Below are 72089 nucleotides of genomic sequence, written 5' to 3'. Positions count from 1 at the left end.
GCGATGGGTTTTTAACTCACCACACGGAGGTCGCTCCTCCCTCTGTCACGGCTCCCGGGCCTCTGTTGAGACAAGCCCCGCGATGGGTTTTTAACTCACCACACGGAGGTCGCTCCTCCCTCTGTCACGGCTCCCGGGCACTGTCGGGTTTGGTCGGATTTACCAAAATGAGGGCGAGGGATAGAGCGATAGGCATTCTTGATGGTGGTGTAGCAGTGGTCGAGGGTGTTAGGTCCTCTGGTGCAGCAGGAGACATGTTGGTGGAAGTTGGGGAGTGATTTCTTGAGGTTCGCCTTATTGAAGTCCCCAGCAATGGTGGTAAATGCCTCGGGCTAAGATGTCTGGTGTTTGTTGACCACGGCGTGCAGCTCCTCCAGTGCCAGACGGACGTCTGCCTGGGGTGGGATGTAGACCGCGGTCAGGATAACGGAGGTAAATTCTCTTGGGTGGTAGAAGGGACGGCACTTCACCGCCAGATGTTCGAGGTGTGGAGAGCAGGAGTTGGACAGGACTGCCACGTCGGAACACCACGCAGAGTTGACCATGAGGCAGACGCCCCCTCCTCTCCCTTTCCCAGATGCCAGGGTACGGTCCATACGGTGGATGGAGAACCCTTCAGGCTGGACCGCTGAGTCTGGGGAGCTAGGGGTGAGCCATGTCTCTGTGAAACAGAACACAGAGCATTCCCTCAGCTCCCTTTGATAAAGCAGTCTTGCCCTTAAGTCCTCCACTTTGTTTTCAAGGACTGTACATTAGCCAGTAGGATAGTAGGGAGAGGGGGCCGAAGTCCCCTGCGCTTCATTCTGACCTGAAGTCCTGCCCGTCGGCCACGTTTCCGGACACATGGAGGCTTACCCTTTGTTTCCAGGTACTGTGCTTGCTGTACCTGCTGTTTCTGCGGACCTGCGCTGGAACGGGGATTCCCACACAGACGGCAGCTCCAGCTCCGTAACGAACGGGGGTTCCCTCAAAGTCGGCAGCTCCAGCTCCGTTGTTCCTGGGAGATCCAGCCCGTCGGCTCTGGGGGTCATCCCGGGGTCTCCAGGTACCGTACCTGGGATCCTCAGTCGGGTCGGGAGTTCCACCGCCAGCGTGGGAAAGTTTAAAGTCCGGGGTTCCCGCAGCTGCGGGAGATCGCGAAATTGCGAGAGCCTTGAGGTGCTCAAGCAGCTTGTCTGAAACGGCACCGATTTCTGCCGTTTTTCTGATCCAGGTAAGTTGTTGGAAGTTGTAGTTGAGCCTTTTATTTTCCGGAGCTCCGCAAAAGTCGCCGCAGGCAGGCGCCATCTTGCATGGATTACCTCAAGACTCCAGAAATGGAGTGAAAGCAATCCCAAGAGATAACAGATGATAAGAAAGACAGATCCAGGACAGATAAAATATGGTCAGTTTGAATGTGCTAAGGAGTGCAGGAGTTATGAATAGTCTTGGGAGAAAGGCTTTAAGGTGCACAATGAACAAATGTTATTCCAACCCAATTTTTTGCTGCAAAGTATAAATCCATTCATACACCATTACGGTGCTGAAAGTAGCAACGAAATGTAACCCAGATGCCTGAGTAACTATGGTTACAGCCAAAAATTCTATCTTCCAAGAACTGTGTGAATTTTGACTGTCAGTGACTGTCATGGGAAATTAAATCAAGTAAGGTCTTTGTAATATATTTGGAAAATAACTTAGATCCCACATGTATAAGATCACACATATTTATCCAGACATTGTGCACAATGCACATGCTATAAAGTAAATAATACTTTGAATGATATACCAGGGATGAATCTATATGGGAAATCCACCTGCTCCTCTGTCATAACTTGTATGAAAACCTAAAAAATACATAAATGTTGTTTATATTGATTTCCCTGAGTAACTATATTTTTAGTTGATGTCATGTCACAGAGATCATGTGGAAATATTTTCTATGGATATTTGACTTTTTCATTTGAAGAATGCCTTTCAAAAAATGAATATGCCTTTTCAGAATGAATTGAGTGTTGTTTCATGTGTTTAGAAACATATAGCTAAGGAAACACAGTTGAATTATTTTCGTAATGAGTTGTACATACAATGAATGAGTGGTTAGTGCAGGCTACAGTATATTAATTCACAAACCTGTTTTCATATAAGCATGTTAATTTTATGGCATGTGAATAATAAGTATTTACTAGACTAAGTGGGACCCTTTGCTGGTCCCCCAACGCAATATCCCACCTCTCCACCAATTCCAATATTGGTGGCCAGTTGGGGGGGGGTATGGATTTTGTGGGCCAAAGGAACTGGTTTCCAGAGGGCTAATATGGATATTGTAGGCCGAATGGATTCTCGGGCTGGCAGCTCAGTCACTCAGGCCAGGTGGGCTGGCAGCTCAGTCACTCAGGGCTGGTCAGCTGGCAACTCACTCACTCAGGGCTGGTGGGCTGGCAGCTTATTCACGCAGTGCTGATGGGTTGGCAGTTCACTCACTCACGGCTGGTGGTCTGGCAGTTGATTGACTCATGGCTGTTGGTCCAGCAGTTGACTCACGGCTGGTGGGCTGGCAGTTCACTCACGGCTATTCCTAGAAATTCAATTTCAAGCAGAGTGCAGGCCACCAAATTCATATGCAATTTCATACCATTTCAAGCAGAGTGCAGGCCAACAAATTCAAATGCAATTTCATACCATTTCAAGCAGAATGCAGGCCACCAAATTCAAATGCAATTTCATACCATTCCAGCAGAGTGCAGGCCACCAAATTCAAATGCAATTTCATACCATTCCAGCAGAGTGCAGGCCACCAAATTCAAATGCAATTTCATACCATTTCACGCAGAGTGCAGGCCACCAAATTCAAATACAATTTCATACCATTTGGGCTTTATACTCCAGGCCCCCCGGAAGGGGCTTCACCATGGTGATTGACAGGCGAGAGGACCAATCAGCTGATCTCAACTTTTTTTAAACATTCATAACTTTTTTATTTTTCATCGATCGGAAATATCCTCAGGGCTGCCTCAGTGGAGGAGGACTGTGAGCAAGATGGCCAAAAATCATAGCGATATGTGGTAGTGTTTTTTCTAAAATCAATATACAGCGCAGACAGGAAGTGGTCAAGATGAGACTTTAAGTTATATAGATATTGTTCTCTGAAACCCCAAAATCAAACCATCTCATTTTATAAAAACCCAAGCTGTGTTTTTGATGATATGGTGAAGATATTTGGAACAAAATAACTTCTAACCACAAACTTTCTGAAGTCAGTCTATTCCAATACCATTCAAAGGTTTATAATCATTTAATGATTTAATCATTTTCCATGCAGTTATCAACAGATTAGCATGTTTTTTTTATCATCTCTTTAACAGCCACAGGACGCTTTAAAGCAAGTTACGACCAATTAAGTACTTCTATACTGTTGTAACTCAGAAATCCTTGTAAAGGGACTAATATATTTCATAATTGTACTCCTGGTATATCTAATGGCTGGTTTAGATTGTTCTTGCACTTGCCTTGATACTTCCTAACAATTAAGAACATTTAACATGTCAACAAGATTGTTTGAATCAGGCACAAAACTAAAAACAATTGAGATAAATTATGTTGTTGGTCAATTCACGAGCTAAGTTATATTATTCCACCATATTTCAGCCATGGTTCTGGACAGAAACAATGATTAAAATATCATCTGTTTCTTATAGTTTTCAAGTAAATGCAACTATCCAAATTGTCCTGTTACCGTAAAGCAAATGTTATCAAGACCGTGTAATTTACTGCCTGGTAAATTTCTGATGTAGGTAAACGGAAACAACATTATTCCAGTTTTAGTTTTCAAATTACAGTTAAAATATGTAAACATTATTCTGATTATGGTACTGGGAATGCAGAATTCAAGTCAATATAGAATATGAACTGTATTATGGATGACATTGGTTTGCATTGCTGTATAATGAATCAGTATTAACATGTTATGGCATTATGTTTTGAGCTCGGAAGCCATTAATTCCAAGCACACTCCATGAACAATTGTCCAGGCTGACATATCAGTACTGGATTGAGTGAGCACAACAGTGTAGGAGGGTCAGAAGTTAATCTGTGGTCACGGCATTTAATTCAACTGAAAATAAAAGAATATACTGCTGCATTTAAGAGAAACTTTGCAAACTCTCACTGCACCAGCCAATTATACCAAAATTATTACTTTGTTGAACGCCTGTTTGCTATCTTCTCCACGGATTGTCATCTTGTCGTGGTGGAGAAGTTTGTGTGGACCTGAGATCCTGAGAGCGATGCCGTCTGGAGCTATGCTCCTGGTAGGACCACCCATGGCGGTAAGGTCAAGGCGGAGGTCTCAGAAAAAAAGCAATTCAACCAAGACCACAACGGTGGAACAGGCGGAGGATGATGGCTGACCTTAGTGGAGCATCACAATGGCTGGGAAGGCGGATGAAAGCTGCAGCAGAAAAGGGTCTCCGGTCGTCTTTGACTCCATGCCACAGGATCCCGACCCAGATATGTCACGGACTGTGGGGTGGCTGTCTGTGCACCAGTCTCCTTACGTTAAACAAATTCACACACAGGCGTCCTCCATATAGGGAATAGCTCCTTGGAGACACCCATGGTCAGCCATGATCGAAGGGGGCCTAAGGTTTTGATATTGGATGCTGTGATGGCAACATAATTATACTACCACAGATTATACATTGAACCATTTTCAAGAGAGTTTAGTTTAGTTTAGTTTAGTTTAGTTTAGTTTAGTTTAGTTTAGTTTAGTTTAGTTTAGTTTAGTTTAGTTTAGTTTAGTTTAGTTTACAGATACAGCATAGAAACAGGTTCTTCAAACTCCCTCCCTCTAACTCCGACCCGAATCTATGCCCAACAACAATCACACTAGTTCTATGTTCTCCCATTTACTCATCCTTGCATCCTTGCACACTGAGGGCAATTTACAGAGCCCAAGTAGGCGAAAACCAGAGCACCTGGAGAAAACCTGGAGTCACAGGGAAATCCTCCACACCGACAACACCCAAGGGCAGGATCAAACCTGGGCCTGTTGCTGTTAGACAGCAGAACAATGCCGTGCCACTGGACCACCCTTAATGACATGGAAGGCTCCATTGAAAGCCATTCTTTCTAACATTTTCATATCTTAAATGGTTCTTGTAGTTTTCTTAACATTTCACAGGTTGGACCAGCTCCATTGTTTAGTCCTTTTGATCAGCGTAATTAATGCTGCCTCGTGCTATGATCAGGGCACCAGAAAGCCTTCATGGTGAATAGTAAGATTAAACGAGAACTTACCAGTTCGAAGTTTGATCGTTATTTTATGAGGAGTAATGTTGAGGGATTACGTGCAGAACCCACCAGGACGCATGCGTGTCATTCTTCAAAGCAGCGGTGTGAAATCACAGATAACAGTAATGACTGAACATAGTAAGATTAGAGAAGAGGATACCAGTTGAACTTTATGATCAAGGGTGGGAGCGGAAAGCACGTAATCCCTCAACGTTACTCCTCATAAAATAACGATCAAACTTCGAACTGGTAAATTCTCGTTTAATCTTACTATTTTACATCGGAGTCACGTAAGTGACTATGTGAAGATTTCAAAGCTCTGTGATTTCATGCCGTGGAAACGAGTCCATGCATCACATCTGCATTAATTGACTAAGGGAGGAATTGTGTTAACATGTTTAAACATGAATCCGACATTGAAATCCATGATAAATTAATTAACAACAAATTAAAGCCCCTATTTCATGGGGTGAAATCATATTACAGAACTTTAAATTGATTCTGCAAAAGTTCCAGGTTTAACCACTGGTTTATGGTAGAATTGTTGGAACGTTTTTTCCCTTGACCATCCTGCTGTCTCCAGGATTTGGTCCATCGGTACGTCCAACTCCATAGCTGCCGATGTAGCTGCAGCCCTGGTGGAATGAGATTTGAGTATGTTAGTATCCACCCCAGCTGTTGTTAAAACCTGTTTCAGCCATCTGGAAATAGTTTGAACCGACACTTTTTTGTGGGGTTGCTTGTGGCTGATTAGTAGTGCCATCTCATAGCCTCTGATGTTTTTGGTGTTCTCCATATATAACAATAAATGTCTTATTATACAGAGACGATCATCTATAGGGTAAGCCCTAAATTCTATTTTGAGGCCTGATGGTCCCGGTCTGTTCTGTTTGACTAATTCGTGAATATGAAAAGTTATATTTCTTGTTGAAGAAGTCATATTGTCCAGCCTTAACTTATGTAAAGACTGTGCCCTTTGTGCTGTGACCAAAGCCATCAGCATGACTGTTTTATGCGTCAGTTTTTGCAGGGACAGAGTTGTTGCTGGAGACCAGTTCCTTAGCAACGTTAGGACAATACTCACATCCCATATTTGAGAGTACCTGGTTCTTGGGGGATTGATATAAAAATTCCCCTCATAAGTTTGGTTACCAGGGGGTGAGTCCCAACAGAATGACGCTCTGATCCTCGCCATAGATATGCTGAAAGGGCACTTCTGGCGCAGTTAATGGCACTGTAACTGAGCCCCTCATCATAATGGAGGCCTGCCAGGAATTCCAGAACAGACGTTATGCTCATCGAGCTGTAAGTGATGTTGTTTCTGTGACAATATATTTCCCATTTCCTGATGTATACCAGATATTGTTTTTTGGTGGACTGCCTGTGAGCCGCTGAGATAATGTTCAAAGTTCGGTCCGTCAGTCCCAGTTCCAGTAGAGGTTTATTTAGACTCTACAAATTAATAAGTTTGTCGTATTATGACATGTTACGGGATGAACCAACAAATCAGGTCGTTTCGGGATGGTGATACATGGTTCTAAGACCATGTTGAGTGTCACAGGGAACCATGGTTGAGTAGGCCAATGGTATCAAAATACCAGACGCCGAGTCTTGTTGTATTTTGCGTAATACCCGACTGATGAGGCAGAAAGGAGGGAATGCATAGAAAAACAATTTCCCCCAATGCAGCGAAAAAGCATCTATCGCTGATGCCCCAGGGTCTGGTTCCCAAGAAACATAGTTTGGTAACTGGTGATTGAGTCTAGATACAAATAGATCGATATCTGGTGTTCCATACCGTGCTACAATATCAGCAAATACTTTTATATCCAACATCCATTCGATGTTTTCATTGAATTTGCGTGACCGGGTGTCTGCCAAAGAATTTAGGTAACCTGGTAGGTAAGTAGCTGATATCCAAATATTTCTCTGGATACACCATTGCCAAATTGTATTAGCCGGATTGTCACATGATGTCGATTTGATTCCACCCATATGGTTAATATATGCCACCACGGTGGTATTGTCAATCTGTAGTCTAACATGCTGGTGATATATTCCAGAACAGTGTGACTTTAGGCCATAGAACGCACCCAACATTTCCAGGTAGTTTATGCCAAGTGTCTGTAGTAATGATGCCTCCTGTGCATTCCATCTACCTCCACAGCTGGAGATGGAATTGGTAGCACCCCAACCAAGTGCACTGGCATCAGTTTGTAGCACCACTGAGGGGTTGCTGATAATGATAGGGCTGGAACAATGCCGAATGTTACCCCTCCACCATTTTAATTCCATAATTGCTTTGATTGGTAGCTTCATTGTTCTGTCGAAAAGACCAGCATTAATATTGAGTGCTTGTATTTTTGCCCTTTGTAAATTTTGATAATACAAAGGTCCAAATTGTGTGGCTGGAAAAGCAGCCACTTTTTTGCCAATCACCCTTGCTACCAATCTGATAGAAGATTCACCGATGTCAATGAGGTTGTTGCAGGCCTCAGTTAAGACTGTAGCCTTGTCCTTTGGTAAAGTCACCGACATGTGAACTGAGTCAATAGTGAACCCCAAATAATCCATTATGGTGGAAGGCGTTAGTGTAGATTTAACTGGATGGATGATAAATCCCAGTTTCTCAAACAATTGTTTGGTGGTTGATACAGCTAGTTTGGCTAATTCCAAAGTTTAGCCCACAACCAATATTTCATCTAGATAGGCCATGATCATATGTTTTTGTTTCCGAAGAAACGCTAGGGCTGGTTTCAAAATTTTTGTAAACAGCCTGGGGGCTGATGTTAAACCATTTGGTAGAGCTCTATACTGCCACAGCTGCCCCATCCAGTTGAATTTTAAATAACGTCTATGATCAGTCCGTATAGGCACTGAATAGTAAGCATCTTTTAGGTCGATGCTAGCCATGAAGTAGCCTGTGGAAATCAATTGTTTGGCAGTAACAAAGGTTTCCATTTTGAAATGAATATACTGCACAAATGTATTCAATTTGGTCAAATCTATGATGATGCGACAACCACCATCTTTTTTGTTTTTGGTAAAGATATTAGACACAAATTCCAGAGAATCGTGTTGTTTTTTTTTAATAACCCCCTTAGCGTGGAGTCTCACCAGTTCAGCATGTGCTTCCAATTTTTCTTTTCGTGAAAGTACGAACGTTCGGTTCGGTACATGCTGAACTGGGGGCTAATTTTGTGCACAAATTCAATGGTATATCCCTGGATACTGTTTAGGATATAAGTGTCTGTTGTTAATGCACTCCATGCCTCCCAAAAGAAGTGTAATCTCCCACCGATATGTGTATTATCCACACTTCCTATAATTTGTAAGGGACCAGACTCACCTACCTCCATGGTTACCAGTGGAAAGTTTACTTCTTCCTGTGTAGTCTTCAAGGAGGTTGAGGCGCCGGTGTCTGGGTTTGGGTTTGGGGTTTGCGCATTTTCCATGAAGGCCGGTCTGGGCCATGGCCTAAAAAAGACCGCTGTCCTGTATGTCCGGCCTTTGAGCTTTCACCAGCTTCTGATTGTCTTGCTCTGCTGGTGGGTGCGTAAGGGTGCTGTCTTTGAGTGTAGGAGGTCCTTCCTGTTGTCGCCTTTATGAGCCCCAGGGTTTTTGCCTCCTCATCGAGCTCCTTCTTTCTCCTTCCTGCACCCCCTGCCCACTTGTCGTTTGTTCAGCAAACCCCTCTTTAGGGTCAGCCCAGAATTGACCCTCAGTACTCCCCTCTGTCAAGGGAGATGCACTGTGCAGCCCTACATAAGGTGCTGCTGTGGGTGTTTTGTATAACCCATGGTGACTAGACTCCATCTCCCAGAGTCTGTCACGTTGGAGCATCTGCTTCATAAGCCGCTGCATTTGGCCCCAGCAACGCTGGTCCCCACGGCATTTCTTGCAGTCCGACTTGTCAGAGTCAACGGCTCTGTTCCGTATAGCCTTCAGTGTTGATCTGGCCGGCGCGGGTGCCAAGTCGGGCACAGCTGATCCCACTCACGGTGATCTGGTGCCGTCAGCCGCTGCTAGCTGCCCGCAACTCCGCAGTTCTTTCCAGCCAGTGCAGCCCTTGTGGACTCTTGTCCATAGTTTCCCCTGTGAAAAACAGCACAGGAAACAAAAAACGACCGCAGAGTAATTCCCTTACCTGTCGGTCTCGGTTTTAAACTTGCCGCTGCGGGGGAACGCTCCCTCCGCCTGCCGTTTCGACTTGTCAGAGTCAACGGCTATATTCTATATAGGCTTCCTGCCCAGCCGTGGTGTTGATTTGGCTGGCGCGGGTGCCAAGTCGGGCACAGCTGATCCCAGTCACGGTGATGCTGGTGCCTTCAGCTGCTGCTGGCTGCCCGCAACTCCGCGGTCCTCCCCATCCAGCTTAGACACAGCCCTTGTGGACTCTATTTTTGTCCATAGTTTCCCCCTGTCAAAAACAGCACGGGAAACAAAAAACGACCGCAGAGTAATTCACTTACCTGTCGGTCTTGGTTTCAAAATTACCGCTGCGGGGGAACGCTCCACCCCGCCTGTCGTTTCCCAATGTGTGAAGCGATATGACACGCATGCATCCTGGCGGGTTCTTCACGTAGTCACTCACGTGACTCCGAAGTAAAATGGAAAATCAAATCTAAGACACATTTTGCATATGCTAATTGGCATCTAGTCTGGCTGCGGGTTTAATAACACTGACTTTAGCTATGAGCCAAAAACTGTAATTAACAGTTTGACTGGCATCTCAGATATATTCCTATCTCTGCTCAACCATACTTAGACAAGGTACACATAGGAAAATAATATGATGTGCCAGTGGAACTTCATTTCCACTGAGGCCCTGCTACAAGGATTCTAAAAATGGCAAAGCCTACTTGAAAATCTCAGTGTTTTTTACCTCAACAAGGCACATTTAAATAACCAGATGCTTGGAAAAAAATTAAGTTCATTACTTCAATATTTATGGTATAATTTATACCTATTAACAACCTGTTTGAAAATCTCATTTATTTAACAGGAATTTGTTGTAAAATACCAGGAACATCTTTCTGTATAGCAGCTCTTTTACATTTTTAGTATAGACAAACAAAAATGAGTCATATATTGCCAGGAATTTCTGCCATTTTTGTCCTTGCGTGTTTGTTGTATATCGGTGCAGCAGCAACTGTTAAACTGACCATTAAGATCTTTAGATGTGATTCATAGCAAAAGGATTTGAGTATAGGAGCAGGGAGGTTCTACTGCAGTTGCACAGGGTATTGGTGAGACCACACCTGGAGTATTGCGTACAGTTTTGGTCTCCTAATCTGAGGAAAGACATTCTTGCCATAGAGGGAGTACAGAGAAGGTCCACCAGACTGATTCCTGGGATGTCAGGACTTTCATCTGAAGAAAGACTAGATAGACTCGGCTTGTACTCGCTAGAATTTAGAAGATTGAGGGGGGGTCTTATAGAAACTTACAAAATTCTTAAGGGGTTGGACAGGCTAAATGCAGGAAGATTGTTCCCGATGTTGGGGAAGTCCAGGACAAGGGGTCACAGTTTAAGGATAAAGGGGAAATCCTTTAGGACCGAGATGAGAAAAAAAAATTTCACACAGAGAGTGGTGAATCTCTGGAACTCACTGCCACAGAAGGTAGTTGAGGCCAGTTCATTGGCTATATTTAAGCGGGAGTTAGATGTGGCCCTTGTGGCTAAAGGGATCAGGGGGTATGGAGAGAAGGCGGGTACAGGATACGGAGTTGGATGATCAGCCATGATCATATTGAATGGCGGTGCAGGCTCGAAGGGCCGAATAGCCTACTCCTGCACCTATTTTCTATGTTTCTATGTTTCCATCCTGGATGGACTGAGTTCAGTCTATAGAAGGGTCCCAACCTGAAACATCTATCCATTCCCTCCTCAAATACTGCCAGACCTGTTGATTTCCTCCAGCACTTTGTGTTTTACTCAAGATTCCTGCATCTGCAATTTCTTGTGTCTCTCTGAGAAAGTCAATACTTTTTTTCTCAGGCAGTTTTACTGGGCACCGGCACCATGAGATATCCATTAGAATTATTTTAATATTATTTTGAGACATTTTAGCGTATTGCTTTTGAAAAATTAAGTATCCAGTTTCTTTAGAGTTACTTCTTATTAATTCTTATTAATACTTCCATTAATAAGAATTATCACGATTTATATTAATGAAGTATTAATTAATTATAGATCAATTATTAATTAATTATTATTGATCATTAATTATTGTGACGGAGTTGACAGAGAGAAGGAAGAAACGGCAAGTGGAATCAAGGGATTATGGAGAGAAGGCAGGCACGGGTTATTGATAGGGGACGATCAGCCATGATCACAATGAATGGCGGTGCTGGCTCGAAGGGCCGAATGGCCTCCTCCTGCACCTATTTTCTATGTTTCTAAGTGGTGAGAGGGAAGGGAGACCCACGGTGACTGAACACGTCTTGCTGGTGGCGGCGGCCGAAAGGGAGAGCTGTCCCCAGGGGCTGTAACGTGAGCCGCAACAACAGCCAAGTAAACCGGACCGTGCAATGGATGAAAAAGGGCTCGCTGGCGCATCTTGCGAGTCGGGAGTGGCATCGGAAACCAGGGCTGAAAACGGAGAGGAGGTGGTGCGAGCTGAGGGTGGTGTCGGAGGTCAGTATGCTGTTACCAAACTTCATTATAAAGGGGCCCGTTAAATCGAGGGTTTACTGCACTGCTCCATATTCTCCATCCTGCCATCTGGGAAGAGGTACAGGAGCATTAGCTGCAAAACCAGCAGGATGCTCCTCAGCTTCTTCCCGCAGGCTATAAGACTGTTAAACGGACTTTGCCCCCTGCCAAAGTATCGCACACCAACCACCAACCTGGACAGAGCCACTGTCGTGCCGCTGCCGATCGGAACGCCTGTTGATGTTTAGTTGAGAGTAGTGTTAAACTTGTTCATGATATATGTATTTTTATTTCTATTTATTTATTTTTTACTGCACACTGAATGGACACTGGTTTGAGTAACGTGTTTTTGTTTCCTCTGGGTATGCGAGTACTCAGGAAAATAACAATAAAGATATACAATACAATACAATACAAACCTCCTCCTCCAACATCTGACTCAAAAGATGTTATTTCCCCCTATACTGTGACAACATTTGCATAGCCATCTTGAACAGGCATTTTGTGGCCAGTTGGTTCCCCTAACTTCTAGCCAGGGGCTCTGCGTTTTATAACAATGTGGCTTACTGATTTCTTGCAAACTTTCTTGTAGCATCAGGTGACTTGGCCATGAAGAAGATGAAACCCAACCCCACCCTTATCATTTCTCTGTATTTATTTCTTGTTTTCAGCAAGCAAAAATGCAAAATGCCTCAAATTTCAGGTGTAATTTCCTTCCTTGAAACCATTCTACATGCTGCTCTTAATGCTAAGTCCAGTTCAACAAGCAGGTTCACCAGAATTTTCTCATTTGCCAGTCTGCACAATATGTGATCCCACAGTGCTTGAAGTAAGAAGGTCTGGAAATTATTTCTGTCTCACAGCGTTAGTTGACTATTAATTCATGTACTATTCTTCTCTTTGCTGTTCCGTGTGCTGAGCTTGTATCTCACAAAAATCACTGGTGATTACTTTGTCCTCAACTGAGATCTCAATAGCCATTGGTGGTGCTACTAGACTCACTGACATATCATACAACTTCAACTGCCCCATCAGTTACATCAAATTCCCACTTATTCTATGTGTAGGGCAAATGCTTGTTTACTCCCTCAATTTCGTTGAGCTTGCTGACATACCTGTCTCTCCTACTGCCGGCCAGCATCACATGAGTAAACACGTGATTTACAAAGGCATAACAGACTATGGACCAGGTGCTGGTAAATGGAATTAGAATAGCTGGGGTCATGATGGTTGGCATATATATTAATGGACTGTGAAGTCGCCGGCTTTCACCTGAAAAACCGGCAACTGGAACGGCGACTGTCAGAGTGGAGCACACACACACACATCGTTTCCTTCACCAGCCCGTCATGCAGGCGGGAGACAGGGCAAGCAGGGGGAGCGCTGTCTGAGTGAAATTCACACGGTGCAAAGATAATGGGATACAGACACACACCACAATGAACAGGAAGGTTGGCGCTGTAATTAAGATGGTGAAAGCACAGTGTACGGAAAGGGTCTCGTAAGTCCTTTAAAAACGGGGGGGAGAGGCAGGGAAGAGGGGCATGGGGAGAGGGGGGGGGGAGAGGGGGGAGAAGGGCAGAGAAGGGGGGAGAAGGGGAGAGCAGGAGTGGCGACAACTTTTAAGATACCAGAGATACACGACTGTGAAGCTCGGTGGACATTAACATTGCCGGTCAGTTATCCTTGGTTCTGAAAGCTAATGCTTACATTTTTTTTCCCAATGAGCCAATGAAATTCACCGGTCAGCACCAGCTACAGCCTACGAGAACCTACGACAACATTCGACTTCCTGGCAACCCACTACCGCTGCACCTACGGAACAAGAATTTTCACTACTCTCCATGGCGGCTTAATTCTGGTTGTCGTTAATTTTTCAACATGTTGTTAATTTTTCAACATGTTGAAAAATTCTCGGTGACCATAATGAGGCTGCAACTAGTTCCCAGAATGCGGGAACTTCTCACAACCATGAAGGCGACTCCCCGGCAGCCACCCGCGAACATGTGGTGACCATGTGGCGACCGCATAGTCTCCTGCAGTCGCCTAAAAAGTCGTCTAAGCGGGACTGGCCCATAAGGGCCATAAGTCCTGTTACTGTGCTGTATGACCTCATGGTATTCATGATATTGCTCCACTTGGAGAACAATTTTCTCCCTCAAACAGCAATATCTCAAACTCAGTGCTGGTGTGATGTAACTGCTTGCTATAGACACGTTACAGAGATAGTTTAGTTTAGTTTATTTTAGTTTAGTTTAGTTTAGTTTTGTTTAGTTAATTAATTGTCATGTGTACAAAAGTCCAGTTTGTTTGTAGCGTGCTACATTGAAGACAGGACATTTTTAACTAAACAACATACCAGAATGCAGCAATGTGTATGACAATGTATAGCCAGTTCCTAATGGTATCCTGCAGGGTACAGATTATGAACAGATTTAAGTTTATTCATTGATAAATACATTTTCTTTCAAAATAATGATCACACAAGAACTGAAGTTGTGACACTGAACAACAAAAATACAAAAGAAGTATTAGCTAGTTTGGAAGTGTTATCAATGCAAATTCACGTCAAAAGCACACTCTGCCTTGACTTGTAAGTACGCTATTGCGTTTCCATTGCTGCTGGATCAAAACCTTGGAACTAGCTGTCAAAAAGCATTATGGGGGTATTGAATGGTGTAAAACTCAAAGGATCAAGAAGGGGGTTCCCCACCGCCTTTTGCCTGAGAAGTTAAGAATTGTCGATAATTACTGGCATTACCACAGTTGAGGAGGTTTTGAGTATAAATAAAAAAAGAACAATCAATATATCACGGTGAGTATTCCAGTGTTTTTACAATGCTGATTAAACCAGTATTCACGTTGCTGTCCAATTAATCATGTTATGAAGGATACAAGATTTGTGTGTATCAAGGGAGAGGATGTTACCAAGACAACCGATGTTTTGAATCATAATGAATCTTCTGAGTTAAAGGCCAATGTAAGCAACTCTGTAAATAAGCCCTTATGAATGCGGTTTGGTACTTTTGTTCCACATCCTTTATAATTACCCCACATGTTTGTGTAAAAATTCTGAGTGACCTGTTAAAAATGAGATGTGGGCATTACTGTCAAGAACTCTACATGCGCTTTGGGAGGAGGTAAGTGAGCTTTCTTCTCGAACAATTGCAGCTTATGTGGCCCTCATCTGCCATTTTCTTGGCATCACATTACTTGCCTCCCATCAGCTCATAGCTATATGTTGCACAGATCTTGGCTGTTGATCATCTTGCCTCTGACATGGTGGACAAAGAAACACATAAACTGAAGCGAAAAAAATAAAGTGTTGGAGGAACTCAGTGCCAGGGCCCTCAGACCAAGTCAGGAATGTGCCAACCACCAACCAGAGCCTTCATGGACGACCTGACTGTCACCACTGAGCCAGTGCCAGGAGGCAGGTGGATCCTGCAGCGGTTGGAGAGATTGATTGGATGAACAAGGATGAGGTTTAAGCCAAGAAAATCAAGGTCACGTGCTGAAGAAGGGCAAAGTCATGGACAGGTTTCGCTTCAGCATCGAAGGGACACCAATCCCAACTGTCTCCAAAAGGCCAGTGGAGAGTCTTGGCAAAGTGTTTAACAGCAGCCTGAAGGATACAGCATCAGTCCAGGCAACCTGTCAGGAGCTAGCCTGCTTGTTGAGAGCGGTGGACCGGTCGGGGCTTCCCAGCAAGTTCAAGGCATGGATTTACCAGCATGGTATCCTGCCAAGGATACTCTGGCCACTGCTTGTCTACGAAGTCCCAATATCCATCGTAGAGAGATTGGAGAGGAAAGTCAGCAGCTTTCTCAGAAGGTGGCTGGGACTGCCCAGGAGCCTTAGCAGCATCGCCCTTTACGGAAATAACGTTAAGCTCCCTTGAAGTCCCTGGAGGAGGAGTTCAAGGTGACTCGGGCCAGAGAGGTGATGCTGTACAGGGACTCCAGCGACCCCAAGGTGGCTCAGGCAGGGGTGGAGGTGAAAACTGGGAGTAAGTGGAGAGCCGGTGAAGCTGTGCTGCAAGCAGAGTCCCGGATACGCCACAGATTCCTGGTGGGAGCAGTGACTCGGGGAAGAGCTGGCCGGGGAATCTTCCCATCTCCCCAGTTTGACAAGGCCAAGGGGAAGGAGAGGCACAGGCTGGTCCAGGGGGAAGTGAGGGCAGTAGTGGAGGAGGAGAGGTGTACCAGAGCGGATGGCTTGATGCAGCAGGGGACTGGACAAGGTGGGAGCAGGCCATGGACCGAAAAGTCACATGGACTGAGCTCTGGCAAGCTGAACAACAGCATATAAAGATCCTGGTCCAGGCAGTGTATGATGTCCTGCCCAGCCCATCTGGGGCAAAGCGGAATCTCCAGATTGCCTGCAATGCTCAAGCAAGGGGACGTTGGAACACATCCTGTGCAGCTGCTCAAAGGCTCTTGGGCAGGGCCGGTACACCTGGCGTCACGACCAGGTTCTGAAACCCATTGCAGAAGCCATCAGCATGGGGATCAGCAGCTGCATGTGAGCAAGGCCCACCACCCAAATAATCACCTTTGAGAAGGCCAGAGTAGGTATGTTACAAAACTTACCTTCAGCGGCGCTGCAGTTCTGTCACTGGCCGTGTGCGCGCCTTTGAGAGGGGGAGGGTTTAAAATGCTGTTTTTTCCAAGCATGTTGAAATTGATCTTTGTCAGGCTGTTTAACTTCTGAAGAATAATCGTTCCGACATCCGTTTTATCAAGTTTTTTTTAAACTGCGCTGGATAATTTAATAGCAGGAGTAAAATAAAAAACGTCTTGTAAAGCTGTCAACGCCGACAACGGGACAGATCTCACGTACAGGACAAAGCAAGGTATGCCGTTTATTTTTAAATATAAACGTGCTTCTTAGGATGCCTTTAATCAAAATTTCATGTTGCGAAAAGGTGACTTAGGCCCCATACGAACCGACAGTATTTTTCCTGCCGATATGGGGTTTAAATTCACCGCAAATGCAAATGCAAAAGCAATCTCCCTCTCCCTCTCCCTCCACCTCCCTCCCCCTCCCTCCCCCACCCTCCCTCCCTGTCTCCCTCTCTCCCTCTCTCTACCCTATTTTCATGATAATTTATTTGATATCAGTTCAGCCTACAAGCATCTTGGCCTCCATTGATACTGACATCAATAATCTTATTTCCACATAACATTGTGAGCATTCGTAACACAGTACAATATTAACAAATAGTATATGTGGTTTAAACAATATGGATCTCTACTAATTTTTGCAATAATAAATACCATTTTCCCCTTTAGTTTTTCCCTGTTTTACAACTTAAATTTGGATTACCCAAGAGTCACTGACCTGAAACATTGTCTGATCTTTCCACAGATGCTGCTTGACTGATGAGTTCTTCCAGCACTTCTGTTTTCTCTTTGACATTAATTTCAGGAGTACTATTACTTATCATTCTTAAGGCATACTCACAATACACTTTAACAAACATATCTTCAGCAAAACCATTAGTTATATTGAAAGATTATTGAAACTGAAACATCATTTCTTTTACTCTCTCCACAGAGGGAATATACAGATACAGTACAATAGCGGTGTTTAAGATATTTTAGATAGGCAAATGGATATGCAGGGAAAGGAGAGATATGGATTATATGCAGGCAGATAAGAGATGGTATTTGCATCTTGTTCGGCACAGACATTGTGTGCCGGAAGGCCTGCTCTTGAGAAATTCTGTTATACGTTCTGCATTCACAGAGGCTGCTTGGTTTACGATGTGTTCTCAGCAATTTTCTATTTTATTTCAGATTTCCAACATAGAAACATAGAAACATAGAAATTAGGTGCAGGAGTAGGCCATTCGGCCCTTCGAGCCTGCACCGCCATTCAATATGATCATGGCTGATCATCCAACTCAGTATCCCGTACCTGCCTTCTCTCCATACCCTCTGATCCCCTTAGCCACAAGGGCCACATCTAACTCCCTCTTAAATATAGCCAATGAACTGGCCTGGACTACCCTCTGTGGCAGAGAGTTCCAGAGATTCACCACTCTCTGTGTGAAAAAAGTTCTTCTCATCTCGGTTTTAAAGGATTTCCCCCTTATCCTGTACAACTGCAGTAGAACCTCCCTGCTCCTATACTCAAATCCTTTTGCTATGAAAGCTAACATACCATTCGCTTTCTTCACTGCCTGCTGCACCTGCATGCCTACTTTCAATGACTGGTGTACCATGACACCCAGGTCTCGCTGCATCTCCCCTTTTCCTAGTCGGCCACCATTTAGATAATAGTCTGCTTTCCTGTTTTTGCCACCAAAATGGATAACCTCACATTTATCCACATTATACTGCATCTGCCAAACATTTGCCCACTCACCCAGCCTATCCAAGTCACCTTGCAGTCTCCTAGCATCCTCCTCACAGCTAACACTGCCCCCCAGCTTAGTGTCATCTGCAAACTTGGAGATATTGCCTTCAATTCCCTCATCCAGATCATTAATATATATTGTAAATAGCTGGGGTCCCAGCACTGAGCCTTGCGGTACCCCACTAGTCACTGCCTGCCATTGTGAAAAGGACCCGTTTACTCCTACTCTTTGCTTCCTGTTTGCCAGTCAGTTCTCTATCCACATCAATACTGAACCCCCAATGCCGTGTGCTTTAAGTTTGTATACTAATCTCTTATGTGGGACCTTGTCGAAAGCCTTCTGGAAGTCCAGATACACCACATCCACTGGTTCTCCCCTATCCACGCTACTAGTTACATCCTCGAAAAATTCTATAAGATTCGTCAGACATGATTTAGCTTTTGTAAATCCATGCTGACTTTGTCCAATGATTTCACCACTTTCCAAATGTGCTGCTATCCCATCTTTAATAACTGACTCTAGCAGTTTCCCCACTACCGATGTTAGACTAACTGGTCTGTAATTCCCCGTTTTCTCTCTCCCTCCCTTCTTAAAAAGTGGGGTTACGTTTGCTACCCACCAATCCTCAAGAACTACTCCAGAATCTAAAGAGTTTTGAAAGATTATTACTAATGCATCCAACATTTGCAGCCTTTTTGCTGTGTAATATTCACAATGTTGCATCGCTATTTCTCATTGTTATTTGGATGTGAATGTAGATGACGTGTTTGATAAGTTTGCGCCAGATGGGTCTTGGGTTTAATGGACAGTGAAGAAGGTCTTCTAAGATTGCAACAAGATCTTGATCAACTGGGCCAATGTGCCAAAGAGTGGCAGGTGCAGTTTTATTCAGAAAAATGACAGATGTTACATTTTGGTAAGTCAAACCAGGGTAGGACAAATATAGTAAATGGAAGGGCCCTGGGGAGATTGTAGAATAGAGACATCTAGGCACGTAATTCCATGAAAGTAATTTCAAATGATTAGCCATTCTGGTCTTGTATCTCACATTTTCAGCTTTCATTCTTTTTTTTTCTTTCTCATGCTTCAGATTTCAGTCACCTCTTCTTATTTACATTTTCCCATGGATGTCTTCTGAAAGTAAAAAGCTGCAGATGCTGTAAATCAGCAATGGATATGTTGGGGACACCAAGGAGATCAGATAGAGAGAAAGTTAATGGTTCAGCCTGACTGGTTTCATCAGTTCCAGAACCTCCAGACACTAAATGGGTCAACGGTTCAATGTTTTATTTGTTGTCACGTGCATCAGGCACAGCAAAGTACATTTTTTGCATTCAACTCAGCAAGACTACCCTGCTACACAAGCATAATCATCCCCAGTCAGTACAGAATGTACGGAAGCCCACTGAATCCATATGCAAGAGACGCCATTTTGGCACCATTTTATAGTCCCAGATGAAGGTGGCCATAAAGAACCATTGCAGCCGTCGCCTACATTTTGATCATCCCGCGAACCGATGTCCCTCTCCACACCTGGTCCTCTTGTTCCCTGGGGAGAGCACCTCCCACAGCCGACCTCAAGGGTGCAAAAGTTAAGACCCCAATTGGAAGAACAACCAAATTGTTGCTTCACATGTAGATAGGGTGGTGAAGAAAATGTTTGGCACTCTTGCCTTCATCGGTCAAGGTATTGAGTGCAGTTGTTGGGACATCATGATACACTGCATGATATTGGTCAGGTCTTATTTAGAACAATGTATACCATTCTGATCTCCTCCTATGGGCAGGATGTAACAAAACTAAAATGGGAAGATTTTCAAAGATGTTACCAGGACTTGCACTTGTACTTATGTGCAATGTGACAAATAAACCGTATTGTATTGTATTGTATTGTATTGTATTGTATTGTATTGTATTGTATTGTATTGTATTGTATTTTATTGTAGGACAGGAAGGTTTAAGATATAAAGCTAGACTGGATAAGTCTTTTATTCTCTGGAATGTATGTGGCTGAGGACTGCTTGAAAGAGGTATATAAAATCATGACGGGCATTGATAAAGCTTGCAGAGAATGACATGTATATTGAACAATCTGCCAAAAGAAATGACAGAGGTAGGTGCAATTATGACATTTAAAAGATATTTGGATGGGTACATGGATAGGAAATGTTTGGTTGGATATGGGTCAGGCTCAGGCACGTGAGAATGGCTCAGTGAGGTGATTTGGTTAGCGTGAACGAGTTGGGCCAAAGGGCCTGTTTCAGTGCTGTTTAGCCCTATGACTATGCAACCAAATCTCTCTCCAAATTGAACTGTTGCCTTGTGCTGATGATATGTAACTTAATACTCCTTTTGTTTAAATTATACATGCAATTGTTGTCATTGCTGTAGATGTTGTTGGTGTGAATAAAGTTGGTGTTACTGCTAGTAAGTTAAATGTAGGTCCTTACTGCCCTTGTCAAATTCATGGTGGAGCTCGACAGCTAGCTAATCCAGCTAATTCTGTGCAGCGCAGATCATAGCACACTTCATGCAAACTAACAATGTCAATGTGTGTGTGATCTCTCAGAGTTACAGATATAATGTCAATCCAAGTATTATAATTCAATAGCAAGAGTTCACACACATGTTTAACATGGAACTATTGAAAAGATAATGTTACAGAATGAAAGTTCCTTTTACCATACACATATTCTGATGTTTTAAATCGAATGCTAGCCACACTTGAATCATTACTGCATACCCTTTGTCCCCTTGTTCTCCCTGCCCTTAGAACTTCTGTTGTTTTGATCTTCTTTCTTTCAAAATGATTTTCAATGTGCAAACTCCCCTTCCCTGAACTGCAAGTTTATTTCATTAATAGCCACGTCAATGCAAGGAACTGCTTCTTTTAAGCAGTAAACCTATTCTTCATAATCAGTGTGAGAACGATATTGTGATGTTGGCTGACGTTTTGGCTGGGACCTTTCTTCAGAGACCCTAAGTCTGAAGAAGGTACTGACCTGAATTGCTGACTGTCCAGTCCCTCCAAAGATGCCTCCTGAGACCTTCCAGCATTTTGTGATTTGCTCAAGATTTCAGCATCTTCAGTTCCTTGTGTCACCAATGAGTTGCTTACCTTGTATAGAAGACTGAATGAGTGGAGGAAAGCAAGTGGTGACACAGACAATTGATGTTTAGATTGGCAGTTCAAGTGAGAATCTGCCTGATTATGAGATTGGAGGTGAAAAGCAATATATGTGGGCAAGTGAGACAATCAGAACAAAATACAATGCAAAAGGGAATACCAAAGTTTCTATGAACATATTACTAATAAGCAGCTTATGGAAGAAGCAGTGGGCTCAATTGGCACCAAGAAAGTGCATCGAATAATTAAATAGAATATTTGATTTTGGTTTTACCAAGGAAGTGGATGCTACTCAGATCTCACTAGAGGTAGAACTCATTAAATCTGCGAAAAATTATGCAAATTGAGATTAGACTGGCTGACAAAATGAAGTGAGTATGTGGCGGGATAGGATGTATTATAGGTTGCTGAAGAGGACAGATTGCAGAAGTGCTAGCCGCACTAGTGGGAGTGACACTTCACACAGAGGTCCTGTTTACTCGAGGCCAACTATCGTGTCACCTAAATGACTCAACAGCAGCTCACCAACCAGCATTCCATCTATAAAACACACCACAGCTTCACAGCAAGGTTAAGGGCCTGTCCCACTTACGTGCCCTTGGCACGCAAATTACGCAACGTCGTGGTCGCGTTGAGCTGAGACGGTCGAGCGAAGGTCGGGCGCGATTACATGCGTATGCACAGCCGTCTGGAGCGCGTGACGTCATTTCAAGATGGACACAAAACGCTGGAGTCACTCAGCGGGACCGGCAGCATCTCTGGAGAGAAGGAATGGGTGATGTTTCGTGTTGAGACTCTTCTTCAGTCTGAAAGAAGGGTCTTGACCCGAAACGTCACCCATTGCTTCTCTCCAGAGATGCTGCCGGTCCCGCTGAATTACTCCTGCATTTTGTGTCTATCTTCAATTTTCTTGACCCCGCTCTGGGAGTAGAAGTGGGGGCGGATCCGGACCGCAATGGCCGTGAGCCCCAGGCCAAGTTCGGCGATCGTTTGCCTGCTTCTGCTGCTGTTCGAGGTGAGACGTTGCATCGCGCCAGGGTCTTGGGCCTGTCCCACTTTGGCCGTCAGTTCCGCAACAGGCCGTTGGCACGCGAAGAATTCGTTCACTGCAAGAATTTCGGAGCCCCGCACAATGTCGGGACCAGCCCCGCACAACTGCATACCCCTCCGCGCTTCTTTGGGACCGGCCCCGCGCGGCCATACGGTGCCCGTACGCCTCAAGCGACCACGAGGTTGCGTAATTTGCAGGCCAAGGACGCGTAAGTGGGACAGGCCCTTTAGTCCAACAGCTCCACACAAACCCTGACTTGTACTATCAAGGAGGACAGGAGTCTGAAGAATGATACCGAACCAAAACATCACCAATCTATGGTATCCAGGGATGCTGTCTGACCTGCTGATTTTTTTTTAGCATTTTATATATTTTTTGGTAATCCAGTGTCTGCAGTTCCTTGTTTCTACCAACAACAGGAGAATTGAGCAGTCTCCCCTCTGCATCAAATACCATCATGACTTGGAAACTCATCTCCATTCACTCTTCATCATTGGTCCAAATCCCAAAACTCCACAACCAATGCTATTATGGAAGTACCCCTATAAGTAGGGCTGGTACAGCCCAAGAAGGTAGCCTAGTCCCACCCTCATGCACAGCTAGGGATTGACAATAAATGAATGTCTTTTCAGCGATAGCCATGTATAAAATTAAATAAAAAATAAAATAAGCTTGTAATTTCACCTTGATCACATGCAAAATACTAGAAAAGAACAAATAAGATTTCCTTGTTCAAAAAAGAGGTAACGTGACGTGTCCCTCAGCACAAGGTTTAATCTAATTGTTAGAATAATTTTAAGAAACAACTGTCACAGAAAAATAATAGGAAGAGTTTGAATGGTCACTTTGAAAATCAAATACTGCTTGATTAACCTAATCTAATATTTTTAACTGGTACCGCAAAGATCATTAAAGGAATTGTTGTAGACATTGCTTGCAAAATAAAAATCATTGCTGGAAGTCATCTTCCTGCTTCAAAATATTGAAGCCTTTGATACTCTTTCCAATTAAGAAGTAAATGCTGCCCATCACAGAGGTCACAGTATAATCATGGACAGCTTTAAACTTCATGTGGATTTGGCAGATCAAATTAAGAAAGGTCATCTTGAGAGCAAGTGCATGGCTTGCATTCAAACCAGTTTATTAGAACAATACATTATGGATTTAACCAGGGAAAAAGCTATTTTAGATTTGGTCCAGATTAATCTGTGATCTGAGAGTTGAGTTCTTTGTGTAAGAATAATTGTGCTATGATACCCCGATAAGCTAAAAAAAAAAATAATCTGTCCAAAAGGAAAAGTATTGTTTTTCCTGAAAAACACATAATAAATATGCAGCTTTAATTGTGAAAAAGACTTTGGGACCATTATGAAGATGGATAAAATATCACTAAATTCCTTTTGCCACTTGTCTTTTCTTCTATCTTGACATGAACCACCACTCTTTCCCCTTAGTCCCATTGTTCCTTCCTCTGCAAATCTAAATCCATTTAGGTCACGCTTTTTCAGTTCTGGTGAAATGTCAAGAACCTGGAATGTGACCTTTTCCCCCTCTCCACTGAAGCTGTCAAAAATCCTCAGCATTTCCAACATAGATTGTTTCCATTTCAGATTTTTAACGGCCGCACTATTTCGATTTTGGGTAACTGACTGGACCACCTCACTTTTTCATTCTTGATTAAATGAACATAAATAATTGCATAAAGACATAAAAAACTGGAGTAACTCAGTGGGACTAGGCTTGTATTCACTGGAGTTTAGAAGGATGAGGGGATATCTTATAGTGTGGCGGCTCCCAAGGGTCGTGCCACCTTAGTGTCGAACCCCTCGGCACAGGAGTGGTTCAGTCCGGAGGCGGCCCTTAGCCGGAGGCTTTAAAGGCTGGGGTTTGGGTGCCATCTTTCTCTCGTTTGGTCTTCCCTACAACCGGGAGGATCAGAATAAAAAGTGTCTCTCTCTAAACACGACTCCGTGCTTTATTCCAAGACACACGCTACATTGGTGACCCCGACGCTCCATTGGCGTCATGATGGAGAACAGAGAAAGCCCTACCTCCTCACAGGCCGGCCTGGCCCTGTCTCTGGACGCGGTCTCCGTTAAACTGCCTAAGTTCTGGACCACCCGGCCGCTCATCTGGTTCCAGCAGGCGGAGGCCCAGTTCAACCTGCGGGGCATCACGGTCGATGCCACCCGTTTCTACTACCTGGTGGGAGCCCTCGACCAGGATGCGGCTGAAGAGGTCACGGACTTCCTCGCAGACCCCCCGGACAATAATAAATACCTCGGCCTGAAAGAGCTCCTGCTCCAGATTTACGGACTGAGTAGGATGGAGCGGGCAGGTAGGCTCCTGCATATGGAGGGCCTGGGCGACCGGCGGCCATCTTCCCTCCTAAAGGAGATGGTGGCTCTACTAGACGGGCACACGCCGTGCCTGATGTTTGAGTATACATACCTGCATCTGCTGCCGGCCTACATTCGTCTGCAGCTCACCGACGTCTCGTTTGCCGACCTTCGGGCCCTCGGGAGGCGCGCCGACGCCCTGTGGATGGCGCGCCCTGATGACGTCAGCGCGCTGGGCGTCAGCAGAGACGGGGTCGCGCTGAGGTCGACGCGCCCTGATGACGTCAACGCGCTCGCCGTCAGCAGGTACGCCGATGATGTCACCCCAGCAGCTCCCGAATTCCCCCGGTGGGGCGGGGGAGATGTGGAAGGAGTGACAGCTCCAGCCCGACGGCCCGTACGATCGCCCCCAGCGGCAGTGAGGGGTACTGCACCTGCAGCCCAGCGCCAGCAAGCGGCAGGCACCACCAGCAGGAGCAGGCAAGCTCCAAGTGACTCCAACAGGAGACATTGGTGCTACTACCATCAACGCTGGGGTGCTGCAGCACAACAATGCCGCCAGCCATGCACATTCCCGGGAAACGCCTGGGCCGGCCAATAGTCCCCGCGGTGGCCGGCCAAATTCATCGCCTTTTTGCCTGGGATCGGCGCTCCGGGACCCGCTTCCTCGTGGATACAGGAGCGGAGCTCAGCGTCCTGCCCCCTTCGCTGGCCGACATTCGTTCCGGTAAGCGGGGGCCCGTCCTCACCGCGGCGAACGGCAGCCCCATCCGCACATATGGACTGCGGATGGTTCCCATCGTGCTCGGCTCCTGCCATTTCTCATGGAGCTTCACCATTGCCGACGTCTCCCAACCATTGCTCGGGGCCGATTTCCTCCGGGCGCATTCCCTCATGGTGGACGTCGGACGTCAGCGTTTGATCAACGCCACTACGATGGAGCCGATCACGTTGCGTGTGGATCAACCAGTGGGACGGCCACTGGCGTCCGTGGACTCCCGATTTGCACGTATCTTGGCTGCGTTCCCTGACATTCTCACTCCGCAGTTTCAATCAGCAACCCCCAGCCACGGAGTGTTGCATTATATCCCGACTACCGGCCCACCACTCCATGCACGAGCACGGCGACTGCCACCAGATAAACTGCGTCTGGCACGGCGGGAATTCCGCACGATGGAGGCCTTGGGGATCGTCCGCCCTTCAAGCAGCCCTTGGGCGTCCCCACTCCACATGGTCCCCAAGTCAAGCGGGGGCTGGAGACCATGTGGGGATTACCGACGGTTGAACGCGGCAACAACAGCGGATCGATACCCCGTACCCCACATCCAGGACTTCACGGCCCATTTGGCTGGGGCCACGATTTTTTCCAAAGTGGATTTGGTACGGGGTTATAATCAGATCCCAGTTCACCCGGATGACGTGCCGAAGACGGCGATCATCACGCCATTCGGGCTTTACGAGTTTACTCGGATGCCGTTCGGCCTCAAAAACGCAGCACAGGCCTTTCAGCGCCTCATGGACGGGGTTTGTCGCGGCCTCGATTTCGTGTTCGTGTACCTGGACGACATCCTGGTGGCCAGCCGCTCGCAACAGGAACACTGTACTCACCTTCGGCAGCTCTGTCAGCGGCTCAGCGAGCATGGTTTGGCCATCAACCTGGACAAGTGCCGTTTTGGGGTGAATGAAATTGACTTCCTCGGCCACCGCGTGACTGCGCAAGGCGCGGTTCCCCTGCCTGACAGGGTCGACGCCATCCGCCGGTTTCCCCGCCCACGCACGGTGCGTGGCCTGCAGGAATTTGTCGGCATGGTGGCGTTCTATCATCGTTTCGTACCACCCGCAAGCTAACGGTCTGGTGGAGAGATTCCACCGGCAGCTGAAGGCAGCACTGAAGGCACGACTCTCCAGCCCGGACTGGATGGACGAGTTGCCGTGGGTCATGCTGGGCATCCGGACTGCTCCCAAAGAGGACTTGGGCTCATCATCGGCGGAGCTCGTTTACGGGTCGCCACTCACGGTGCCCGGGGAGTTCGTGCCGTCGGCACCGGGGCAGCAGGGAACGCCCTCATCCACCCTACAGCGCCTTCGCGAGCAAGTTGGCAGGCTCGCACCCGTCCCGACGTCCCGCCATGGGACATTTCGCCCACACGTGCCATCAGCCCTCAGGGACTGCCCGTACGTCTTCCTGCGCCGTGATGCCCACCGGACTCCACTCCAGAGGCCGTACGAGGGTCCGTTCCGAGTGCTGGAACACGGGCAGTCGACTTTTGTCCTGGACATGGGGGGCCGGCCGGAGGCAGTGTCGATCGACCGGTTGAAGCCGGCACACCTGGACATTGACCAGCCGGTGCTGGTTGCCCGACCTCGGCCCCGAGGGCGCCCCCCTTCACGGCTCCCTCCGCCTGTCACTCCACCTGTCCTCCCGCCGGTCCCTCGTCCTGTCCCTCCACCTATGCCTCCGCAAGCCCCACGAGCGGCTAACTTCCGCACACGGGCCGGCCGGGTCGTTCGCCCGCCGGTGCGTTTCGTGCCTCTGGTTCTGGGGGGGGGTCCTGTGGCGGCTCCCAAGGGTCGTGCCACCTTAGTGTCGAACCCCTCGGCACAGGAGTGGTTCAGTCCGGAGGCGGCCCTTAGCCGGAGGCTTTAAAGGCTGGGGTTTGGGTGCCATCTTTCTCTCGTTTGGTCTTCCCTACAACCGGGAGGATCAGAATAAAAAGTGTCTCTCTCTAAACACGACTCCGTGCTTTATTCCAAGACACACGCTACAATAGAAACATATAAAATTATAAAAGGACTGGACAAGCTAGATGCAGGAAAAATGTTCCCAATGTTGGGTGAGTCCAGAACCAGGGGCCACAGTCTTAGAATAAAGGGGAGGTCATTTAAGACTGAGGTGAGAAAATACTTTTTCACCCAGAGAGTTGTGAATTAATGGAATTCCCTGCCACAGAGGGCAGTGGATGCCAAGTCACTGGTTGGATTTAAGAGAGAGCTCTAGGGGCTAGTGGAGTCAAGGGATATGGGGAGAAGGCAGGCACTGGTTATTGATAGGGGACGATCAGCCATGATCACAATGAATGGCGGTGCTGGCTCGAAGGGCCGAATGGCCTCCTCCTGCACCTATTTTCTATGTTTCTATGTTTCTATGGGACAGGCAGCATCTCTGGAGAGAAGGAATGTGTGACATTTCGGTTCGAAACCCTACTTCAGACTCTAACATCAGACTCTGTTTCTTTTAAACAAGTTCTATCATAAAACATTTCATTAAGTTTAGATGCATTCGTACATTTATTACAATGAAAGTGAAGGAAAAGAATAACGATATATAGACTTTATATATAGAGAGTTTTTCCTGTTGCCGCTGCTGCACAAAAACTTGGGTGAGGATCTACCATGTTTTTTTTCTAATGAAAGATGGTTTGTTTGAAAGGGTTTTTGACAGCGAGCACAACATTGAGAAAAATGCTGCCTAAGTTAGACAGTACACATTTACAATAGTTCTAATATCTTTCTTTTGACACAGCTTCAGTCTTGGTATTCAGTATCGGAATAATCAGTCTGAAGATGGGTCTCGATCCTAAATGTCACCCATTCCTTCTCTCCAGAGATGCTGCCTGTCCTGCTGAGTTACTCCATCATTTTGTGAATATCTTTGGAATAACATCTGTATGATAAATGAGGAAAATAAAAAAATTGACAAATCAACGGATGACAGGATGGTATGACATTTTGACATAAGAAGAATGAGACAATAGCCTTTGGTATTGATTTGAAGCGACTGAAAGAGCCAATTTAATATGCAATCAAGATAAATGTTAATCTGGAACCACAAAGCTGACATTTGTTGATGATACCATTACCTGCAAAGGCATTAAGTCTGACAACATGGAAGCCTCAGCTATCAAGTACTTAACATGGCCACAATGTAAAAAGATCTGCTGTGGCAGCTACCCATGATCTATCAACCAGATCCAGTCATTGCAAATTGCTTGAGGGCAAATCACTGCTTATGACAACTGTTCAAAGTACTTACTGATTGGACATAGCAAATGTGTCAAGAATATGGGGAAACTTAAGACTGCTTAAGCAGAGCTGGTTTAGAACAATCAATAAAACTGTTAGTGATGAAATAGAAGTGGAATTATGACCCATGTTAGTGCATGACAAATGATGATTAGTATCAATACATCACCTTGTATCAATTTTATTTTTGGAGGGTGAAAGCAGTTAGTACTCTTGCAGCTTAGATTACAACTGAAATGAACCACATGCTTATAATTGACATTAATATAAATGTTAGGTCTTTCTAAATGGAAAAAGCCGCTATTGAAACAATTATTTGGAGACACAACGCACACCATGTGATTTTACTTCGGAGTCACGTGAGTGACTACGTGAAGAACCCCGCTTATGACGCATGTGTGTCATATCGCTACACGTATTGCAACGAGTCACAGCAGGGGGAACAACGTTCCCCTAGTGGAGAATTTGAAAGTCGGGAGCAGCAGGTAAGAGACTCTGCGTTCCTTCCACTTACCTTTTAGGTGGAGACATGGACCGGATCCATGAAGGCTGCGGATAACTGGCGGGGGGAGAACCGCAGAGTGCGGGCAGCCGGCAGCAGCAGCAGCGGCACGCGAAACTTCCGGAGAGGAAACAGCTGTGCCCGACTTCGCTCCCGCACCGGCAAAATTCACTTCTCGGCCGGGCGGGAAGCGAAGCAAAAGACGTCCCATATGCCAGTCTCAAGCGAGTCTGGCTTGGAGCAGTCGCTAGCGGCCAGTGCCGAGATTACCGGGGGAACAGCGGTGGACCTACATGGAGCAGCCGGAAGCGGCCAGGAAACGTTCGCATAAGGGCCGGTGCAGCCGGCTGCAAGACGAGGACAGTCCGCAAACCAGTGCCCGTGAGTACCGGGGACGGGAAGAGCGGGCATATGGGAGAGAGCAGCAGACTGCGGACCGGCTGCAGGAATGGGTGCAGCCGAGAACGTCTAGTGCCAGTGAGCACAAAGACCGTTTGGTGCAGTTGCTGGAGGAGCTCCTCCATGGTGGCAGTCCCAGAAATATGGAGGCTAGCCACAGTGGGCAAGAGGTAAGTCCCACAGCGGTACCCCGTGTGGGGCCGCAAGATATCTCTTACTCCTCGGAGGAGAGTGGGCAGGACCAAATTTGGTCAGACCCTGACCAAGGCACAGGTTTACATAACCCTGAAGGAGGGGAGAAAGGAAAACTGCTTGATATGGTGGCCGAGTTTTTTCAACCAAATCAAACTGGGGCAGATTTGGATTCTAGGATGGCAGCCAGTATAAATTATATGTCTGACCATCAGTTACAAACACAAACCTTTACAGAGACTCTGGCTAGACATCTGCCCCCAGGGAATTGTAATTCCCTACAAGTACCCAGCGTGAACCAATGTATATGGAAGCATATGGGGAAGGCCAACCGAACACACGACTTGAAAATCCAGAAAGCCTTAAAAGGGCTTACAGCGGGGATCACAGCCTTTGCCCGCACCCTGGAGAAAACAGAATTAACAAAGGATCACCAGGACGCTTTAGCTTTGTTCTGTAATGTCCAATTTGAGCTGAATAGCATGAGGAAGAGTGCTATTCAGCCAGCATTAGACCCGAAGTTCGCGGTGATTTGCAAACAGAGAGCCCTCAAACCTCCAACCCTATTGTTTGGAAAAGATTTATTTAAACAGGTTAAAGAGCTTGATGAGGAATCAAAGACATTGGGGCTCATTAAGACTAGTGCAAAGTCTTACTTTGGGCAAAGATACCAACCATATGGACCACCTAGAAGAGGGGAGTTTAGCGGTGGCAGTGCTAAACCCAGATACAACCCGCAGCAGCCTTTTTTAGCGTATGGCCAGGGACGACCACCCTGGAAGATGCGGGAGCCTCAACCTCCAACACAACCTCTAAAAACAGAGCCCCCTTTACAAAGAAACCAAGGAAATAATTCAAAAACCACCAGTAACCATGGAGGTAGGTGGGTCTGGTTCTCTTATAATAAAGGGGAGCACGAGAGTTGGAGGGAGGCTGCAATATTATACGAAAGAATGGAATAAGATCACAAGAGGCTCATATATTCTAAACAGTATTCAGGGTTATCTGATAGAATTTATTCATTAAAATAACCTTCCAGTGCAACATACACCAGAAGGCACTTCGTACTCACGGAAGCCGAACAATCTATAGCTCACATCGAGCTGCAAAGATTGCATACAATAGGCGTAGTTGAGCCTACAATACATGAGCCATTAGAATTTGTACCTAACATATTTATTAAAAATAAAAAAGATGGGGGTTGCCGGATAATCATTGATCTGTCAACCCTAAACACATTTGTTCAATATGTTCATTTAAGATGGACACCTTTATCACTGCTAAGAATTAGTGTCAACAGGGTGCTATATGGCAAGCATTCACTTAAAAGATGCTTACTATACAGTACCCATTAGAGGTGAACACAGACGGTATTTGAAATTTAAGTGGATGGGGTCAACATAACCATAGGATATGGCATATCTAGACGACATTTTCATTGTTGGCAAAACTTACGGATTGGTTGGGGAGCCACTAATTCCGTTTCTAGCTGTGGAGGGAGATGGAAGACACAGGAGGCAGTTTTACTTAACACACGTGGTATAAATTACCTAGAGATGTTAGGGGCTTTTTATGGCCTTAAGTCATATTGCTCAGGCATTGAGCACCAGCATGTTCGGTTACAAATTGATAATACCACTGTGGTGGCATATATAAATTATATGGGTGGAAATATATCGACATCATACCTATATATCTCCCAAAAATGTTTTTCAAAAAATTGGACTCAGACATTACAAATTTCATATGGGATTATAAACCCCATAGAATACAAAGAACACACCTTAATAAACGAAAAGAGTGGGGGGGTCTAGCGCTCCCTAACTTTATGTATTATAATTGGGCAGTAAATATTAAAAATATGATTCACCTGCTGGACAATTCTGCCCAGCAGGCGGACTGGATTGTAATGGAAAAAGGGGACTGCTCCCCGAGTAATATAGGAGCGATTATCCTCTCACCAATAAATCTGAATAATAAAAATTATAATAAAAACCCAATTATACATAGTACAATTAGAACATGGAAACAAATAAAACAGAATCTAAAATTAAGAAACCTATCTCTCTCAATACCAATAGCCAATAACCCATCGTTTAAACCATCAATCATAGACAAATCATTTATACAATGGGAAAGAATGGGAATCAAAACGCTCGAAGATCTGTATGAAGTGGGAAAATTACTATCATTTCAACAACTACAACTGAAATATAATTTGAAAAATAACCAATATTTTAAATATCTTCAAATTTGTGATTATTTGAAAAAATACACAAAAGACTATCATAATATGCCTTCCGACTTACTGGATGAAGCAATGAAGACAAAGGCGGAATCAGCTAATTTAATATTGTACTTATATAATATCATTTTAAACATAGAAATACCCACAACAGATGGAATTAGAAGAGACTGGGAACAAGAATTAGCTATAAAAATTTCAAAAGAGAGCTGGGATAATCATTTACTACAGGTGCATAAATGCTCGATCAACGTACGACATACGCTTATCCAATTCAAAACATTACATAGACTATATTATTCAAAAACTAAATTAAATAAAATCTTTCCTAATGTTTCACCAATCTGTGATAAATGTCTGTGTTAAGAAGCTACCATAGCGCATTCTTTTGTTTTTTGTACAAAAATCCAAAAATTCTGGCATGGAATATTTGATATTTTTTCAAAATTAATTAAAATAAAACTGGTACCAAAACCAGAATGGATCATTTTTGGGATATCGGAAGGTATCCCTGAATTAAACGTGTATCAGAAGAATTTACTCAATTACGGGCTAATAATGGGAAAAAGCTCATACTTAAATTCTGGAAAAATGCGCCCACTCCAACAATAAAAATGTGGACATCAAATATGTTTGAAACATTACATCTGGAAGAGATGAGATTCCTCTTAGCAGGTAAAGCAAACCAATTCCAAAAGATGTGGTCTACGTTTATGGACCTATTACAAGCATGAGGTGCAATAGTAATTTTAAAAATAAATAAATAAATAAATGGTATCAGGACCTGGCATTGGGAGATAAAACAACAAAAACAGACTTGGTTGGTAGTCTTTCTGCGGAGTTTAATGTTATAATAGAGCGATTGTCCTTACTTTCTTTTTCTTTCTTTTCTAGGGACTACTTTCTTACTTTACTTCCTTCTCTAACTTCTTTTCTAAGGGGCTTTCTTTTCCCAACACTCTCTTGCACTTCACAACTCTTGCGCACCTTCTTTACTTTCCTTACTTCTATCTTTTTCTTAAAGCTTTAAAAAAAAAAAAATGAAGCGGTACAAAAAATGTATTAAGATATATGTGTTCAAAAGGGAACTGCAGATGCTGGAATATCGAAGGTACACAAAATTGCTGGAGGAACTCAGCGGGTGCAGCAGCATCTATGGAGCGAAGGAAATGGAGGAACTCAGCGGGTGCAGCAGCATCTATGGAGCGAAGGAAATAGGAGGAACTCAGCGGGTCTGAAGAAGGGTTTCGGCCCGAAACGTCGCCTATTTCCTTCGCTCCATAGATGCTGCTGCACCCGCTGAGTTCCTCCAGCAATTTTGTGTACCTTAAGATATATGTGTTGTGTGTTATTGTAATTTACCGTACTTCTAATCAAAATAATTAAAAAAAAAAAAAGAAATATATCGACATCTTGTGATGAATTGGCAAATTCAATTTGGCTATGGTGTATCCAAAGATATATTTGGATATCGGCTACATACCTACCAGGGAAACTAAATTCAGTGGCAGACACCAGGTCACGTAAATTTAAGGAAAACACGGAATGGATGTTGAATAAAAAGGTATTTGCTGAAATTACAGCAAAATATGGTACACCAGATATTGATCTTTTTGCGTCCAGGTTGAATCACCAACTACCAAGGTATGTGTCATGGGAACCAGACCATGGGGCAGAAGCAACAGATGCATTCTCTCTGCATTGGGGGAAATGGGGTTTTATGCATGTCCTCCTTTTCTGCCTCATCAATCGGGTACTAAGGAAAATTCATTAAGATTCGGCATCTGGGATTCTCATAGTACCCGATTGGCCTACACAACCATGGTTCTCGGTTATACAGGGAATGGTATTAGAACCATGTACCATTATGAGGCATAGCCCTAATTTACTAATTCATCCAGTAACACAGGGTAGTCACCCATGCCATAATAGTATGAATTTGTTGATTTGTAGAGTCTGAAAGACCCACTACTTGGCATGGGACTGTCAGACAGAACTATGAATATGATCATATCAGCTCAAAGACTGTCTACAAAAAAGCAGTACTTAGGACACATCAAAAAATGGGGGAAGTACTGCTTTGATAACAACCTTGATCAAAGAGCCAAGGACATTCTGGCTGTATTGGAATTTCTGACAAGCCTGCATTGTGATGAAGGATTAGGCTACAGTACCATCAATAGTGCCAGAAGTGCTCTTTCCAATTATTTATCGCTGGGAATGGAGCGGCACTCAGTGGGAACGCACCCCCTGGTAACTAAACTCATGAGGGGCATATTTAATGCGAAACCCCCTAAAACCTGGGATGTGGGTGTCGTTTTAAAACCCCCTAAAACTCCCGAATCTGGGATGTGGGTGTCGTTTTGACCATGCTGAGAAGCTGGTCGCCTACTACAGCATTATCACTTGAAAAACTCACTATGAAGATGGTTATGCTGATGGCGTTGGTTACTGCACAACGAGTCCAGTCATTACACAAACTGAGGCTGGACTGCTTGATGATCTGCCCTGAAAAACTGGTGTTTGTCATTAATGATCTCGTAAAACAAAATAGACCGGGGTCATCGGGGCAAGTAATAGAATTTATGGCGTACCCGAATGACGAACGCCTGTGTATAGTCACACATATCCTACTATACATGGAATACACAAAAATTATTCGAGGGCAGGAAATGGCTCTGCTGATTTCATACAAGAAACCACACAAAAGGGTGACGACCCAGACTATCTCAAGGTGGCTGAAAAATGTCTTAAAGATGGCGGGGATAGACACTAATGTTTTAAATCTCACTCCACCAGGGCTGCAGCAACATCCGCAGCAAAAAATCTGGAGGTGCCAACAGACCAAATCCTCAGGATGGCAGGATGGTCATCTGAGAAGACATTTCAGAGGTTTTATAACAAACCAGTTTTGGATCTATCATCGTTTTCAGAAAGACTCTTACGTTCAATAATATAATTTGCCCAAAAAACCAATGGGCTATGATTTCAATTTAATAAATTTATTTTTTCGTAACATCATACAGTTTTGTATGGAGGTGTTTTAAAAATTGTTAACAATACTTCTCCCAATAATCAAGGCAGACGTGAAGCATGGACTCGTTCCAAGGCATGAGGTCACAGAGCTTTAAAATCTTCACGTAGTCACTCACGTGACTCCGAAGTAAAATAGTAAGATTAAACGAGAACTTACCAGTTTGAAGTTTGATCTGTATTTTATGAGGAGGAACGTTGAGGGAATACGTGCCCTCCGCTCCCACCCCTCCTATGATCATATGATAAACTGGTATCTCTTTCATAATCTTACTATGTTAGGTCATCATAGGATATCTGTGACCTCACCCCGCTGCTTTGAAGAATGACACGCATGCGTCGTAAGCGGGGTTCTTCACGTATTCCCTCAACGTTCCTCCTCATAAAATACAGATCAAACTTCAAACTGGTAAGTTCTCATTTAATCTTACTATTTTCTATCATACTCAAATGAATAATGAGCTTATATAGCAAATCTCACAAAGGAGCAAATGGTGTTAACTAAGGTATGGTTATTGGTACCAGGCTGGTATTTAAGCAGAATCTAAATTGAGATCTCATGGATTGTAAAATATACTAATGAAAACTGAACTTGAAGTAAAATTAATTCTACAGGATTTGGGTTCCAAAGTTAAGGCTATTTTAATATAATTGAATACAATGAATACTGTATGCACCTGTAGCAATCATATTACCAATTCCTTTAACCAAGTTGGCACAGATAAAGCATAGGATTCAAGAATGAAAATACAGTACATCCAGATCCTTAGCCAGGGTGAATTCCAGGGATGGAACTGATGCCGTTGGTACTAGTCAGTCTTAAATATAAATGCAGGACATTTTTTTGCCAGTTATGTTTTCTCATTTGACAAACCACAAAGCAGCCCTTAATTTTATCAGAGGGAACTGCATGGGGAAGGCTTTCTTTTTTTTGTTCCCCTCAGAATTTAACTTACTTGGTCAGAAACCCTGAACTTTGCCTAATAGTCCTGTCCCACTTAGGCGACTTTTTAGGCGACTGCAGGAGACTCTGCAGTCGCCACATGGTCGCCACATGTTCGCGGGTGGTTGCCGGGAACTCGCCTTCATGGTCGTGAGGCGTTCCCGCATTCTGGGAGCTAGTCGCGGCCTCATTATGGTCGCCGTGAATTTTTCAAAATGTTGGAAAATTAGCGGCGACTTGAATGAAGCCACCATGGTGAATAGCGAGAATTCTTGAGCTGTAGGTGGGTCGCCAGGGGGTCCTAATGGGTTGCCAGGAGGTCAAAGTTTTGCGGAGGTTCTCGTAGCCGGTGCTGACCAGTGAATTTCATTGGCTCACTGGGGGAAAAAAAGGTAAGCAGTAATTTTCAGATCCAAGGATAACCGATAAATGTCCGCCGAGCTTCACTCAGTGTATTTCTGGCTTCTTAAAAGTTGACTCCACTCCTTCTACCCCCTTCTCTCCCCTCTTTAAATGGGCTTATCATACACTGTGCATTAGCAGTCTTTTTACAACGCCAACCTTACTGTTCATGGCTTTGCACCGTGTGAATTTTTTAGACAGCGCTCCCCCACTTGTCCTGTCCCCTGCATGCATAACGTGCTGGTGAAGGAAGCAATTTGTTTGTGTGTGTGTATGTGTGTGTTGTGTGTTTCACTCTGACAGTCGCCGTTCCAGTTGCCGGTTTTTCAGGCAGTCCGCTGAAAAATCGCCTAAGTGGGACAGGCCCATGAGGCATTTTGTTGAAATGTAATGTGGTCAGGATAGACACAAAATGCTGGAGTAAGTCAGCGGGTTAGGCAGCATCTCTGGACAGAAGGAATGGGTGATGTTTTTAATGTGGTCAGGAAATAATAAACAGGTTCTGGTCCTGTGCTGTGCAACTACACAGAGCACAGTCATTTCTCTCCATGGCTCACTGGAGGCAGCGGCATAAGCAAGGAAGTGGATAAATTCCTAGCTGCAGCAGCCGAGGAGGAGCGGAGGGTGGGGAACGGGATACATGAGCAGGGGCAACAGGCGCAGAGAACTGAGGGAATGGGGATAGTTCCCAGAGATAGAAACATAGAAAATAGGTGCGGGAGTAGGCCATTCGGCCCTTCGAGCCTGCACCGCCATTCAATATGTTCATGACTGATTATCCAACTCAGTATCCTGTACCTGCCGTCTCTCCATACCCCCTGATCCCTTTAGCCACAAGGGCCACATCTAACTCCCTCTTAAATATAGCCAATGAACTGGCCTCAACTACCTTCTGTGGCAGAGAATTCCAGAGATTCACCACTCTCTGTGTGAAAAATGTTTTCCTCATCTCGGTCCTAAAAGATTTCCCCCTCATCCTTAAACTGTGACCCCTTGTTCTGGACTTCCTCAACATCGGGAACAATCTTCCTGCATCTAGCCTGTCCAACCCCTTAAGAATTTTGTAAGTTTCTTTAAGATCCCCCCTCAATCTTCTAAATTCTAGCGAGTACAAGCCGAGTCTATCCAGTCTTTCTTCATATGAAAATCCTGACATCCCAGGAATCAGTCTGGTGAACCTTCTCTGTACTCCCTCTATGGCAAGAATGTCTTTTTTCAGATTAGGAGACCAAAACTGTATGCAATACTCCAGGTGTGGTCTCACCAAGTCCCTGTACAACTGCAGTAGAACCTCCCCGCTCCTATACTCAAATCCTTTGGTTATGAATGCTAACATACCATTTACTTTCTTCACTGCCTGCTGCACCTGCTAGATACCAGATATTACCTGACCACGGCACAGGGTCTAAATATGTGCACCCTCCCCCACAAGCTTTGAACACAACCTTGCTAGAGGAATCTGAAAAACAGAAAATGTATTTCAACTTTGGCAGCTCTTCCAGGTGTGCATTCATACTAGCAACCTCTACAACGGTGATTACAAAAAATGAGCCCGTGCAGTGGGAGCTGAGGTCTGTGGTCACGTTGGTGTCCGTTTAAAGAACACTTCTGGAAAAATAATTTTAAAAAGAACATGTTGGATACACTCAGCAGGTCCATCAATAGTTTAATTGAAAGACACAGCATAGAAACCCTTCAGTCTACTGAGTCCACACCAACCATCGGTCACCTATTCACAGCTGTTTTATCTCATTCCATTTTTGCTTCCCCTCCCGACACACTATGGACAGTTCACAGGGGCCAATTTACCCACAAATCCACATGTATATGGGATGTGGGAGAAAAACAGATCCCCAATAGGAAACCCACGTGGTCCCAGGGAGAACGTGCAAACTTCACACTGTCTGCACTCAAAGTCAGGATCGAACCCACGTTCTGGCCATATGAGGCAGCAGCTCCACCAACTATGGAAAAGTTCATGTTTCAGTCCCAGCATTTTGCTTCAGAATTGGGAAAGAGATAAAACAAGTATGTTGTTTTTGCAGCAGAAAAGGTAGGAGGGGTGGAGGGGAGGGGGGGAAGGGGGGGAAGGGCGGGGGTTGTTTTGAACAAAGGGAATTTCTGAATGGGGATTCACAGGTTGGCCCGGACTCAGTGGGCTGAAGAACCTGCTTCTGCACTGTTTCTCTGGACTAAACTAAACTAAATCTCTGAGAGGGTGGGACCAAATGAGTAAATGCAGCAGTTAGAGAAGCAGTTGGGAGAAGATTAGATTTATTTGTCTGGTTAATTATGGAAAACATGTCTTTCTTGGCATCTTGGTGTTTCAGGTCATATTGATCAATGATATGAACTTTAGATATGGTCATATGTAAAATTAGTGTTGTACAATTAATCTCACCTCATCTATAGCATCAAGGTCTTTTGTTCATGTTTAGTTTTAAAAAGACAGAAAATTAAGTAATTCCAGTAGGACTCATGCTAAGCATTGGGGCATATGTGATACCATTGTTAAAAAGTACTATTTGAGTATACTTCAACTCCTTGTCTAAATTTGGAAGCCATCTGACCAGCAATAACTGGCCAGCATGTATTCCCCTGCTCCTTTTGCACAGAACATAGATGGGGCAAGTTTTCTTTTTGCTGGCAGATGTCAATGTTTTTAGCTCCATTGAAGCAGCTTGGCTTCAGTGCAACAGGTTTTGGAGCATACACCCAGAGAACTACAGATGGAGACGTTGTAGAGTCCATAAACCTTGCTGTAGCCAATGCACTCAACCATGTCATGACACCATGTGGAGTGTATCAAATTGGCTAAATGGTGGCTTCTGCGACAATTTGGATTTAAAGTGAAGATGAAGATGAATTATCTACTTTGCATTACTGGTTTGGCCGTAGATCTTGCTTGAGAATGTCATTCATGTGCTAGACTTCACCATTACTGAAAGAAACTTTTAATTCCAGATATATCAAGGGTCAAGTGAAGAGAGTTTGTTGTCAAGTGTCCCAGATAGGACATTGAAATTCTTGCTTGCTGCAGCACAACAGAATATTGTAAGCATAAATACAGAACAGTTTAGTGTGTCTATACAGCATAGACAATATATATATATAGACATAAATAAACAGATAAAGTGCAATAGGCTGTTATAGTTCAGCGTTTGTTTGATGGCGAGTTTAATAGCCTGATGGCTGTGGGGAAGTAGCTGTTCCTAAACCTGGATGTACCAGATTTCAGACTTATACAGTCACCTAGCTCTTCTTGGGCACTGGTATTATTGGTGCCCTTTTCAAGCAGGTGGGAACCTCAGACCTCAGAAGTGAGAGGTTGAAAATGTCCGTAAAAACTCCAGCCAGTTGGTCCACGCAGGTTTTTAGAACACGACCGGGTTTACCATCAGGTCCAGGAGCTTTCCGAGGGTTCACCCCCCTGACGTCGGCCTCTGTAACCGTGAATGAAATACCATCACGGCGAATGAGGGCCCGGGAAGGCACATCGGTGTTCTCCCTATCAAAGCTCGTCAGGGAGTGATGCTTTGCTGACAATTGAGCTGCTTCCTGATTTTGCCTTGTAGGAGGTGATTGCATTCAAGCCCTGCCACAGCTGCCGAACATCTGTCTCATCCTCCAGCTTGGAGCAGGTCCCTTTTGGCCTTTTTGATGGGCTTACCAAGATCGTATCTGGACTTCTTGTAGGCTTCTGTATCTCCAGACCTGAATGCTCGGGATCTGGACTTAGTTCATCCAAGGCTTCTGGTTAGGAAACACTTGGAAGGTTTTTGTTGGGATGCATTCCTCCACACATTTCTGTATGAAGTCTGTAACGACTGTGGCATATTCATTCAGGTCTGTTGCCGAGTCCCTGAACAATGCCCAGTCTACAGACTCCGAACAGTCCTGTAGTTGTTCTTCGCCCCCCCCCCCCCCCCCCCCCCCAGTGCTGCACAGTCCTCACCTCTAAGGATGCGATCTTCAATTGCTGCCCGTAGGCAGGAAGAAGCAGCACCGCAGTATGGTTGGATTTACCAAAGTGAGGGCGAGGGATAGAGCGATAGGCGTCTATTGATCAAATTTGCAGTTCAAATTTCCTAATTGTCCTGATTGGATTTAAACTCATGACTTCAAACCATCATTATAGAGCTTTGGATGACTAGGACTGGCAAGGAGTCCTGACACAAATCAATGCCTATCCATTTTCTTCAGAAATGCTGCCTGACTCACTGAGTTACTCCAGCACCATGTGTCCTTTTTTCTAAAAATGTATCATTGGTCATTGACCTTGAACATTACAGGTGCATGAGGAACTTGTTGACTGTCCTCTGATGACTTCCATGGAACTGAACTATGTAAGAAGATCATGTCATAATATCATAAGTTATAGGAGCAGAATTAGGCCATCCAGCCCATCAAGTCTACTCCTCCATTCAATCATAGCTGATCTATCTCTCCCTCCTAACCCTGCTGCCTTCTCCTCATAACCACTGACACCCATACTAATCAATAATCTATCTATCTCTGCCTTAAATATATCTACTCTTTTCCTCCACAGCCTTCCGTGGCAAATAATTCCACAGATTCACCACCCTCTGACTAAAGAAATTCCTCCTCATCTCTTTCCTAAAAGGGGCACGGTGTCACACAGGAGGGCTGGTCCCCAAACGCAATATTCCACCACTCACCAATAGCTCCCAACTGCTCAGGCGCGGCTGGCGGGTTCCCGTTGTGATAGAAAAGATGGAGGCATTACTGCGCAGGTGCGGCTGATGGACACATCAAGTGGAAAAGTGATTTATTAAAGCTTAAAATGTGAACAACCCTTAAAATATAACAACAATTTAAACAATAAAGATGAGAGTTATTCAGTTAAGTTCTTTCTTGTTGTGTCTCTTTCTCCCAAACAGAATAAAAGCAATGTTAGTCTTTTGTAGACTTCACTTCCCCGAGCAGAGGGAGCGGGGCGGAGCCAACCGAACCAGCGAGAGGGGCGGAGCCAAGGGCAGCGAGCGGGGCGGAGCCAAGGGCAGCGAGCGGGGTGGAGCTGATCGAGCTGGGCCGAGGCCAGCATGCGGGGCGGGGAGGAGGCCAGGGAGCGGGGTGGAGCTGATCGAGCTGGGCCGAGGCCAGCATGCGGGGCGGGGAGGAGGCCAGGGAGCGGGGTGGAGCTGACCGAACGGGGCCGAGAAAGTGAATAAATATGGCAAAGTAATTATCAAAGAATTAGTACAAAAATCACGAAAGCTTATCCTTAAAGATCGCTAAGTCAGAATCAAGCAGTCAGAATCAATCAGTGCATCAAGTAGTCAGAATGAAGCAGTGCAGAACTGGGTCTTCACTCGACCGTCGTGGAGGTGGTGAAGCATTTGAGGCTGCTCTTGCCTGTAATACAGTTAAACCTCGCGCTGTCGCGCTGCTCGGCGCTGTCGCGTTATTAACCCTTCCACTGCTGTTCAGTTCTCGGTTGCTTTCAATCGGAACTCCATCATTCCTGAGTCTGTGTGCAATACAGAGGAGCTTAGCTCATGGTTTCACTCCACCTGCCAAACTGTTTTAGACACTGTGGCTCCATTAAAATCCAGGCAGCCTAAAACTAAATTTGAGCCCTGGCTGAATGACACGACCCATGCTGTCAGACGTGAGTGCCATAGAGCTGAGCGCAAGTGGAAGAAGGACAAACTGCAGGTGTCTTTTCAAATGTTAAGGGAGTGTTGGCGTCATTATCAGAAAACTGTGAAAGATGCTAAAAGAAAACATTTCTCGGATATTATCCTGTCAAACTGTCACAAGCCTCGTGTTTTGTTTAACACCATTGACACAGTTCTTAATGCCCCGCAGACTATCTGTGGCCCCCAGAACCAGGGGCCACAGTTTGAGAATAAGGGGTAAGCCATTTAGAATGGAGATGAGGAAAAACTTTTTCACACAGAGGGTTGTGAATCTGTGGAATTCTCTGCCACAAAAGGCAGTGGGGGGCAATTCTCTGGATGCTTTTAAGAGAGAGTTAGATTGAGCTCTTAAAGATAGCGGAGCCACGGGACAGCCATGATCATTGTGAATGGTGGTGCTGGCTTGAAGGGCCAAATTGGTCTACTCCTGCACCTATTGTCTATTGTCTTTTGTGTAAAACACAGCAAATGCTCAAGTAACTCAACGGTTCAGGCAGCATCGCTGGAGAACATGGATAGGTGATGTTTTGTATCAGGCCCCTTTTTCAGACTGTTTGTAGGGGGGAAGGAAAGCTGGAAAGCAGGAGGGCCAAGGCAATACAGAAGGTGTGGGACAAAAGGATTGAAGAGTTGTGAATTATGAAGCCTGTGGAGGGAATGTAGTTGAAAGGGGAGGGGGAGTAGAGAAATAAGTGCACCAATCCTTAAGGGACACCAATGCACTCCAGTCCGATAAATAACTTTCCACCATCACTCTCAGCTTCCTTCCATGAAGCCAACGTTTTATCCAGTTGATTAGCTCTCCCTGTGTCTCAAGCGATATAATCTTCCAGAGCAGCCTACAATGTGCAACTTTGTCAAATGCCTTGCTGAAATCCATATAGACAACATCTACAGTTCTGCCCTTATCAAACATTTGGTTACATCTCTATACCTATAAACGTCTCATCTTGTACGTGTGTGCGTGTGCGTGTGTGTGTGTGTGTGTTTTTATATTTCACCAAAACACTATGTGGTGAAGCTTAATTTTTTACATATTCTGACTCATTTTTCCCCTCTACGCAATGATCAGGTTCACTTAAGATTTGATGCTTTTTTTTAATGACTTATTGGTGATTAAAGTTTAAAAAAAAGACAAAACTGCCTTTTAAACCAACTTTCACACAGATTCTTCAACCAGCTTCGACTGATGACGTTACAATGAGGTGGGCGTGCATGATGGCTCGTGTCGACGCCCGTTTCACACATAGAATATTCCACGAGCTTCGAGTGACGTCAGGGGAGGACCACATTTCCAAAACATCCAATCCAATCCAACTTTATTTGTTAAGCACTTTAAGACAACCAATGTTGACCAAAGTGCTGTACAGAAGAATAAACAAGACATCATAAACAGACAACATAACAGAACATAACATAACAGCTCACATAAGGCGCAAAAATTACATATGAAATACAACAATAAATTAAAAGACATAAAACATGAGTAAAAATAATAGCCACGCAATAAAGCAATCAAAATAAGAAATTAATCAAGTAAATAAAGTCGACATCTTACTGGGTATCAAAGGCCACGGAGAAGAGATGGGTTTTAAGAAGTGATTTAAAAACAGACAGAGAAGAGGCCTGTTTAATGTGGAGAGGCAGATCGTTCCATAATTTGGGTGCCGACACAGCAAAGGCACGGTCCCCTCTGAGCTTCAGCTTAGTTTTAGGCCCACTCAGGGGCAGCTGATTATCTGACCTGAGAGAGCGGGCGGGTGTATAAGGGTGTAGAAGCTCAGATAGGTAGGGCGCGCAAGACCATTTAGGGATTTAAAAGCAAATAAAATAATTTTTAAATGGATCCTAAACTGAATAGGCAACCAGTGGAGTGAGGCTAAAATGTGCGAAATGTGCTCATGTTTACGTGTGCCAGTTAAAAGACGTACAGCTGCATTCTGTACCATCTGGAGACGGGCGATGGAGGACCCACTAACCCCCACATACAGTGCATTGCAGTAATCCAGCCGAGTGGTAACAAAGGCGTGGATTACCGTTTCAAAGTGCTGGCTTGACAGAATTGGCTTTATTTTGGCCAGCAGCCTCAAATGGAAAAAGCTTGATTTAACAACAGCCTTGATCTGACTGTCAAATTTGAGCTCAGGGTCCACTTTAACCCCTAGGTTTGTGATGCTTGGTTTGATATACTGGGCCAGGGAGACCAGATCTACAGGGGGGGCCCCAGTGGTGCCACCAAAAACCATTACTTCCGTCTTTTTATCATTAAATTTTAAAAAGTTCAGAGCCATCCAGGCCTTTGTGTCGTTGAGACACTCAAGTAACAGTCCGACAGAGTGTTCATCCTTCTTTTTAAGAGGCACATAAATCTGACTGTCGTCTGCATAAAAGTGGAATGAAATTTCATGTTTCCTAAGTATGGAACCAAGTGGGAGCAAATAGAGAGAAAAGAGGAGAGGACCAAGAACTGAGCCCTGTGGGACCCCACACGAGAGAGGAGCAGAGGAGGATACAGAGTCCCCAAGGCTGACACAGAAAGTTCGATCAGCCAGGTACGACCTGAACCACTCCAGTGCTATGCCCCTGATACCCACCCACTGCTTCAAACGTGAGATCAATATTTCATGATCCACTGTGTCAAAAGCAGCAGTCAAATCTAAAAGCACAAGGGTAACACAGTCACCACGGTCAGTAGCTAAAAAAATATAATTAAAAACTCTTAAAAGGGCTGATTCGGTGCTGTGCAGGGATTTAAAACCGGACTGGAAAACTTCTAAAATATTATGTTCTTCCAGAAAGGCCATTAATTGACTGTGCACGATCTTCTCCAGGATTTTTGATAGAAAGGGCAGTTTGGAGATAGGCCTGCAATTTCCAAGAACTGCAGGGTCAAGAGCAGGTTTTTTAATCAGGGGTTGTACTACTGCATGTTTAAAATTTTCAGGGACAACACCTGAGGACAGACTGCTATTAATGACTGCAATAACAGATGGTCCTACAGTGGGGAAAACCTCTTTAAATAGTCGAGGAGGGACAGCATCGTTTGGAGAACCTGAGGACTTCAAATGACCAACAATCTCCTGTAAAAAGGAAAGAGTCACAGGCTTAAACTGGTCAAATACAGCCGAGCAGGGGACAGAGATTGAGGGGTCATAAGCAGATGGTGGGATTAGAGCTCTAATAGAAGTGACCTTATGAATAAAAAAGTGAAGGAAGTTTTCACACACTGCAGGGGACGCCTCCATCTGGAACAATCCAGCCTCTAGCGTGTCCAGACCCTTAATAATCTTATATATTTCAATAAGATCTCCTCTCATTCTTCTAAATTCCAGAGTATACAAGCACAGCCGCTCCATTCAATTCTGCTTCATTCTCTCAGCATATGACAGTCCCGCCATCCCAGGAATTAACCTTGTGAACCTACGCTGCACTCCCTCAATAACAAGAATGTCCTTCCTCAAATTTGGGGACCAAAACTGCACACAATACTCCAGATGTGGTCTCACTAGGGCCATGTATAACTGCAGAGGACGTCTTTGCTCCTATACTCAACTCCTCTTGTTATGAAGGCCAACATGTCATTCGCTTTCTTCACTGCCTGCAGCACCTGCATGTTTACTTTCAGTGACTGATGAACAAGGACCCCAGGATCTCATTATACTTCCCCTTTTCCTAACGACACCATTCAGATAATAATCTGCCTTCTTGTTTTTGCCACCAAAGTGGATAAACTCACATTTATCCACATTAAACTGCATCTGCCATGCATCAGCCCACTCACCCAACCTGTCCAAGTCACCCTGCATCCTCATAGCATCCTCCTCACAGTTCACACTGCCACCCAGCTTTGTGTCATCTGCAAATTTGCTAATTTTACTTTTAATCCCTTCATCTAATCATTGATGTATGTTGTAAATAGCTGCGGTCCCAGCACAGAGCCTTGCTGTACACCACTAGTCATTGCCTGCCATTCTCAAAGGGACCCATTAATCCCTACTCTTTGTTGCCTGTCTGCCAACCAATTTTCTACCCATGTCAGCACTCTACCCCCTATACCATGTGCTCTAACTTTGCCCACTAACCTTCTGTTGATTTCACAGTGTACCACAGTCTCTTAGTATGTATCGCCCATGCGTTCCTTGGCGGCTACATTTAGTGCCTTTATAGCAGTGGTTGTGGGCCTTGTGTGGGACCTTATCAAATGCTTTCTGAAAGTCCAGGTACACTACACCTACTGGCTCTCCCTTGTCCATGTTCCTAGTTACATCCTCAGTAGAACTCATTCAGGTCGTTGGTCAGCTGACAATTGTCCAAGGAGCGGGGGCTTTCCTCTTGTAGCTGGTGATTTCTTGCAAGCCCTTCCAAACTGAAGAAGAGTCACTAGCTGTGAACTTGCTCCTCAACTTCTCAGAGTACCTTTCCATGGCAGCTCTGATTCCTCTTCTCGGCTTGTACTTGGCCTGCCTGTAAAGGTCTGCATCCCCGCTCCTGTAGGCCTCATCTTTAGACTGGCGGAGCTGTCTGATTTCTGCTGTAAACCAGGGCTTGCCATTGTTGAACCAGGTCCGGGTCCTAACGGGAATGTAACTGTCCTCGCAAAGCTGACCTATGATGTCACAGTGCCTGTATATTCATCGAGGCTTGTGATTGCTTCCCTGAACACATTCCAATCAGTGCAGTCAAGCCAGGATTGTAGGTTTTCAATGCCTTCGCTTGTCCACCTTTTCATTGTTCTGACCACAGGCTTAGCATATTTTAGTTTCTGCCTGTAGGTCGGAATAAGATGAACTAAACAATGATCAGAGAGACCCAGAGCCGCCCGGGGAATAGATAGAATATAGAATAGAATAGTTTATTTATTGTCATTGTAACATGAACCATGTACAACGAAATTTAAAAAATGTCAGCCAGTCAGTGCACCATTCAAACATTTCTAAAAGCTAACGATACATACAAGGTAAAATATTAAAAAAAGATAAACAACTAAAATAAATATCATGAAAATAGCACGCACAAACACCCAACCCTACATCCTTCTGTTGATTTCACAGTGTACCACAGTCCCTTAGTATGTATCGCCCCTGCGATCCTTGGCGGCTACATTTAGTGCCTTTATAGCAGTGGGGTAAAAACTGTTTTAAGTCTGTTTGTCCTTGTCCTTGTAGATCTGTACCGTCTGCCTGACGGCAACAGTTCAAACAGGGAGTGTCCGGGGTGGGAAATGTCCTTTATAATACTCTGGGATTTTTTGATGCAGCGGGAACTGTGTAAAGCGGCCTTTTCACGGGGCGAGTTGATGCAAGATGTCACAAGAGTGAAGAGGTCGTGGTCCAGCACGAGTCTCGCACGATATAACGGGGATAGATAAAGAGTTCCCACGGTACTCGGCATTTATGTTATTTGTGCGAGTGACTTGGCCGTTTCCCGAGCTTTCGCGTTAAATCTTGAATGAACATCGTGAACTATACGTGACACAAATGATGTAACTTTTTTTTTCACACACTATAAATATCCTCCCTTGGTTGAATTGGCTCATTTGGAGACATATTTTACTGTGTATGTGGGAGACACAGATGGACTGAGCACAGTACCTCGGTCTTACTGTGTGTGGGAGAGGGGGAGAAAGAGACGTACACTCACAGAGGCAGAGTCTCTCAGCCTGTGTAAGAGGGAGGGAGAGAGAGAGAGAGGCACACACAAGGTGGATGTGAAATCTCACCTGCCTGTTTCAGTGACAGACACCCGCCGCCAGTAAATGAAGACACCCCCATCTGTCTCCCCCTCCTCTCCCTCGACTCCCCCACCTTTCCCTCCCAACTCCAGTCCCGTCCCGACCCCCTGGGAAACTGAATAGAGCAACAATATAGATATAGAAACTGAAACAATATAGAAACTGAATAGCGCAACATGGCAAAAACATCTCTGACACGCTTTACCCCCTTTCTTTGAGATTTTCTGGGAGCCATCTCTGCAAGTGTTCCTGTTAAAATGATTATCCAACAATGACAATTAGGTGGGACGTCCTCGAAGGACACATGTTCCCTTGTCGATATTTTTACTCACCTTCTGTCCCCTCTGTCCAGCTTCCGGGTTTACCGTTCGCAGGAGTTCCCACGCGCTATATCTCTAAAATCTGAAGTTAGGCAATGTCTAAATGAACTGCAGACGCTGGTTAATGCTGGTTAATACGCACAGAAGGACACAAAATGTTGGTGTAACTCAGCAGGTAAGTCAGATCTGGGAAGAAAAACATAAAAAGCTGGAGTAAGTCAGCGGGTCAGGCAGCATCTCTGGAGAAAAAGAATAGGTGACGATTCGAATCGGAGCCCTTCTTCAGACAGCCTAATCGGAATTGAGTCTGAAGATGTGTTTCGTCTCGAAACATCAGCTTTTTTTCTCCAGAGATGCTGCTTGACTCGCTGAGTTACTACAGCTTTTTGTGTCTGTCTTCGGTTTAAACCAGCATGTGCAGTTCATTCCTTACACGGGTCTCCGTACAACATTGATTGGTAGCGTTCCGGACCCTGGACCCGAGGACTCCGACCTGTATCTCTCAAAGAAGTACATGTGAAAAATTTCTCACGGACCATAAAAATGCGTAACCTTTCAGTAAAGTCCCTTTTAAAGTCCCTTTCAAAGATTATAGTTATTTTCTTGAATCTCATTAACATAACTCATGAATAAGTTGATGTCCATATGCGGATGCAAATTTTTATTTTTATTTATTTTTTAAATATCAATCCCACAGAAGATCATTTTTACTCACCTTCTGTCCCCTCTGTCCAGCTTCCGGGTTCACCGTTCGCAGGAGTTCCCACGGTACCCGCAAGAGTTATTACGGATATCGCACTGGCCACTACGTCCATATAATGTTGCAATACTCAACCACAAGTGTACAAGTCAATCTTGGAGAAATTCAAACTTTCTTGAATTTTCTCCCGAGTGACCAAGTTACACGATGACCTGCCGTTAGCGCTACGGTGGTCCACGGTGGTCCACGAATGCCGTACTGTTACCACACGAGGTTCCCACGATGTTTAACTCCGGTTAACTCTTGCGTCAAGTCGCCCCGTGAAAAGGCCGCTTAAGTCCTCCAAGGTAAGGAGAGGGCAGCCGACAATCCTCTGGGCGTTGTCAATGGCCCTCTGGAGCGCTTTCCTCTGAGCCGCTGTGCAGCTGGTGTACCATACGCATACACAGTATGTTAGGATGCTCTCAATGGAGCACTGATAAAAGGACAGCAGCAGTCTCTGAGTGATGTTATTCTTCCTGAGCACCCTCAGGAAGTGCAGTCTCTGCTGGACCTTTTTCAGCAGCGCAGAGGTGTTCACGCTCCATGTCAGGTCCTCCTCAATATGGATTCCCAGGAAGCGGAAATCCGCCACCCTCTCCACACAGTCCCCTCTGATAATTAATGGTATCATGTCCGTTTTATTCTTCCTGCAGTCTATTATTATTTCCTTTCTCGTTAAGGTGTTGAGGAGCAGGTTATTTTCTCCACACCACACTGTCAGCTGCTCCGCCTCATCCCAGTAGGATACTCCCCTTGAATTTTTCTTCCTCTTCAGAATGAACTGATCCTGCACCATCTGAATTATCCCCTGTAATACCTGTCATTGTTGTTCTATGAATCCATCACGGAGGCACTCCACAAACTCTCTTTCTTGAGGTCCAGTACCAACCTGAGTTTCCCAGCCCACCTGCATGTTGAAAGCTTCCATAACAACCGTAGCATACCTTTGCGACATTTCAAATTTAACTCTTGATTCAACTTGCACCCCAGATGTTGGGGGCCTGTAGATAACTCCCATTAGGTTCTTTTTACCCTTACAATTCCTCATTTCTATCCATACTGACTCTACATCTCCTGATTCTACGTTACCCCTCGCGAGGGCCTGAATTTCATTCCTCACCAGCAGTGCTACCCCACCCCCTCTGCCCACCTGTCTGTCTTTTCGATAGGAGGTATACCCTTGAATATTCAGTTCCCAGCCTTGGCCCTCTTGCAGCCATGTCCCTGTAATTCCCACAACATCATACTTGCTAATTTCTAACTGAGCCTCAAGCTCATCCACTTTATTTCTTATACTTTATTCATATAAAACATTCATATACAACACTTTAACTTTGGTATTTACCTCCCCTCTCACACCGGTCACTATTGGCCCTGACTTATCCCTTCTCGAACTTTCCTTCCCATTATTTGGGAGTCTTTGTAACTTTTCCTGTACTACTTCCCCTTTAACTTCATCTTTATACTCCCAATTTGTCAACCCCTCCCCCCCACTATTTTGTTTAAATCCACACGTATAGCACTTGCAAACGTGCCTGCCAGAACGTTGGTCCCCCTCCAGTTAAGGTGTAACCCGTCCCTTTTGTACAGGTCTCCCCTACCTCAGAAGAGATGCCAGTGGTCTATAAATCTAAATCCTTGCTCCCTGCACCAGCCCCCCAGCCACACATTCAGAATCCCTCTCTCCCTGTTCCTGCCTTCACTAGCACGAGGTACTGGAAGCAATCCAGAGATAACCACCCTAGAATCCTGCTTTTCAGTCTTTTTCCTAACTCTCTAAACTTGTGTTGCAGAATCTACTTCCTCTTCTTCCCAACGTCATTTGTGCCCACGTGCACAACTACTGCAGGCTGTTCACCTTCGCTCTCGAGGATGTTCTGTCAACAGTCAACCTTGATGAGAAGCCAACAACAGGATAGCAAAACCTAGCTCTGCTTTTGGAAAACTGAGAAGTAAAGTGTGGGAATGAAGAGGAAACAAGCCTATAACATACTGACATTGTTATAGTACCCCTCACATTGTTATTGTACCTACATTAAGCCCCTGTCCCACTTACGTGTCCTTGGCACGCTAATTACGCGACCTCGTCGTCGCGTTGAGGCGCGACAGTCCCGCGAAGGTCGCGCGTGTCATCATGCGCCCGCACAGCTGTCTGGAGCGCGTGATGTCATTTGAAGATGGACACAAAAGACAGGAGTAACTCAGCGGGACCGGCAGCATCTCTGGAGAGAAGCAATGGGTGATGTTTTGGGTGGAGACCATTCTTCAGACTGCAAGAAGGGTCTTGACCCGAAACGTCATCCAGGCAGGCTGAGTTTGACAATCGTTTGCCTGGTTCTGCTGCTGGAGGTGAGACGTTGCGCCGCACCAGTTTCTTGGACCTGTCCCACTTTGGCCGTCAGTTACGCGATAGGCCGGTGGCGCGCTAAGATTTCGTTCAGTACAAAATCCCGGAGTGCCGCGCGATACCACGCACAACTCCTTACCCCTCCGCGCTTCTCAGTGGGACCGGCCCCGCGCGGCCACGTGATGCCCGTGCGCATCAATGCGATGACTAGGTCGCGTAATTTGCATACCAAGGACACGTAAGTGGGACAGGTCCTTTACTCTATGCTTACATGACATAGACAGTGCATTGCAGACGTACCAGGCAGTTTAACTAGTTTAACTGTCCAGAACAAGGAGTCACAGTTTAAGGATAAGGGGGAAATCTTTTAAGACCGAGAAGAGAAAAATAAATTTCACAGTGAGTGGGCAAATGCATGGCAGATGCAGTATAATGTGGATAAATGTGAGGTTATCCACTTTGATGGCAAAAACAGGAAAGCAGACTATTATCTAAATGGTGGCCGATTATGAAATGGGGAGATGCAACGAGACCTGGGTGTCATGGTACACCAGTCATTGAAAGTAGGCATGCAGGTGCAGCAGGCAGTGAAGAAAGCAAATGGTATGTTAGCATTCATAGCAAAAGGATTTGAGTAGAGGAGCAGGGAGGTTCTACTGCAGTTGTACAGGGTCTTGGTGAGACCACACCTGGAGTATGGCGTACAGTTTTGGTCTCCAAATCTGAGGCAGGACATTATTGCCATAGAGGGAGTGCAGAGAAGGTTCACCAGACTGATTCCTGGGATGTCAGGACTTTCATATGAAGAAAGACTGGATAGACTCAGCCTGTATTCGCTAGAATTTAAGAGATTGAGGGGGGTTCTTATGGAAACTTACAAAATTCTTAAGGGGTTGGACAGGCTAGATACAGGAAGATTGTTCCCGATGTTGGGGAAGTCCAGGACAAGGGGTCACAGCTTAAGGATTGAGGGGAAATCCTTTAGGACCGAGATGAGAAAAACATTTTTCACACAGAGAGTGGTGAATCTCTGGAACTCTCTGCCACAGAAGGTAGTTGAGGCCAGTTCATTGGCTGTATTTAAGAGGGAGTTAGATGTGGCCCTTGTGGCTAAAGGGATCAGGGGGTATGGAGAGAAGGCAGGTACGGGATACTGAGTTGGATGATCAGCCATGATCATATTGAATGGCGGTGCAGGCTTGAAGGGCCGAATGGTCTACTCCTGCACCTATTTTCTATGTTTCTATGTTTCTATGTAACCAAAGTGCAAGATTCAAGATACACAGATTCTGTTTCAGACAAAACTCCCCAACATTTGCACATTGTTGAAAACAATCATAGATCAATTGGCAAGACACGTCACAAAAATATCCGTATTGTTTTGTGCTGCATGCTACTTACCTTTTTACACCCAGTCTGAATTTTCTTATGATATTTTCAATGGATACTTTTAAGGCTGAGATAGATATATTCTTGATTTGTACAGATGACAGAGGTTATGGGGAGATGGCAGAAGAATGAGATGAGGAGAGAGAGAGATAGATCAGCCATGAATGAATGGCAGACTAGACTTGATGGGCATAATGGTCTAATTCTACTCCCATTCCTTATGACCTTATGATGAACACAGCAGGTCTACTCTCCTGCACACCCCACCAACCCTGTCCCTTGTATATACGACATGTATCGCATTGACCAGGATTTGTGTTTCTTTGTCAAATGGTATAAGAGTAACCTCTCTCTCTCTCCTGCAGCCTCTGTTTTTTCCATGGCAACCAAAATGTATATTGCTGTTCCATGGCTACCATTGGCTATAAGTGCTCAGGGATTGGCATACTTCTCTGATTGCTGCATATTACATGTCAGGGACTTTGCTAGAATAAATGAGGTCTCATTCAGAATTGTGGAACTTGTGTCTTAGCATTTTATTTCTTTAGTGTAGGTCACCTCAATGTTGTTTTACACTCAATTTTGGGCACCTTTTGATTTTATAGCAGGGCACCTAATTTGGGATCAGCAGTAAACACGGCAATATTTCAGTACACCAATAATAGCTGCAGCTCAATTTCTTGGTGCACTTCTGAAATTAGTTACATTCACTTAAATGGAATCAAGTTTCGGAAATTGAGTTCAATGTGCATAATCTACTGCATTGTACATTCAGTACAGCAAAAGGAAGGAATTTCTACTCTGATGTACTCATCTGTTTGTGGACTTGTACAGAAAATTTGTTATTCTGCCTTGCTTGTCAATTACTTATTTACCCAACAGTACAATACTACCTTATTACATACCATAATATAATGGGGTAACTTTGATTTTGGGTATTATTGTGGAATGAGCAATATTGATTTATTCATTCATGATAAATCTGTCAGGTTTTCATTTCCATTGAAGTCAATAGAAATGTACAATGGATTGTTGCATTAATATTCCCCATTGTACCCTATTACCAACATTCAAACTATTCCCATTGGATCTGCATCTTAATTTTATTGTTCTGTTATCATAAAGGTTTGAACTTTGTTTGGATAATTAAGATTCATATGGATGTTAATGAAAACTCATAAAACATGTTCTCAGCTATCTGTAGCATTGTACAATGAGTATTAAGTGAAGTGCAATATCATATTGATGTATGTGAACAGAGTTGCATTTTTGATTATCAGTCAATTTGAACTTAGTGTATGGTCATTGGTGTAATTATCAGCAAAATTAATCATCATCTTCCCACATACCCCAAAGTTAAGTGAAGCTTTTTCCTCAGTTCTGCAATCAATGTACAATGAAACTGAAACACATTAGAATTAGATATAGTCATCCATCAAAATCATTCCTAATAAGAAATTCAGATTGAAATTAATGTGCATTATTAGATCTTGGTTAATAAGGGTATGCAATGGTTTGCTACCATTCATGAAGCCACAGTAATAATTATAAAGTGAACCAATTTAAGCTAAACTACTTCCACTGCTTTTGCAATAAAAAAAACAAATGTTTACTACTAAGAGGCATTTAATAATAGCACAAAGATGAATTGCTTTATTTCACAATGGGACATTAAAAAACGAATGAACCAAAAGAAAAGAAAAATGTAGCCAATGAAAATAAGATATGGAATTTTCCGCATGATTGTGAAATTGCCACATAATGATCCTGCAAGAGGAGGGGAATTATGATACTCTTCTGTGTAAGTAAATTAAATACCTGATACTAACAAATCATAGATGAAGTTGTCTACTTTTATATTTTTCATATACTCTCTAACTGGATTGCCTGAAATACCATGAAATTGACTTTGGTGCCCTGCACTCTGCCTGAAATGCCATGAAATTGACTTTGGTAGCCGGCAAAATTAGGGAACATGGTATTGGGGGTAGAGTGCTGACATGGATAGAAAGTTGGTTAGCAGACAGAAAACAAAGTGTAGGGATTAACGGGTCCCTTTCCGAATGGCAGGCAGTGACTAGTGGGTTACTGCAAGGATTGGTGCTGGACTGCAGCTATTTACAACATACATCAATGTTTTAGATGAAGAGATTCAAAGTAACATGAGCAAATTTGCAGATGACACAAAGCTGGGTGGCAGTGTGAACTGTGAGGAGGATGCTATGAGAATGCAGGGTAACTTGGACAGGTTGGGGGAGAGGGCAGATGCATGGCAGATGAAGTTTAATGTGGATAAATAGTAAGATTAAACGAGAACTTACCAGTTTGAAGTTTGATCTTTATTTTATGAGGAGTAACGTTGAGGGATTACGTGAAGACACCGTCCAGTACACATGCGTGTCAATCTTCAAAGCAGCGGTGTGAAATCACAGAAAACAGTTCGACCACCCCTGGGCCGCGGAGCTTGAACCGCGGGACTGACTTACCATCGCCCGGTGGGGTATCGCCTCGGCGCAGAGGGAGAAGAGGAGGGAAGAGACAGTAACTCTAAGACTTTTGCGTCCATCACAGTGAGGATGTGTTTGGTGAACTCACTGTGGTGGATGTTAATTTGTGTTTATTGTGTGTTGTTATTATTACATGTATGGCTGCAGGCAACAGCATTTCGTTCAGACCGAAAAGTCTGAATGACAAATAAAGGATTCAATTCAATTCAATTCAAAATAGTAAGATAAGAGAACCATAATACCAGTTGAACTTTATGATAGAGGGCTGGGAGCGGAGGGCACGTAATCCCTCAACGTTATGCCTCATAAAATAAAGATCAAACTTCAAACTGGTAAGTTCTCGTTTAATCTTACTATTTTACTTCGGAGTCACGTGAGTGACTACGTGAAGATTTTAAAGCTCTGTGATTTCATGCCGTGGAACCGAGTCCAGGCATCATACACTGCATCAGTAGGCCAATGATGAGTGAACATTAAGAATGCATTCAGACATGACATAGATATAGACATGTTGATGCTATTAATGAATAATAGTGGCAATAGTAACCTCCCTCAACCTGGAGGAAGTATGAACCATACCTAACATAGAGTTGGCAAATACCCCTGATCTGGCAATAGGTTTATTCTGAATATTTGGACAGATCAATAGTTTGACCATCCTGCAACCGCTAGGATGTGGTCCATCCCTGCTGCTGAGGTATAGCGGTCCTGGTGGAGTGAGACTCAATGTCAATGTATATTCCTGTATATGCCAGACCCATATAACCATCTGGAGAAGGTTCATAGTGATTCCTTCTAACAAGATTTTATGTAACTAATAATATTGCTGTCAGTCTATAAGGCTCTTAGGAACCTTGACATACTGGTGTAAATGCGTGATCACACGCAACCCAAGGTCCATGGGATATGCAACTCTATTTTGGTCTTGTGTCCCTGTCTAATCTGCTTGATTAATTATAAACAAAACATGTTATTATAGCCCGCAGATATGATCATCCTATCCAGTGTTGCAATGACTGGACCCATAGCGCTGTACTCAGTGCCATGGCGTAATCACTAGTACGTGAGTATGACCATGGGCAGGGATTTTGCTGGTGCCCATCGGTGAAGTGACGTAGACGTTAACAACCCATATCTCTGCGTCCCTAAGCCTGGGAGGTTTTATGCTGACGATACCTTCATTCTCTGGATATCAGAGGGTGAGACCGGACAGAGTGGTTTATGTACTCATCAGCCAAATGATTAGGAGGTACTTAAGGCACAGTTATGGAATAGTAACTTAATGTTATAATCCCATAAAACTGAATTTTAATTTGTCAGTCATCCGTGCCGAGTTAAACGTAAGGAAGCATAAACAATGCTTCCCATCTCCTATGCAGATTACTGCTATTTGGTGCTATCCCTGCAATCTGTAGAGAGCACTCTTAACGCTTATGGTTTGACAACCCAAGCCGCAGAAACGATCTCTCAGAGTCTGTAAGTCTATGATTGATTATATCATGCAGAGGATGGTTTCAACATCACAACTGAACCAGCATCTTTTTATCCGGCATTAACCATGTAAGGTTTTATGTTCATTCTTCGCCTCAGCAGGAGCCATAGGTGTATAACCCAGGCAGGCACTATGAAAATCTGGAAGCGGGAATCTTGCTGAATTTTGCAAGACCCGTCTATTGAGGCCAAATGGAGGAAGACATAATTGAACATTCCTTCCTAGTGTAGCGAGAATGCACCCTTCGCCACCGTATGCCTCGTTCACTGTTGATTGAAACTGGATGCAAGCAACTCAATAGTTAGTGTTCTATCAATCCACATTGTCATTAAATACTTTGTGATCACACATTCATTTTGTGTTGTCATTGATTTTGCATAATAATACACCAGTGCTAAATGCGGTTTGGTAAAACTATCACCGGATACTTTGATTTGATTGTACCTTTGTGATTAACATATACCACCACCAAAGTGTATCACCTTGGACTTGTGCATGTCATATATGCATATCCACACACCCTTTAATGCACAGAATGCACCTGGTGTCCATTGGCAGTTGATACCTTGACTGAACACTTGATAACTCATGCTAATCCTATCTGCCTCTGTAACTAGAGATGGTATTAGTAAATTACCCATCTTTGGGCAATAGCATCAGTTTAAAAATGACTGAAGATTTACGGATAACAGGGTTTAGTGGAGCAAAGCTGTCCATCATTGTGACTTTGATTGTTTCAGCTAAAAATAGCAGAGGTCTAATTTTTTGTCTCAGAGCTGATCCCAGACCAATAAATGGATGATTGTATCCCAACAATCAATAGTTTCAGTTGGTATCAACTTAATTTAAATGTAACTGGACGGGTGAGAACCAATTCCTCAAATATAGCTATGTGGCTGATAAGGTTAATTTAGTAAAATACAGTATGTTCAATATCATCCAGATTGGCCATGCTACTTATTTGTTAGCTCTGTGCAGCCGAAGCACTGATAGTAGTGATTTGGTAAATAATCTGGAAACTGGAGTTAGCCCATTTTGTAATGCTACTGAGTGTATCATTGCCTCATCCAGTTAAATTTCAAATATCTTCAACCCTGTGAGCGGAAATGATCACATGGAAGTTATTCAGAAAAGCCTATACTGCACATGCGGGTTGAGGCTGTGGACAATGATCAGTCCACATCCCATTCTTGTGAGCCTTGTCTTGAAAGGCAACTGCAACCATACCTGTGTGCAGTATAACTAGTGTTATCCCAAACCAGTGTAAATATTCAAACCAGTTTAATATTACCAACTTGTGTCCGTGACAGGAGACATCATCGATGAGGTTCCATACCTTTATCCGAATGGGAGGACTTATGCAACCCGACCCAGGAGCTGCCTCAAACATGTGTGCATGATTTTACTCCTGGGAGGTAGAGGAGCTCGAGTACGAGGTTGACGCATCTTCCAGGAAGGCCGTTCTGGGCTGCGGCCTAAAAAATACCTTTGTCCTGGTTGTACGGCCTTCAAGCTTTCACCAGCTTCAGTTCATCGTGTTTTGCTGGTGGGTGCGTAGGGGTGCTGCCGTCGAGGATGTGAGGTCTTGCGTGATGATGTGGCCTTCCTGAACCCGATGGCCACTCGTCGAGCTCCTGCTGCTGGTAGTGTTGTTCCTGCTCCCCCTGCACACTTGTGGTTTCTTCAGCCAAACCCCTGTCTTCAGAGTCAGCCCAGAAGTGACTCTTAATGCTCCCCTCTGTCGAGGGAGATGCATTATGCAGCCCTCAATAAGGTGCTGCCATGGGTGTCCCAGGACCCCCTGGTGACTAGGCTCCATATACCGGAGCATGTCACATTGGAGCTTCGGATCCATCAACCGCTCCATGCGGGATATGCGATCACAGTTGCGATATGAGTCTTCACAGCCTGACTCGTCTGAGTCTTCGTCCTGTCCGACTTCTGCTTGGCTTTCCCACCAGTCTGAGGTGTCGATTCCGACTGTGCAGGTGCCAGGTCGGAGACTGCTGATCAATAGCGATCCAGGTGCATTCTACAACTGCTGACTGCCCGCAATTCCACGGTCCTCCGCAGTCAGTCTGGATGCGGTCCATTCCTGTAACATATTCTCACAAAATAGCACAAAACGACCTTCGAGTAAGGAATTTACCTGCATGTCATTTTTAAACCTTCTGCTGCGGGGCAACGCTCCTCCCGAGCCTGGTCTCGTGGTCATGGTTTGTTACAGCTGGGGTTCCTCTGTGGTCCTTGTAGAAACACTTCCATTGCGGGTTATTTAACTGCCAGCGGCACAGTACTTACTGCCGTCCGCTCCTCGCATCCCGCAGTCTACGGAGCGTGTTCTCAGGTCGCTCCCCATATTCCACGGTCTCCGGAGCGGCTGTCCGGGTGCCCCCGGCACCAATATGAAGCCGCTGGCTCCACTGCCAGCGGCTCGAAGGTGAATCCACCGCCGTCCGCGCCCCACTTCCCGCGGTCTCCGGAGCGGCTGTCCAGGTGCCCCCGGCACCAATATGAAGCCGCTGGCTCCACTGCCAGCTGCTCGAAGGCGAATCCGCCGCCGTCCGCTCCCCAAGAGAGCTAGATAGGGCTCCCCGGGAGAGCTAGATAGGGCTCTTAAAGATAGCGGATTCAGGGCATATGGAGAGAAGGCAGGAACGGGGTACTGATTGGGGTTGATCAGCCATGATCACATTGAATGGCGGTGCTGGCTCAAAGGTCCGAATGGCCTACTCCTACTCTATTATCTACTCCTACTCCTACTCCTACTCCATTATCTATTTTCTATTGTCTGTTGGCACTCTGCCTGAAATGCCATGGAATTGGCTTTGGTGGTCGGCACTCTGCCTGAAATGCCATGAAATTGATGTTGGTGGCCTGCACTCTGCCTGAAATGCCATGAAATGCCATGACATTGAATTTGGTGGCATGTACTCTGCTTGAATTGGAATTTCAAGGAATAGCCATGAGTGATCTGCCAGCCTGCCAGCCCACCAGCCCTGAGTGACTGATCTGCCAGTCCACCAGCCCTGAGTGACTGATCTGCCAGTCCACCAGCCCTGAGTGACTGATCTACGAGCTCACCAGCCCTGATTGACTAAGCTGCCAGCCCACCAGTCCTGAGTGACTGAGCTGCCAATCCACCAGCCCTGAGTGACTGAGCAGCCAGCCCACCAGCCCTGAGTGACTGAGCTGCCAGCCCATCAGGCATGAGTGATTGAGCTGCCACCCCACCAGCCATGAGTGACTGAGCAGCCAGCCCACCAGCCCTGAGTGACTGAGCTGCCAGCCCATCAGGCATGAGTGATTGAGCTGCCAGCCCACCAGCCATGAGTGACTGAGCTGCCAGCCCACCAGGCCTGAGTGACTGTTGCCAGCACAATAATCTGTTTGGCACACAATGTTCATACTAGCCCTCTGGAAACCAGTCCATTCGGCCCACAACACCCATACTAGCGCTCCAGAAAACTCCCCCCCCCCCGTACTGGCCACCAATATTGGAATTGGTGGAGAGGTGGAATATTGCGTTGGGGGACCACATGGGTTCCACTTGGTCTAGTTTTATATTTAAATGCAATGCAGTAAAAAATATATGAATGATGCTACACTACAAGCCAGGTCTTTAGCCATTTTCTACATGACACACTCCCCATCAGGTGTATTTCAATCATTTGTTGTTTGTTCCTATCACTAACAAAATTGTATTTGTGAAAATCAAACTTGCGGAAACATGAATCATTCGAATTTGTTCAGTGATGCATTAATGTTGGCAAGAGATGAATTTTGGCTTATTAAAATAATAGGATTGTCAGATCAACATTATTTTAAACCTTGTTAGGCCTTCTCTTTCATGAACCAAATCTGTAAATGAAATAGGCCAAATTGGCTGCAGGCAGGAAAGAACTGAGTGATGCCTTTTTAAGCAGGAAAAATATAAAAATAATGACAAGGATCTAATCATGCATTTAAAAATAGTGAAAGCATTTCACTTCATTTAAAAAATGCAAATTTACTTCTAATTGTCATTTTGCCTTGGTTATTTGTAAATAGTATAGAATGTGTGTTTACACATATTTTGTGATTTTATGCTTATGTTTGCTATTGCCTCGGGTGAGTGTTGCCACTTGTGTAAAGGATCTGAGCATCAGAGGTGTCGGTATTACAGTTGAGCAAAGCAGACTTTGGAGCCATGAGGGAGGAGTTGGCCAAAGTTGACTGGAAAGATACCCTAGCAGGGTTGACAGTGGAACAACAATTGCAGGTATTTCTGGGAATAATACAGAAGATGTAGGATCGGTTCAATCCAAAGAGGAAGAAAGATTCCAAGGGGAATAAGGGGTAACCGTGGCTGAAGACTGCAACAACCAGGTTCAGGAATAGTTACTTCCCCTCAGCCATCAGGCTATTAAACCTGGCTCGGACAAAACTCTGATTATTACTAACCACTTTCTGTTATTTGCACTATCAGTTTATTTATTCATGTGTGTATATATTTATATCATGGTATATGGACACATTTATCTGTTTTGTAGTAAATGCCTACTATTTTCTGTGTGCTTAAGCAAAGCAAGAATTTCATTGTCCTATCCAGGGACACATGACAATAAACTCACTTGAACTTGAACTTGAACTTGACAAGGCGAGTTAGGGAGAGTATAAAAATAAAAGGGAAGAAATGTAACAGCAATGATGAGCGGTAAGCCAGAGGATTGGGTAACTTTTAAAGAGCACCAAAAGATAACTAAAAAGGCAGTACGGGGAGAAAAGATGAGATACGAAGGGTAAACTAGCCAAGAATATAAAGGAGGATAGTAAAAGCTTCTTTAGGTATGTAAAGAGGAAAAGAATAGTTTAGGCCAAAGTTGGACCCTTGAAGACTGAAAAGGGTGAATTTATTATGGGGAACAAGGAAATGGCAGATGAGTTGAACAGGTATTTTGGATCCGTCTTCAATAAGGAGAACACAAACAATCTCCTTGATATAGTAGTGGCCATTCGGACCATTCAAGGGTGGCGGCAGAACTAAAGGAGACTCACATTAGGCAGGAAATGGTGTTGGATAGACTGATGGGACTGAAGGCTGATAAATCCCCAGGGCCAGATGGTCTGCATCCCAGGCAGTGTTTCCACTTTGAAGGAAATTACCCAAAATTCTGGAAATTCTGGTAGTCTTCGGGTAATTTTAGGGAAGTAAAATAATTTTGGGAAATTTCAGGAAATTTTCCAGCCCGGTAAGCCTTCCCCAACTGCACACGCGCAGATACCGGGCATGGTGCGCATGCGTTGGGAGACATGAAGGGGTCCAATCAGGCCCGTGGGATGATTTGCAGAAAACAAGTATGTACCTGTATAGTTACGACCATCTGTGCCTGTGCTGTTGGGGGAGGGGAGTTAGTCGCGTCACAATTCAAAATGGTGCGGTGACACGGTAGGGATGCCATCTCCCCACGTGTGCGCAGTGGGCCCGGTATCCGCGCATGCGCAGTTGGGGCGGCAGTCGCACATGCGTAGTTGGAGAAGGCTAACCGGGTCGGGAAATACCATCAAACTCCAGGTAATTTGGAAGTCTATTTCAGGAATGTTTTTTTTGAGGTGTGGAAGCACTGATCGCAGGGTACTTAAGGAAGTGGCTCTAGAAATCGTGGACACATTGGCGATCATTTTCCAATGTACTATACATTCAAGATCATTTCCTGTGGATTGGAGGGTAGCTAATGTTATCACACTCTTTAAGAAGGGCGGCACAGATAAAACAGGGAATTATAGACCAGTTAGCCTGACATCGGTGGTGGGGAAGTTGCTGTTTGAGGATGTAACCAGCATAATGGACAAGGGAGAGCCAGTGAATGTAGTATACCTGTCAGAAATTATTTGATAAGGTCCCACATAGGAGGTTAGTGGAGAAAGTTGGAGCACATGGTATTGGAGGTAGGGTGCTGACACGGATAGAAAATTGGTTGGCAGTCGGAAACAAAGGTTAGGAATTAACGGGTCCCTTTCAGAATGGCAGGCAGTGACTAGTGTGGTACCGCAAGGCTCGGAGCTGGGACCGCAGCTATTTACAATATATATTCATGATTTGAATGAAGGGATTAAAAGTAACAATAGCAAATTTGCAGATAACACAAAGCTGGGTGGCAGTGTGAACTGTGAGGAAGAACGTATGAGAATGCAGGTTGACTTGGACAGGTTGGGGGAGTGGGCAGATGCATGGCAGATGCAGTTTAATGTAGATAAATGTGATGTTATCCACTTTGGTGGCAAAAACTGGAAGGCAGATTATTATCTAAATTTAGTCGAGTTGAGAAAAGGGGAAGTACAACAGGATCTGGGGGGTCCATGTTCATCAGTCACTGAAAGTAAGCATGCAGGTACATCAGGCAGTGAAGAAACCAAATGGCATGTTGGCCTTCAAAACAAGAGGAGTTGCGTATAGGAGCAAAGAGGTCCTTCTTCAGTTGTACAGAGCCCCAGTGAGACTAAACCTGGAGTATTGTGTGCAGTTTTGGTCTCTCAACTTGATGAAGGACATTATTGCTATTGAGGGAGTGCAGCGTAGGTTCACGTGGTTAATTCCCGGGATGGCGGGACTGTCATATGTTGATAGATTGGAGCGACTGGCCTCGTATACTCTGGAATTCAAAAGGATGAGAGGGGATCTTATTGAAACACATAAGATTATTAAGGGTTTGGACACTCTCGAGGCAGGAAACATGATCCCAATGTTGTGGGCGTCCAGAACCAGGGGCCATAGTTTAAGGATAAGTGGTAAGCCATTCAGTACAGATATGAGGAAAAACCTTTTCACACAGTTGTGAGTGTGTGGAATTCTCTGCCTCAGAGGGAGGTGGAGGATGGTTCTTTGGATGCTTTCAAGAGTTAATTAGAGCTCTTAGGGATAGCGGAGTTAAGGGATATTGAAAGATGGCAGGAACGGGTACTGATTGTGGATGATCAGCCATGATCACATTGAATGGCAGTGCTTGCTCGAAGGGTCGAATGGCCTACTCCTGCACCTATTGTCTATTGTCTATCATCTAAAAGCTTACACCATCAGAGGTGAAACAAGCAAAGCTCCAGATTATAGAGTATTCAACTACCAGCATAGTATAGTGTGAATGAAAGTTTGTCAAGTTTTATCAAGACTGTAGCTACTTTAGTTACTTTTGTACAATGCTCCCACATCTTGCAATCACACATGAACAGCAAAGTCACTGTGCTCCCCAAAATAACTCTGCAGTGAAGGAGTAGGCACAACATGAGCTGGGCACATCCAGGCCTGCCATGAGCTAATTTTTCTTATAATGTCATAGAGTGGAACTTTGGCCCAACTTGCCCACACTGGCCAACATGTCCCAGCTACTCTAGCCCCACCAGCCTGCGTTTGTCCCATATCCCTACCCTGTCCATGTATTTAAATGGTTCTGAAAAGTTACAATCGTACCTGCCTAACTGCCTCCTCCGACAGCTCGTTCCATACACCCACAACCCTTCGTGGAAAAATGTTACCCCTTGGGTTCCTAGTAAATATTTGCCCCCTCACCTTAAACCTTTGTCCTCTGGTTCTCGATCACCTCCTCTCATGATTTTATACATCTCTATAAGAGCACTCATCCTCCTGTGCTCCAAGAAATAAAGTCTTAGTTTGCCCAACCTCACCCTATAGTTCAGGCACTCGAGTCCTAGTAATGTCCTCGTAAATCTCCTCTGCACACTTTTCAGCTTGACAACACCTTCCCCTATAACATGAGGACCAAAATGGAACACAATATTCAAAATGTGGCCTACCTATCGTCTTATTTAACTGCAACATAACCTCACAACTTCTATACGCATTACTCTGACTGATGAAGGCCAATATGTCAAAAGCCTTTTTAACCACCCTATCTGCCCATGCCGTCACTTTCAAGGAACTATGTACTGGCACTCCTAGATCCCTCAATAATTCCATACACTATCTACAATACCACCCAATATTGTGTCACTGTTGATAGTGTCAAATTTTGTAGCTTGTGAATAAAATTCATAGAAACATAGAAATTAGGTGCAGGAGGAGGCCTTTCGGCCCTTCAAGCCAGCACCACCATTCATTGTGATCATGGCTGATCGTCCCCAATCAATAACCCGTGCCTGCCTTCTCCCCATATCCATTGATTCCACTAGCCCCTAGAGCTCTATCTAACTCTCTTAAAACTATCCAGTGATTTGGCCTCCACTGCCCTCTGTGTCAGGGAATTCCACAAATTTACATCTCTCTGGGTGAAAAAGTTTTTTCTTACCTCAGTCTTAAATGGCATCCCCTTTATTCTAAGACTGTGGCCCCTGGTTCTGGACTCGCCCAACATTGGGAACATTTTTCCTGCATCTAGCTTGTCCAGTTCTTTTATAATTTTATATGTTTCTATAAGATCCCACCTCATCCTTCTAAACTCCAGTGAATACAAGCCTAGTCTTTTCAATCTTTCCTCGTATGACAGTCCCGCCATCCCAGTGATCAATCTAATGAACCTACGCTGCACTGCCTCAATCACAAGGATGTCCTTCCTCACTCTCTTTTCTTGCATTGCCAATGAAAGAAGAAAGTGAAATCCATTTACCCAGACATTTAATTTCACTAAAAGCATTAAATAGTAATGTCAGCATATTAGATCACGGCTTTGTAATTCAATTTGCAATGGATTGAAATTGATAGACAGAGTACAAATCACGTTTAGTGTTACTAACTGCTGAATGAATCAAATTCCCATGGACCCCTGAAAGGATTGCCTTAAAGCTTAAATTTGAAAATGAGAACCCGTTTTGAGTCTGTGGCATTGAACTCAATGTGAGTAACATGCATGAGTGGATGCAGCCGTTCCCATCCCTCCAGCCACGTCAGCATTCCGTGAAGATTTGGTGCAGACAGGATTTGGCTTTTCCTTTTGCCTTCATTCCTCATCGGGTTTGTTCACCTCAGAAACAATCAGAGTACATGAGAGGCTTCGATAGAGCGGATGTGGAGAGGATGTTTGACTTAGTGGGGGAGTCTAGGATTAGAGGTCATAGCCACAGTATTAAAGGACATTATTTTAGGAAGCTGATAAGGAGGAACTTCTTTAGTCAGAGGGTGGTGAATTGTGGAATTCTTTGCCACAGAAGGCTGTGGAGGCAAAGTCAGTGGATATATTTAAGGCAAAGATAGATTCTTATGCCCCTGTCCCACTTAGGAAACCTGAACGGAAACCTCTGGAGACTTTGCGCCGCACCCAAGGTTTCCGTGCAGTTCCCGGAGGTTTTTAATCAGTCTCCCTACCTGATTCCACTACCTGCAACCTCCGGCAACCACCTGCAACCTCCGGGAACCGCATGGAAACCTTGGGTGGGGCACAAAGTCTCCAGAGGTTTCCGTTCAGGTTTCCTAAGTGGGACAGGGGCATTAATTAGTACAGGTGTCATAGGTTATGGGGAGAAGGCAAGAGAATGGGGTTAGGAGAGAGAGATAGATCAGCCATGATTGACTGGCAGATTTGATGGACTGAATGGCTTAATTCTTCTCCTATCAGTTATGATTTTACATGTTGAGTGTATCAGCAACTGGCTGAAGGCATGGCTTTTAACAGGAGGGTAGTTTTTGAGTTCAAACCACCAAGAAATGTGAGATAAGTAAAATCCATTCATTTAAAAAAAAAATATCTCTGCCACATCTGGCCAGTTGGTTTGAAAGTTTTGAGTCCTATTTAGTGAGGAACCTGCAAGATGGGGGGGGGGGGGGGGAGCTGGGACGTCCTGTGCATTGAAAGTCTCACAATGAGTGACAAAATGAAGGATATTGTGGATCATGGTGAGTGGGCAATTGATGATGCTTGTTGGGTCTCATGGTGGACAGAGACTGATTGTTGAGTGTGAGGATGGGAATAGATTAGTCACAGTGAGTTTCAGAGAGTTTGTTGTGCACAAAGAAATGACTTTGCTCTTCTGGCTTACAACAGCACTGTAAGAGCACTTCATTGTGAATTCTCAAAACCAGTGACCTATACCCGAGGTTAAAAAAAATCAATGTTTTGTAAACAATTATAGCCAATTTCATTACAACATCCTAAGAACTTACAACCTCAGATTGTTTTTTGCACTACTTACCTGAGATGTGGCTAGATTGAAGTTGGGTTGAGCACCCATTTTATTTGTTTAGACTCTGAACGAATCCCGACACAACAAATTTTGTGGGTGCAGATTCGCCCAATGTAATTGCAGAGGACCATTCGATTTATTGTGCTCAGTCCAACATTCCTTGCTGGGCCAGACATGAGGACAAGTGAATACTGATCCACCAGCATTTCCCATTTACATAACTAATCTTTCCATCTGGTGCTAAACTTACCAAGCAGAAATCGACTCAGTTTGTTCTTGAAAACCTCAGTCCTCACTCAAGAAGGATTCCAGACTTCTGCTGCACTTTGTTTCCTGATGTGACAAGTATTTATGAATTCTCATCACTGCAGTTGTGAAGCTCCCACTAAAGTAGTCAGGATGCTGCATCCATTTAATTGAATTCTTCAATATGTCAATGTCACTACAGATTATTTACTGCACAGTCTGTTGACTTCAGATTTGTGAACACGGTTTCTGGATAACTATGGTTATATTGTCTGATGTATAAAAGTTACATTGATTGCAGTTTCCAGCATTATTCCTATCTTTGCTCTCTGCTTGAGGTCAGTAAAGCGCATCTCTGGGTTCATGGCAATGAGGGAGTTGCTACTTTCCTTCCATGAAACTCCCTTCCAATTATAAATATGCTCCTGATTGGGAGACGACTCCCAAAAACTATTATTCATGCGATCCTTGGCTAATTTCAGTGAAAGTAATATGTACCTCACTCTGAAAGATTTTTCCACTTATCTTCTTCCTCATTCCCCTTAGTAATTTATGGATTGGATTTGCTGTGCATTATCATCATTATGAGACCAACACAGTTTTGAAAGTATTATTTCCTCCACTCTTCACTGTATCCTGTCAGTAGATAATTTGAGTAGGAAGCTAAAAGACTCAAACATTTGGTGGGTTGCTCCCTGACCTCTGCCTTAAAAAACCCTCTTATTCTCTGATGTGTTATGAATAGACGGGAAGTAATTTACAATGGCAGTTGGGATTGAATCAAAGTATTATAACAGGATGTGTCAGAGGACTCTGGAAGGGTAGATATATTAATGAACGAAGAGGACACTGTGTATATTCATTAGACACGGGAGCAGAATTTGGCCATTTGGGCCATCGAGTCTACTTGCGATTCAATCATGGCTGATCTATCTTTCCCTCTTGACCCATTCTCCTGCCCTCTCGCCATGCAGAAGGCATCCAAAGACATACTGAGGTGCCCTCTCTTAACTAGCAAAGCTGGCACAGGCCAAAAGACATTTATCACAACCATTACATGAGCTTGGAACTACAGCATGGACAATACTATCAATAGCTGTCAAAGTCACTGTCGCTTCAGTGGCAATGAACTATCATAAAACGATGCACATCTATTTCTTTCATTTCATTTATGCCAAACTTTGCATTAACAAGGAAAATTAATCAATTTGACATAAACTTAAAGCATTACAACATTGCAAAGATCCATCATTTTAGGTTGCCAGGCCAACTGATGTGGAATTTGCTTCTCCTTAATCTTTTTATTTGCTTTTTCTTTAATCTCCCATTATTGTTGGCAAATAGTTGTCAATAATGAAACTTTGTACTATCGGTACACAAACAACCAATTAATCTATATTTCCAAAATATGTTTAATCAACTCTTAGATGAGAACATGCTGAGAAATGTTTTTTGCTCTCCGCTGAAGAAAGCCACAGGGGTGCAAACATATTTAGATTTATTTGATTACCATTTAGTGTGATGACTGAGTTCAAAGCATTCCATTCATTCAGAAAATCAATAAAACCATATGCTATTTTACTATTTAATATATTTTGAAAACAGCCTAAAGTTTTATGAAGGTTCACCAGACCGATTCCTGAGATGTCAGGACTTTCATACAAAGAAAGACTGGATAGACTTGGCTTGTACACGCTAGAATTTAGAAGATTGAGGGGGATCTTATAGAAACTTACACAATTCTTAAGGGGTTGGACAGGCTAGATGCAGGAAGATTGTTCCCGATGTTGGGGAAGTCCAGGACAAGGGGTCACAGTTTAAGGATAAGGGGGAAATCTTTTAGGACCGAGATGAGAAAAACATTTTTCACTCAGAGAGTGGTGAATCTCTGGAATTCTCTGCCACAGAGGGTAGTCGAGGCCAGTTCATTGGCTATGTTTAAGAGGGAGTTAGATGTGGCCCTTGTGGCTAAAGGGATCAGGGGGTATGGAGAGAAGGCAGATACAGGATACTGAGTTGGATGATCAGCCATGATCATATTGAAAGGTACCTATTTTCTATGTTTCTATGTTTCTATGTGAAGTTTAGGCCGAGGCAGTATAAAAAAAATTCTGTACTCTTCTGGGCAAATTGTTCTGCACTATAACATTATGTCTTTGGACAATGTATTTGTGTTTCAAGGTTTCATAGAACAGCAAAGCTGCTGATAACTGGTATAAAAGCAAAAACAAGGAAGCCCTTTGTAATATGCTGAATGTATAAATAATGTGTATATAAGAGCACAGTAACAGAGATGGGTATTTTAGCTTTTTGAGTCTGTTAGAAATAATATCCAATTGTCTGTAAAAGCTACTAACCCCACTCTTCGAAAGTCCCAAGCATGCAGGATAATCAAAGTTTTACTATGCCCAGAACTGAGCACAGTTATTGGCTAATGCAGATTGAGCAATACTTGTGTTTGCCTAATGACTGACATTTTCTCATGTAGGGAAGCAATTTCAATGATGATATTTCCTTCCCATGCATTTTCACCATTACTAATATGAGTGGGACATTTTTAGAAAGAATGGCCTCTGGCCTAGACAATTGTAATTAATTTACTGGAATGTTAAGTATGTGGAGTTGACAATATTTGATAGATTTTCAGGGGACTTGATTGAAGTTGGCAAGAAGTTGAAGGGAGCTGATTGGCAGAAATGAAGTATTTTCACATTGGTTTGAGGGTCCAGAAACCAGGGAATATACTAATTAGATCCAGGAGTCTCAAGAGTAAGGTTAATAAAACACGCCACAAGGGCCACATCTAACTCCAAAGGCAACGTACGTTTGGAATTCTTTCACAAACTGCAGTTCACCCAGGATAATTGTCATCCTCAAAGCTGAAATTTATAGATTTTTGCTAATGAATGACCTGAGGTCCCTAAAAGGAATAATTGGGGTTAGCTCACCAATACACAATTATTCTTAGTAACTCTTTTGTTCAGTTAATCTTACAACCATGTCATCCAATGTTAATAACATTTGAGGAGCATCAAGGCAATAGCAGAAGCCAAATGTCCAAAAGTTTGTTGGTATGGTCCGATCAAAACAATTGCACTTATCAGAAAGGCTACAATTTGGGGTTTGGAGTGAGATCTGCTGTGACTCCAAGCTTTCAGTCATAGAATGTCTCATATCTCAATGTGGGAGAGTGGCTTGAGAAATGAGGCCAGGATCTTGTTTCCCCAAAGGATTATTGATTGAGGTATGTAAAATTTGGAGATACATAGACACAGCAGATTGTCAGAAGCTTTATCGCAGGGGATATAAAGTTATTTTGTTTTGCACAGAATGGTTACTGTTAGTTCAGTTTAGTTTAGAGATACAGCGTGGAAACAGGTCCTTCGGCCCACCGAGTACGCGCTGACCAGTGATTCTCATACACTGACACTATCCTACACACACACACATACTAGGGACAATATGCAATTTTAACGTAGCCAATTATCCTACAAATCTGTATGTGTTTGCAATGTGGGAGGAAACTGGGGTAAACCCACCTGGTCATGGGGGAGTATTCAAACTCCACACAGACAATAAATGCAGTCAGGATCGAACCCGGGTCTACAGCGCTGTAAGGCAGCAGCTCTACTGCTGTGTCACCATACTGCTCTGGAACTATTGGGAACATGCTCACAAAAATTGTTTTTCATCATTCTATAAGTGTAAAGGATGTACCAAAATGATACATATATTCAATCATCCAATTTAAAACAAAAGAAGGCAGAAATATATTGGCACTGACCATGCCAAGTGCCCGTAACTGCGTATTGCTCTTTAGGTCCAAACCTAATATCCGCTGAAATAAATAGTAGCAGGCCCTACAATATTCTGCATTTACCACTGTCAAGAGAGGATGTATTCCTATTTATAGTATGTCTCCTAGGTCACAAGTGGGCATATCAGAACCTTTGCCACATTGCTTGCTTGGGTCACAGATATCAGCCAAAGAGTAAACATACGATAGCAGCCTCGCCAACAGTGTGCCTTGTCCTTTTCATCTTTTGTTGTTTTTTGTTGTTGTTACATGTATGTTTTAGTGTATTTTTTGTTGTTGTTACATGTATGTTTTAGTGTATTTTTAGTTTTGTATTATGTTAGAGGTTGGGGGAGGGGGGAAACTTTTTTTTATCGCTTTCCATGATGGAGATGCAACTTTTTCCATTTTCCATATCGTATATCTGTCCGCACTGCGGCCTAAAATAACGAGCTGGCAGTCCCTTTGCAGGGGATCGACTTCAGTAGCTCCAACTGTGGGAGCTTGCGGACTTAACGTCGTGGTGCCCAGATAGGGATCGACTTTGGGAGCTCCAACCACAAGAGCTACAAACTCCCCAATCACGGGAGCTTCGATCGCCCTGACTACAGGAGCCTCGGTCGCCTCAACTGCGGATGGATCGATTGCCCCGACTGTGGGAGTAAAGGAGAGAAGTCGATAATACGTTATTGCCTTCCATCACAGTGCACTGTGGTGGATGTTTATGTTAATTTAATGTAGTTGTGTGTCTTTTTGCTTTTTTGGTATGACTGTATGGCAAATCAAATTATTTTTTATGTTGCACGCTTGGCTAATAATTTAATTACAATTACAATTGCTATTACTTTTCATTTCGGTTACGTGAGGGGTGATTTGTTGACCCGCTGTCTGTCTGCTAGACTACTGTCTAGCACTCTTGTCTGTTAGATCACCAGACAGAAGTGCACATTAGAAATGTCTCCATATTTCTAATACATCAAGGAGATATGTTCCGAACTAGGAGCACAAATCTGAAAGTTAACCCTCCCAGGTCAATGTTGGTCAATCACAGGTCAAGGGAGGAGGAGCCATCTTGGGGAATGGCTGCTAGCCAGCAGCCGTCCGTTTTAATTCGCTTTTAAAAAGTTTTTAGTGTCCTGTTTAGTGATGTTTGGAGATATGGACTTTTTAATGTGGGGGGGTAGGGGTCAATTTTACTTC

At 44.3% G+C, this 72089-nt stretch overlaps 1 long non-coding RNA gene across 1 annotated transcript; it reads right to left on the bottom strand.

The window, feature by feature from the left end:
• Window positions 1-41326: 41326 nt before the first annotated feature.
• LOC116971803 lies at window positions 41327-58791 on the bottom strand. Its single transcript, XR_004411626.1, has 4 exons — window positions 58780-58791; window positions 55544-55550; window positions 44587-44592; window positions 41327-41435 (listed from the first exon to the last, which is right to left on the bottom strand). It is a non-coding gene; the product is annotated as an uncharacterized LOC116971803 (long non-coding RNA).
• Between the last annotated feature and the right edge of the window lie 13298 nt (window positions 58792-72089).

The sequence above is a fragment of the Amblyraja radiata genome, chromosome 4 (genome assembly GCF_010909765.2).
Source record: "Amblyraja radiata isolate CabotCenter1 chromosome 4, sAmbRad1.1.pri, whole genome shotgun sequence".
Lineage (NCBI taxonomy): Eukaryota > Metazoa > Chordata > Chondrichthyes > Rajiformes > Rajidae > Amblyraja > Amblyraja radiata.
Note: the sequence above shows the minus strand (reverse complement) of the source record. Positions and strands in the feature narration are given on the sequence as shown.